Genomic DNA, 72,089 nt, shown 5'->3' on the forward strand with positions numbered 1-72,089 from the left:
CTGCTCCTCTTCGGATGAAGAAGAGGAGGACAGCCGTTACATGTGCGCCCTCTCCGGCCTCTAGGTCACCATCATTGTAAATGAGAACGTGTTCTCAATTTGCCTACCTGGTTAAATAAAGGTGAAATAAAATAAATAAAAAAGGCTGCTCATTAGGGCGCACACCTGTCACCAGCGTTAGGCGCATAATGACACTCACCTGGAATCCATCAACCCCTTGATTACCTGCCCTATATAAACTCAGCAAAAAAAAAGAAACGTCCCTTTTTCAGGACCCTGTCTTTCAAAGATTGTTCATAAAAATCCAAATAACTTCACAGATCTTCATTGTAAAGGGTTTGAACACTGTTTCCCATGCTTGTTCAATGAACCATAAACAATTCATGAACATGCACCTGTGGAACGGTCGTTAAGACACTAAAAGCTTACAGACGGTAGGCAATTAAGGTCACAGTTATGAAAACTTAGGACACTAAAGAGGCCTTCCCAGGGTCCCTGCTCATCTGCGTGAACGTGCCTTAGGCATGCTGCAAGGAGGCATGAGGACTGCAGATGTGGCCAGGGCAATAAATTGCAATGTCCGTACTGTGAGACGCATAAGACAGCATTACAGGGAGTCAGGACGGACAGCTGATCGTCCTCGCAGTGGCAGACCACGTGTAACAACACCTGCACAGGATCGGTACATCCAAACATCACACCTGCGGGACAGGTACAGTATGACAACAACTGCCCGAGTTACACCAGGAATGTACAATCCCTCCATCAGTGCTCAGACTGTCCGCAATAGGCTGAGAGAGGCTGGACTGAGGACTTGTAGGCCTGTTGTAAGACAGGTCCTCACCAGACATCACCGGCAACAACGTTGCCTATGGGCACAAACCCACCGTCGCTGGACCAGACAGGACTGGCAAAAAGTACTCTTCACTGACAAGTTGCGGTTTTGTTTCACCAGGGGTGAAGGTCAGGTTCGCGTTTATCGTCGAAGGAATCAGCTTTACACCGAGGCCTGTACTCTGGAGCGGGATCGATTTGGAGGTGGAGGGTCCATCATGGTCTGGAGCGATGTGTCACAGCATCATTGGACTGAGCTTGTTGTCATTGCAGGCAATCTCAACGCTGTGCGTTACAGGGAAGACATCCTCCTCCCTCATGTGGAACCCTTCCTGCAGGCTCATCCTGACATGACCCTCCAGCATGACAATGCCACCAGCCATACTGCTTGTTCTGTGCGTGATTTCCTGCAAGACAGGAATGTCAGTGTTCTGCCATGGCCAGCGAAGAGCCCGTATCTCAACGCCATTAAGCATGTCTGAGACCTGTTGTATCGGAGGGTGAGGGCTAGGGCCATTCCCCCCAGAAATGTCCGGGAACTTGCAGGTGCCTTAGTGGAAGAGTGGGGTAACATCTCTCAGCAAGAACTGGCAAATCTGGTGCAGTCCATAAGGAGAAGATGCACTGCAATACTTAATGGAGCTGGTGGCCATTCCAGATACTGTCTGTTACTTTTGATTTTGACCCCCCCCTTTGTTCAGGGACACATTATTCCATTTCTGTTAGTCACATGTCTGTGGATCTTGTTCAGTTTATGTCTCAGTTGTTGAATCTTGTTATGTTCATACAAATATTTACACATGTTAAGTTTGCTGAAAATAAACGCAGTTGACAGTGAGAGAACGTTTCTTTTTTTGCTGAGTTTATGCCACTTCCTTTGGTATCTTCCCCAGTCGTCATTGTTTCTGTTTCTGTTCTATGTCGGTGCACTGTTCGTGTATCTTGTTTTGTTCTTTAATTTTTTTAAATGTTTTCACTCCCTGAACTTGCTTCCCGACTTTCAGCGTACATCGTTACAGAATGACAACTCATCAAAGGGAAGCATCAGGGAGTGTTTTTTAGTTTGTGTTTGTGTTGGGTGTGATATCGGGTCCAGGTGTTGGTGCCGAAGCTACCTGGGAGGCCTCAGGCGGTTTGTAGGCTCCCATGCCTCAGCGGGTTCGATGGGCTCCCATGCCGAAGCTGGGTGAACAGGTTCCCGTGCCTCAGCCGAGGCAACAGGGGAGGTCTCAGCCGTCTCATCAGGTTCACTCCTCAGCCTGTTCGTCAGGTTTCTGGCGACCTGTCCGCTCCGGATCCCCGGGATCGTCCCTGTGGTTGGCATCCTGCAGCTGGAGCCGAAAACACCTGGGAGGGGATACTGTCACAAGTAACCAAAAAAGTGTTAAACAAATTAAAATATATTTTAGATTCTTCAAAGTAGCCACCCTTTACCTTGATGACACTTTTGCACACTTGGCATTTTCTCAATCAGCTTCAACTGGAATGCTTTTCCAAAATTCTTGAATGAGTTCCCACATATGCTGAGCAATTGTTGGCTGCTTTTCCTGCACTCTGCTGTCCAACTCATCCCAAACCATCTCAATTGGGTTGAGGTCGAGTGACTGTGGAGGCCAGGTCATCTGATGCAGCACTCCGTCACTCTCCTTCTTGGTCAAATAGCCCTTAAACTTTCAAAGGTCTTGAAATGTTCCTGATTGACTGACCTTCATGTCTGAAAGTAATGATGGACTGTCGTTTCTCTTTGCTCATTTGAGCTGTTCATGCCGTAGTATGGACTTGGTGTTTTACCAAGTAGGGCTATCTTCTGTATACTAACCCTACCTTGTCACAACACAACTGATTGGCTCAAAGGCATTAAGAAGGAAAGAAATTCCACAAATTAACTTTTAAAAAGGCACCCATGTTAATTAAAATGTATTCAAGGTGACTATTTCATGAAGCTGGTTGAGAGAATGCCAAGAGTGTGCAAAGCTGTCATCAAGGCTACTTTGAAGAATCTCAAATATATTTTGATTTGTTTAATACTTTTTTGGTTACTACATGATTCCACATATTATTTCCTAGTTTTGTTGTCTTCACTATTATTGTACAATGTAGAAAATAGTCAAAATAAAGAAAAACCCTTGAATGAGTAGGTGTGTCCAAACTTTTGACTGGTACTGTATATTAAGTATTGTTTTCAAAGGATTATTGCGGATTTTAGCAATGAGGTCCTTAATCAACTTCCCCAGAGTTAGATATACTCATGGAGATGTCTCTGCATCCAGCACGAAGGAAGTTCGAGATAGTTTAGCGTTAGCCTATGGTATCTACTAGCATGCTAGCAGTTACCATATACTTCCAGTCATTGCGCTAACGCTAGTTAGCAATTACACTAACACTAGTTAGCAACTTCCTTCAAATTTCACGCAGAGATATAAAAATGGTATCCACAAGTTCATCTGACTCTGGGGAAGTATATAAAGGGATTCATTGCCAAAATCCTGAAGTATCCCTTTAAGTAATGGAGAGAGCTGTGGATGTGTCTGAGCCAACAAATCAGCACCCACTTTGGTTAAGGCAGCTATATGACCATGAATACCACACAACAGCAAGGGCGCCCCTGCCTGACAGAAAAGTGACAATCTATTCAAAGGTTGAAGTTAATTAATGAAGGGGAAAAGGGGCAAACCAATTACCTCACTCCCAAAACACACCCCCAGACACTCCTCCCTCCTTTGAGTCTATCTTATAAGTTAAGACCCCCCACCCCTCGCCCTTCTCTGGTTCTATATATAGGCCCCCCAGACCATCTGCAATAATGATATTGCTCTCTTGATATCCCCATCAGCACTTTATGCCGTGCAAAGAAGTTTCGGCCGCCACCCCCCACCCTCCACTTTGACTTTTTCCCCCAACCTCCCCTCGCCACCACCGCCCCCGCAGCCCCCCCTCAAAGATCTACCATCCAAGCTCTGGGTGGATTTCGCACTCCCTGGGATCTGAATTCAACCATAGGTCAGAGGCACCCTGTGATTTGTAAACTTCTGACTGAGATTAACCTGAAGCCTTCATCTCCTAATGGTATTAATAGACCTCTGAACAGAAGGATTACAAAAACTGGGTGAGTGGATCATTCCATCAGCTGGATTTTATTGACCAATTGCATGCAGGACTTGACCGTCAACGGCAACCTGGAAAGTAAATCAAATTCGGCAATAGCATTCACTTAGGATACAAATAACTGCACTTGAGAATTGAATTAATGGTTGAAGATGTACTTGAGAATTGAATTAATGGTTGAAGATGTTGACTCAATGAGGAAAGCGTTATTTCAATTCAAGGGATATAAAGTGCTTTTGACGAAGGCATGGTGAAGTGGTCTTGAAGTTCCTTGATTGTTTTTAGAATTGACCCATGTCTTAAAGACGCAGGGAGGCTCTGAGGGAATGTGCTGACCGCTCCCTTCTATCCAACTGCACATTTTATATGGTATGCAAAGCCTGGAGGGGGAGGGTGGGACCTGAGGTTGTGATCATTTTACAGATGATGTACATCTCCCTCACATGTACATCTCCCTCACAGATGATGTACATCAAGTCCTCCCTCACAATACTTTCTCTAATCCCCCCAACCTCTCACCTCTCAACATCATAATTCGACTTTTAGGAAAATTCGATCGTTCTCTTCACAATTGTGCCAGTGTGTATGTGTTTGTATATGAATGTCCATTGCGTCTCACACATCTGATAGTCCACTGACGCCACTACTCGTCGATAAAAGGTCTTGGCTGAAAATGGCGCTTAAAAATAGCTCTGGTGGATTGGGTTACAGTCAGTCGATGTGATGCGGAGTTTGCCATTGACAGGGTCTTAAAGAAGCTGCAGACTCTCAGGACGTGCAGGACAGTATGGCTCAAAGGAGAACTACAGTATAGAACTACAGCATATAGAAAGGGATCTGTAAGACATTAACATGCTAGGTGGCATGGAGCTTACCCACATGAAAAAATGCTATAGTATACTATGGTATAAAGACTATAGTATTCACTGTAGTGTTTTTGCCGACTTTACAGCAGTATTCACTGTTGTAGGGTTTTTGCGGACTAAATACTGTAGTATTTACTGTTGTGTTGCCGTACATGACTGCAGTATACTGTAGTATTTACAGTTTACTATAGTATAAATACTGTAGTAAAAAAAAACGGTAGTACATACTATAGTCATTACTGTGGTGTTTTTGCAGACTGTAGTATTTACTGTAGTGTTTTTGTTTTATTATCTTTGACATAGCTGTGGGTGCTTTCTCCTTGAGGAAACCTACTGTACAAAATACACAAAGAGCTCATTTTCAATAACCTGTAGCCTACAGTGCCTTCGGAAAGTATTCAGACCCATGAACTTTTTCATAATGCTGTTACCTTACAGGCTTATTCTAAAAATGATTAAATCACCCCCCCCCCCCCCTCATCAATCTACACACAATATCCCATAATGACAAAGCAAAAACATATTTTGAGAATTTTTTGCTCATTGGTATAAAAAAAAAAAACGGAAATATCTTATTTACATAAATATTCAGACCCTTTACTCAGTACTTTGTTGAAGCACCTTTGACAGCGATTACAGCCTCAAGTCTTCTTGGGTATGACGCTACAAGGTTGGCACACCTGTATTTGGGGAGTTTCTCTTATTCTTCTCTGCAGATCCTCTCAAGGCCAAATAGTTCAATCTTGGTTTCATCAGACCAGATAATCTTGTTTCTCATGGTCTGAGAGTCTTTAGGTGCCTTTTGGCAAACTCCAAGCACGGCTGTCATGTCTCTTTTACTGAAGAATGGCTTCCGCCTGGCCACTCTACCTTAAAGGTCTAATTGGTGGAGTGCTGCAGAGATGGTTGTCCTTCTGTAAGGTTCTCCCATATCCACAAAGGAACTCTAGAGCTCTGTCAGAGTGACCATCGGGTTCTTGGTCGCCTCCCTGACCAAGGCTCTTCTCTCCCGACTTCTCAGTTTGGCTGGGCGGCCAGCTCTAGGAAGAGTCTTGGTGGTTTCAAACTTCTTCCATTTAAGAAAAAGGGAGGCCACTGTGTTCTTGGGGACTTTCAATGTTGCAGACATTTTTTGGTACCCTTCCCCAGATCTGTGCCTTGACTCAATCCTGTCTTGGAGCTCTACGGACAATTCCTTCGACCTCATGGCTTGGTTTTTGCTCTGACATGCTCTTTCAACTGTGGGACCATATATAGACAGGTGTGTGCCTTTCCAAATCATGTCCAATCAATTGAATTTACGACAGGTGGACTCCAATCAAATTGTAGAAACATCTCAAGGGTGAACAATGGAAACAGGATGCACCAGAGCTCAATTTTGAGTCTCATAGCAAAGGTTCTGAATACATATGTGAATAAGGTATTTCTGTTTTTACTTTGTTATAAATTAGCAAAAAAAAATTAAAACCTGTTTTTGCTTTGTCATTATGAGGTATTGTGTGTAGATTGATGAGCATTATTATTTATTTAATCCATTTTAGAATAAGGCTGTAACATAATTTGTAAAAAGTCAAGTGGTATGAATACTTTCCGGAAGGCACAGTAGCTAGGTAGGTCTGAGGTCTGAACAGATATTTCAGCACTTCTGCTCTTTTCTATAACCTATAGGGATCACAATATATGGTCTATGCTTGGCATGTAGGTTTCTCACTCATGAGTAGCACAAATTGGAACATGGGGGAAGGGAATATGCAAATTAAATACTATAGTAATGACTGTTTTTGTGGACTGTAGTGTTTTTGAGGACATTACTGTAGTATTTACTGCAGTGTTTTTGCGCTCTGTAGTATACTGTATTATTTACTATAGTATTCTACAGTATAATACACAATTCTATAGTAAGTACTAAACATGGTCGAGGGATACTACAGTGTGTATATAGTATTCTCCAGTATGCGACAATTTACTACAGAATTCTAAAGTAAGTACTATAGTATTCTGTAGTAAACTAACAAACTAGACTACAGAGTTCATGTGGCAGATTTCTATGATTACAGCCATGTTCATCTTATCCATCAAATTGTATCGATCTGTTTACTGCAAATTGGATTGATCTGAAAGTCTTGGTAGTTTGTTCTAATTGCCTCATGCAGAGGAATGTGTTTACTGCACCCACCGTAGGCCTATATACTGTATGTGTTAAACCTATCTCATGTCTTGAGTTTTCAGACCAAACAGAACTGAAACCTACAGTGGTCTATATGTTTCCTCTTGGACAGACATCTGTTGGTTATGGGAATGTTAGGACTCTGAAGCCATTGGCGTGCACTTTGAACAATGAGCAAGGTGCAGTCTGCATCTAGTCTGCATGGCCTCATAAGTGTCCGTCCCAAGCAGGGTTGGTGGTTGGTTGGTCTTTAAATGGTGCAATGGTTAGAGACTATCACTCCTCTCCTCTCTCTGTCTCCTTTCCACAAGTAGTTTTTAAAAAACTATTGAGTGTAAAACTATTCCTGTTTACTTGTGTTCTCAGTCTGCCGTTATGCCTCATGGAAGACCTGCCCCTCCTAACAAGAGGAAAAAGCCCTCTAAGATCATCACTGACCTGTCACATGTCACTCAAGATGGTAAGGCACAAACATGTGAGCTCAAAAACACAATACATTATATGTACAAAATTATAAACTGGGTGGTTCGAGCCCTGAATGCTGATTGGCTGACAGCCGTGGCATATCAGACCACATACCACGGGTATGACAAAACCTTTATTTTTACTGCTCTAATTACATTGGTAACCAGTTTATAATAGCAATAAGGCACCTCTGGGGTTTGTGGTATATGGCCAATATACCACGGCTAAGGGCTGTAACCAGGCACTCCGTGTTGTGTCGTGATTAATAACAGTCCTTAGCCGTGGCATATTGGCCATATACCACACACCCCTCGTGCCTTATTGCTATATTTCTTGCATATCTTTAACAAAAGATTATAGGGATATCTTCAAAACTATGTGAGAGACCATACAGTACTATACATTCAATTCCGCTCAGTAACATTGATCAATATTAGCCTATGGCATTATCAAGAGTAACATACTGTACTAACTGGTAAACATAGAGGGCAGGCAGTAAGACACCTTCCGTAGGTGAGAACTCTCAGGGAGGCCTGGTCTCCCTACGGGCCAGCAGCTGGTCCAAGAGACTGGATCCACTGTTGACTGTTTTTTTGGGTCACATCACAGAGAATGGAAAGGGAAGTTATGTATAAGCTAATTATTTTGTTCATTGGGGGACTTTGTCAAGATCTCTGTGCACTTGTCAGAGAAGCTCCTCCACGTGTTTGCACTTAACATGTCCTAATGACTAGCGCCCTGTCACACACACAAACATGTATCTCCTAGATTCCACAGCACAATTACAATCTGTCCTTTACAGTCATTGCAGTAATGGTTAACCCTCCCCTCCCTCTCAGCTGTTGAGTCACAGGATCCATACCTCAGGTGATTGCATAATGCATTTTTATGAAAATGATGACAGGTGTTTTCTCCTCCACCCATTAAGTGGTAAAAAAGTAAATATAGGAGGTCTCCTTTGACATCAGTTAAGTGTATTTGTGCTGCTCTTACACTTTTTGTGTCAAGTGTCCTGACAGATATAACATTAAGGCCTAAGCAGAAAGCTGTGTTTTAACACATTGTGGCACTGCATGCTGCTCCAAGCTGACCAGTGTTCAAACGCATTCCCCTCCACGTCTGTTATAACTTATAACATACATAGACAGAAATCATCTTTGAATGACGTAACTAGTGTTGGCTTTTAAAGGGATAGTTCAGGATTACAAAATGCAGCGACGGTCATTGAAACACAAGTATTGTCCTTTTTGAACAGCAAATGTTATTGGCATGAAAACCAACAGGAAAATAAATAAATAATTTTATTACATTAATTAAATAAATTAAATCCACCAAATTATAAAAGGTTGAGTGCAGTCAAAAAATTTGATTTTTTCTGTGTTTTATACAGTACCAGTCAAACGTTTGGACACACCTACTAATTCCAGGGGTTTTCTTTATGTGTACAATTTTCTACATTGTAGAATAACAGTGAAGACATTACATTTACATTACATTTTAGTCATTTAGCAGACGCTCTTATCCAGAGCGACTTACAAATTGGAAAGTTCATACATATTCATCCTGGTCCCCCCGTGGGAATTGAACCCACAACCCTGGCGTTGCAAGCGCCATGCTCTACCAACTGAGCCACACGGGACATCAAAACTATGAAATAACACATATAGAATCATGTAGTAACCAAAAGTGTTAAACTAATCAAAATATATTTGAGATTTGAGATTTTTTAAAGTAGCCACCCTTTGCCTTGATGACAGCTCTGCACACTCTTGGCATTCTCTCAACCAGCTTCATGAAGTAGTCACTTGGAATGCATTTCAATTAACAGGTGTGTTAAAGTTCATTTGTGGAATGTCTTTCCTTTTTAATTCGTTTGAGCAGTTGTGTTGTGACAAGGTAGGGGTGGTATACAGAAGATAGCCCTATTTGGTAAAAGACCAAGTCCATATTATGGTAAGAACAGCTCAAATAAGCAAAGAGAAACGACAGTCCATCATTACTTTTAGACATGAAGGTCAGTCAATCAGGAAAATGTCAAGAACTTAGAAAATTTCTTCAAGTGAGGTCGCAGAAAATATCAAGCGCTATGGTGAAGCTAGCTCTCATGAGGACCACCACAGGAAAGAGGATAAGTTCATTAGAGTTTCCAGCCTCAGAAATTGCAGCCCAAATAAATGCTTCACAGAGTTTAAGTAACAGCCACAGCTCAACATCAACTGTTCAGAGGAGACTGTGTGAATCTGGCCTTCATGGACAAACTGCTGCAAAGAAACCACTACTAAAGGACACCAATAATAAGAAGAGACTTGCTTGGTCCAAGAAACACGAGCAATGGACATTAGACTGGTGGAAATCTGTCCTTTGGTCTGTTGAGTCCAAAATTGAGAGTTTTGGTTCCAACCGCCAATCTTTGTGAGATGCAGAGTAGGTGAACGGATGATCTCTCCATGTGTGGTTCCCACCGTAAAGCATGGAGGATGAGGTGTGATGGTGTGGGGGTGCTTTGCTGGTGACACTGTCTGTGATTTATTTAGAATTCAAGGGACATTTAACCAGCATAGGTACCACAGCATTCTGCAGCGATACGCCATCCCATCTGCTTTGCTCTAGTGGGACTATCATTGTTTTTTCAACAGGATGTCACGCCCTGGCCTTAGTTATCTTTGTTTTCTTTATTATTTTAGTTAGGTCAGGGTGTGACATGGGGGATGTATGTGTTTTGTATTGTCTAGGGGTGTCTGTCGGTATGCCTCAGACACAAGCTCATAGGCGCGAAGAACAGTAGCTTTGACCACTTCATAATTCAAACTGTCTTCCAGAGGTAGCGCTGACAAAACCTCTTGGGCTTTACCAGTTAATTTACACTGAAGTAATAGGCACCATACCTCTTCAGGCCATTTCAATGCTACGGCTATACGTTCAAATACACAAAAATAGGAGTCAACCTCTGACTCTCTGAACAAAGGTACCAAGGCAATCTGCCTACTAATGTCAAAAGTGTTGGAAGCTACAGCTGGTGAGGACGCCTCACTAACAGTCACAGCAGGAACGAAGGCGAGCCTCGCTGTCTCTGCCTCCAGTTCCAACTGTCGCATTTTTAACTCCATCTGCCGCTGTTCTCGCCTTTCCTCCAAGTCTAACTACCACTGTTCTCGTTTTTCCTCTTTTTCTGCCTCAATTTTACACATCTCCAACTGGAGAGTCTCTCGCCTAATTTGGGCTCTCTCTTCCGCCTCCAGTTGGAACTGTATGGAACGGACATCCCGCCTGGCATCACCGGTTGACTGTGGGGAGAGTGGATCAAAACGGGGCAATGTGGCTGGAGCTTTAGCCTCGCTCTCAGACACCACTGGGCTTAGAGGAACAGCAACATCCCCTACAGGGGTAGTAGACTCAGGCAGCGGTAATACAAGTACCTGCTCTTCCAACAAAACATTCAACACTAGTTGTTTAACCTCCGCTTTAACTAAACTCGGCGGAATCGATAACGAATAATGGTCAGCCAAGGTCATTAAATCAACTCTACGACATTTATCAAAAACATCCCACGAAGGGTTATCCACAAAGGATTTAAATTCAAATGTAGCCATTTTGAACTAACACACAAGAGCCAACAAATAGCAAACACTAATGCTACTTCAGCTATAACGCTCAACAAATGAAATGAAATCAAGTTTATTTTATATAGCCCTTCGTACATCAGCTAATATCTCGAAGTGCTGTACAAAAACCCAGCCTAAAACCCCAAACAGCAAGCAATGCAGGTGTAGAAGCACGGTGGCTAGGAAAAACTCCCTAGAAAGGCCAAAACCTAGGAAGAAACCTAGAGGAACCAGGCTATGAGGGGTGGCCAGTCCTCTTCTGGCTGTGCCGGGTGGAGATTATAACAGAACATGGCCAAGATGTCCAAAATGTTCATAAATGACAAGCATGGTCAAATAATAATCAGGAATAAATGTCAGTTGGCTTTTCATAGCCGATCATTAAGAGTTAAAAACAGCAGGTCTGGGACAGGTAGGGGTTCCATAACCGCAGGCAGAACAGTTGAAACTGGAACAGCAGCAAGGCCAGGTGGACTGGGGACAGCAAGGAGTCATCATGCCCGGTAGTCCTGACGTATGGTCCTAGGGCTCAGGTCCTCTGAGAGAGAGAAGGAGAGAATTAGAGAGAACATACTTAAACTCACACAGGACACTGGATAAGACAGGAGAAGTACTCCAGATATAACCAACTGACCCTAGCCCCCTGACACATAAACTACCGTAATTGTTGGACTATTAAGCGCACCTGAATATAAGCCGCACCCACTGAATTTTTTACAAATATGTGTAAGGGCTTTCGCTCTCCTCATCCTCGGACGAGGAGAGAAGAGAAGGATCATCAGACCAAAATGCAGCAGTAGGGAAATAAGCCATCTCTTTATTTGAAAACGATGATGGCAACACGAAAAAAACAAAACACTTTCAAAAAATACAAAACAAGAAAACGAAGTAGACGAAACCTGAACATAAACTTACATAACTAAACGTAACACTTACGGACAGGAACAGACTACATCGAAACGACACGAACAACCGAACAGTCCCGTATGGTGCAAGACATCACACAGATACGGAAAACAATCACCCACAAACAAACAGTGAGAACGCCCTACCTAAATATGACTCTTAATTAGAGGAAAACGCAAACCACCTGCCTCTAATTAAGAGCCATACCAGGCAACCCAAAACCAACATAGAAACAGATAACATAGACTGCCCACCCAAAACACATGCCCTGACCTAAACACATACAAAAACAACATAAAACAGGTCAGGACCGTTACAGTACCCCCCCCTCAAGGTGCGAACGCCGGGCGCACCAGCACAAAGTCCAGGGGAGGGTCAGGGTGGGCAGTTGACCACGGTGGTGGCTCCGGCTCTGGACGCTGTCCCCACACCACCATAGTCACTCCTCGCTTCTGTCTTCCCCTCCCAATGACCACCCTAAAACTAACATCCCCTAAATGAACGGCCAGCACCGGGAGAAGGGGCAGCACCGGGACAAGGGGCAGCACCGGGACAAGGGGCAGCACCGGGACAAGGGGTATCACCGGGACAAGGGGCAGCACCGGGACAAGGGGCAGCACCGGGACAAGGGGCAGCACCGGGACAAGGGGCAGCACCGGGATAAGCGGCAGCACCGGGATAAGGGGCAGCACCGGGATAAGGGGCAGCACCGGGACAAGGGGCAGCACCGGGACAAGGGGCAGCACCGGGATAAGGGGCAGCACCGGGACAAGGGGCAGCACCGGGACAAGGGGCAGCACCGGGACAAGGGGCAGCACCGGGACAAGGGGCAGGTCCCGGCTGATATACTCAGGCAGATCCTGACTGAACGGCTCTCGACGCTCATGGCTGGCTGACGGCTCTCGACGCTCATGGCTGGCTGACGGCTCTCGACGCTCATGGCTGGCTGACGGCTCTCGACGCTCATGGCTGGCTGACGGCTCTCGACGCTCATGGCTGGCTGACGGCTCTCGACGCTCATGGCTGGCTGACGGCTCTCGACGCTCATGGCTGGCTGACGGCTCTCGACGCTCATGGCTGGCTGACGGCTCTCGACGCTCATGGCAGGCTGACGGCTCTCGACGCTCATGGCAGGCTGACGGCTCTCGACGCTCATGGCAGGCTGACGGCTCTCGACGCTCATGGCTCTCTGACGGCTCTGGCTGCTCATGGCTCGCTGGCGGCTCTGGCAGATCCTGTCTGGTTGGCGGCTCTGGCAGATCCTGTCTGGTTGGCGGCTCTGGCAGATCCTGTCTGGTTGGCGGCTCTGGCAGATCCTGTCTGGTTGGCGGCTCTGGCAGATCCTGTCTGGTTGGCGGCTCTGGCAGATCCTGTCTGGCGGGCGGCTCTAGCGGCTCCTGTCTGGCGGGCGGCTCTAGCGGCTCCTGTCTGGCAGACGGCTCTGTAGGCTCATGGCAGACGGGCGGCTTAGCAGGCTCATGGCAGACGGGCGGCTTTGCAGGCTCATTGCAGACGGATGGCTCAGACGGCGCTGGGGAGACGGATGGCTCAGATGGCGCTGGGGAGACGGATGGCTCAGATGGCGCTGGGGAGACGGATGGCTCAGATGGCGCTGGTGAGACGGATGGCTCTGGCCGGATAAGGCGCACTGTAGACCTGGTGCGTGGTGCCGGAACTGGAGGCACCGGGCTAAGGATACGCACCTTCCTACTAGTGCGGGGAGCAGGAACAGGGCACACTGTACTCTCAAAGCCCACTCTATAACTGATGCGAGGTACCGGCACTGGTGACACCGGGCTGAGGACAAGCACATCAGGATTAGTAGGGGGAGAAGATACAGTGTGTACAGGGCTCTGGAGACGCACAGGAGGCTTAGTGCGTGGTGCCGGAACTGGAGGCACCGAACTGGATACACGCACTACAGAGAGAGTGCGTGGAGGAGGAACAGGGCTCGGGAGACGCACTGGTAGCCTAGTGCGTAGTGTAGACACTGTAGGTACTAGGCTGGGGCGGGGAGGTGGCGCCGGAAATACCGGACCGTGGAGGCGTACTGGCACTCTTGAGCATTGAGCCTGCCCAACCTTACCTGGTTGAATGCTCCCGGTCGCCCGACCAGTGCGGGGAGGTGGAATAACCCGCACCGGCCTATGTAGGCGAACCGGGGAAACCATGCGTAAAGCAGGTGCCATGTATGCCGGCCCGAGGAGACGCACTGGAGACCAGACGTGTTGAGCCGGCCTCATGACACCTGGCTCAATACCCAATCTAGCCCTGCCAGTGCGGGGAGGTGGAATAACCCGCACTGACCTATGCACTCGTACAGGAGACACCGTGCGCTCTACTGCGTAACACGGCGCCTGCCCGTACTCCCGCTCTCCACGGTAAGCCTGAGAAGTGGGCGCAGGTCTCCTACCTGCCCTTGGCCCACTACCTCTTAGCCCCCCCCCAAGAAATTTTTGGGTGTTACTTACGGGCTTTTTGGGCTTCCGTGCCAGACGTGTTCCCTCATAACTCCGGTTCCTCTCTCCGGTAGCCTCTACTCTCCTCAGTGCCTCCAGCTCAGCTTTGGGACGGCGATATTCTCCCGGCTGTGCCCATGGACCTCTCCCGTCCAATATATCGTCCCAAGTCCATTGCTCCTTCTTTTCCTGTCCCTTACTCCGTTGAGTTTTCCCTTGCCGCTTGGTCCTAGCGTGGTGGGTGATTCTGTACGGGCTTTCGCTCTCCTCATCCTCGGACGAGGAGAGGAGAGAAGGATCATTAGACCAAAATGCAGCAGTAGGGAAATAAGCCATCTCTTTATTTGAAAACGATGATGGCAACACGAAAAAAACAAAACACTTTCAAAAAATACAAAACAAGAAAACGAAGTAGACGAAACCTGAACATAAACTTACATAACTAAACGTAACACTTACGGACAGGAACAGACTACATCGAAACGACACGAACAACCGAACAGTCCCGTATGGTGCAAGACATCACACAGATACGGAAAACAATCACCCACAAACAAACAGTGAGAACGCCCTACCTAAATATGACTTAATTAGAGGAAAACGCAAACCACCTGCCTCTAATTAAGAGCCATACCAGGCAACCCAAAACCAACATAGAAACAGATAACATAGACTGCCCACCCAAAACACATGCCCTGACCTAAACACATACAAAAACAACATAAAACAGGTCAGGACCGTTACAATATGTATTTTGTACATAAATAAACCGCACATGTCTATAAGCCGCAAGTGCCTACCGGTACATTGAAACAAATGAACTTTACACAACCTTTAAACGAAACACGGCTTGTAACAAAAATAAATAGGCTTTTAAACGAAACACGGCTTGTAACAAAAATAAATAGGCTTTAACGAAACACGGCTTGTAACAAAAATAAAAAATAAATAGCAGTAAACAGTAGCCTACCAAGAAAGTCAAACTTCATTGCGGTGGCGATTGTTATGGCTTTCAGTCGGATCTGCACAGTTCCAACATCTTATCATCGACTCATTAAGGCCAAGCTCCCGTGCAGCAGCTCTATTTCCTTTTCAAACAGCCAGATCAATCGCCTTCAACTTGAAAGCTGCATCATATGCATTTCTCCGTGTCTTTGCCATGATGAGGGTGACAAAATGACTACCGTAATCAGAATGATGGCAAGTTTGAGCGCGCTCGATTTACGTCACATTATGTGACGGTGCTCAGTTTTTTGGCGGCATGAATCTTGTGGAAAAAAAAAAAAAAAAAAAAAAAAAAAACATAAATTAGCCGCGTCATTGTATAAACCGCAAGGTTCATAGCGTGGGAAAGAAGTAGCGGCTTATAGTCCGGAAATTACGGTACTGCAGCATAAATACTGGAGGCTGAGACAGGAGGGGTCAGGAGACACTGTGGCCCCATCCGATGATACCCCCGGACAGGGCCAAACAGGAAGGATATAACCCCACCCACTTTGCCAAAGCACAGCCCCCGCACTACTAGAGGGACATCTTCAACCACCAACTTACAATCCTGCGACAAGGCTGAGTATAGCCCACAAAGATCTCCACCACAGCACAAACCAAGGGGGGGGGGGGGCGCCAACCCAGACAGGAAGATCACGTCAGTAACTCAACCCACTCAAGTGACGCACCCCTCCTAGGGACGGCATGAAAGAGCACCAGTAAGACAGTGACTCAGCCCCTCAACACCGAACTAGATCACTACAACAATTTGCACGAGCGGCATGTGTGTCAGTAAAGACAAACCCCGGATGAGCCCCCACTTATGTTACGAATCCCTTTGGCCCGACAGTCTAGGGGGGATGGTAATGGGACCCGTAACATAACGCAAATTATAGTAGTGACAAATAAGAGTGAAAACGAAATAACCACGACAGCTAAGAACTACCGTCAAACACTCAAGGTTTATTTATAAACACACAGTAATGGGGGGAGCAGGAAAAGGGGCTGAGCTGGACCCAAGGAATGAAACAATAATTATCCAAAAACACCCCTAAACTAGACTATCCTATTCCAACAACAACTAACTAACTAACCAATAAATACAGGGGGTGGTCCGCCCAGTTCTAACTAGTGTTTTTAACAACGTTTAACTACGGGTAGTGTATGCCCAAGGGCGACTTGTCTGGGTACCCCCTTTTCCCACCATCAAACAAACACTCAAACACCATAACCAAAACAATACTCACAGGTGGGGACAACGTGACATGTAGATGCAAAACAAACAAGAGATCTACAGAGAGAAGGCATTGACAGAGAGATTGAGCTACTGAGAAAACAACTGACAGGGTTTTTAAACCAAGGGAAAGGAACTGTGATTGGGTAAGGGAAAAGGAGCAGGTGTCTTCTGATTAGCGACTAATTGATGACTGATTGGGGAATGATGATTGTCACCTGTGAGTAGGGGAGAAGGAGAGAAAAGAAACACACAGGATACACACAGAATATTTGTATCCGTAACAATGTGTTTTGTATTGTCTAAGGGGTTTTGTATGTTTATGGGTGCTGTGGCTTAGTTGGTTAAAGTGTCTAGTCTAGGTGTATGTATGTCTATGGTTGCCTAGATTGGTTCTCAATTAGAGACAGCTGTCACCGCCTGCGCTGCCCATCTGCCCAGTGCCGCCTGCGCTGCCCGTCTGCCCAGCGCCGTCTGCGCTGCCCGTCTGCCCAGCGCCGTCTGAGCCACCCGTCTGTCCGGAGCCGCCAGAGCCGTCCGTCAGTCAGGAGCCGCCAGAGCCGCCCGCCAGTCAGGAGCCACTAGAGCCGCCCGCCAGTCAGGAGCCGCCAGAGCCGCCCGCCAGTCAGGAGCCGCCAGAGCCGCCCGCCAGTCAGGAGCCGCCAGAGCCGCCCGCCAGTCAGGAGCCGCCAGAGCCGCCCGCCAGTCAGGAGCCGCCAGAGCCGCCCCTCCAGTCAGGAGCCGCCAGAGCCCCCCGCCAGTCAGGAGTCACCAGAGCCGCCCGCCAGTCAGGAGCCGCCCGCCAGTCAGGAGCTGCCAGAGCCGCTCGCCAGTCCGGAGCTGGCCCTCAGTCCGGAGCTGCCCCTCAGTCCGGCGCTGCCCCTCCGTCCAGTGGCGCCCTCTAGGATGGTCTTCAGTCCGGGACTCGCTGTAAGGGTCCCCGCTCCAGAGGCACCACCAAAGCGAATATTGACTATGGTGGAGTGGGGTCCACGTCCCGCACCCGAGCCGCCGCTGTGAGAAGGCCCACCCGGACCCTCCCCTTCTGTGTCAGGTTTTGCGGCCGGAGTCCGCACATTTGGGGGGGGGGGGGGGGGGGGGGGTACTGTCACGCCCTTGCCTTAGTTATCTTTGTTTTCTTTATTATTTTAGTTAGGTCAGGGTGTGACATGGGGGATGTATGTGTTTTGTATTGTCTAGGGTTTTTTGTATGTTTATGGGTGCTGTGGCTTATTTGGTTAAAGTGTCTAGTCTAGGTGTATGTATGTATGTCTATGGTTGCCTAGATTGGTTCACAATTAGAGACAGCTGTCTATCGTTGTCTCTGATTGGGAACCATATTTAGTCATCCATATTCATTAGGTAGTTTGTGGGTGATTGTCTATGTGTAGTGTTTAGTGTCAGCACTATTTGTTCTTTAGCTTCACGTTCGTTGGTTTGTTGTTTTGTTTAGTTTGTAAAGTGTTCTTCGTTTTCGTCTTCGTTAATTAAATATGTATTGTTATCATGCTGCGCCTTGGTCCTCCTCTCTTCAATGTTACGACGATCGTGACACAGGACAATGACCCAACAAACCCCCATGCTGTGTATGGGATATTTGACCAAGAAGGAGAGTGATGGAGTGCTGCATCAGATGACCTGGCCTCCACAATCACCCGACCTCAACCCAACTGAGATGGTTTGGGATGAGTTGGACTGCAGTGTGAAGGAAAAGCAGCCAACAAGTGCTCAGCATATGTGGGAATGCGCAAAGCTGTCATCAAGGCAAAGGGTGGCTACTTTGAAGAATATAAATCTAAAGTATAATTTGATTTCTTTAACACTTTTTTGGTTACTACATGATTTCATATGTGTTATTTCATAGTTTTGATATCTTCACTATTGTTCTACAAAATAAAGAAAAACCCTTGAATGAGTAGGTGTGTCCAAAATTTTAACTGATACTGTTTAAATTTCCACACTATGAGGTTGTTATAATACTGTGAAATTGTGAAAATTATGATAATGCCCTTTTAGTGTAAGAGCTGTTTGAAAAGACCCCCTGAAATTTCAGCCTGTTTCAGGGATGGAGTTTTAGCCTGCCTGGTGACATCACCACCTACTGGGCACATACTGGTTAAATCAACATTGTTTCAATGTTTGGGACGTGGAATCTACGTGGCAAATACATTGGATTATGCGATCATGGTAACCAATTTTCATCATAGACAAACCTTGTCAAATCTTCAACCTGATATCCACTATAAAAAAGAACAATAGGCTGGGCAGCATCTCCAACAGGAGAGTTGCTCTATCTACAGCCATCCCTTCGGTCTCCCATCCATGGTTTCACAAAGCCCAGCCCTGCATCGTTTTGATATGTTTCACTGACTATTACCAATGTGCTATCGTGAGTGTAACGTTCCTGACCTGTTTTATGTTGTTTTTGTATGTGTTTATGGTCAGGACGTGTGTTTTGGGTGGGCAGTCTATGTTTTCTGTTTCTATGTTGGTTTTGGGTTGCCTGGTATGGCTCTTAATTAGAGGCAGGTGTTTTGCGTTTTCCTCTAATTGAGAGTCATATTTAGGTAGGGTGTTCTCACTGTTTGTTTGTGGGTGATTGTCTCCTGTTTCGTAAATGTATGTACCATACGGGACTGTTTGGTTGTTCGTTCGTTTTGATGTAGTCTGTTCCTGTCCGTGAGTTTTACGTTTTAGTTAAGTAAGTTCATGTTCAGGTTTTCGTCTTCGTCGTTTTCTTGTTTTGTAATTTTGTAAGTGTTTGTTTTCGTGTTGCCGTCGGTTAAAATAAAGAGATGGCTTATTTCCCAAATGCTGCGTATTGGTCCACTGATCCTTCTCTCCTCTCCTCGTCCGAGGATGAGGAGAACGACAGCCCTTACAGTGAGAATGATTGTAGAGAAATCTACACTTAATAGATTCACTGTTGCTATCGAAGTCATTCCAAATAGTATGCTCTGTAGAGCAAATGAAATGTAGCCATATTTTATCAATCATACATCAGCAAAGATCCTATTTAGGCCAATACAGCATTTGGGAAGTTGTCAACAGCTATTGTTGAAATTCAGATTAAACTAAAACATGATAGACTGACCAGGTGAATCCAGGTGAAAGCTATAATCCCTTATTGATGTCACCTGTTAAATCCACTTCAATTGGTGTAGATGAAAGGGAAGAGAAAGGCTAAAGAATGATTTTTAAGCCTTGAGGCAATTGAGACATGGATTGTGTGTGTGTGCCATTCAGAGGGTGAAAGGGTAAGACAAAATGTTGAAGTGCCTTTGAACAGGGTACGGTAGTAGGTGCCAGGAGAACAGGTTTGTGTGAAGAACTGCAACACTGCTGGGTTTCTCACACTCAACGCTTTCCCGTGTGTATCAAGAACGGTCCACCACCCAAAGAACATCAAGCCAACTTGACACAACTGTGGGAAGAATTGGAGTCAATATTGCGCCAGCATCCCCGTGGACTTTTTTTGACACCTTGTAGGGTCCTTGCCCCGATGAATTGAGGCTGTTCTGAGGGCAAAAGGGGGTGCAACGCAATATTAGGAAGGTGTTCCTAATGATTTGTAAACTCAGTGTAGGCCTAGAGTTTCAAGCTTCACTTGATTTTAAATGAGTGATTGTGAGTTAATGAAAACACATTGATTCACATCTCCATCTCAACCAAAAATAAAAGTTAAAGAATAGGATTATGCCAGTGGATCAGATGGAACTCTCCAAACAGTAGATATATATCCTTTAAATGTTGATATTTGGTAGTTGTCAACCAAAGACAATTCAATAAGCTATTACATTTGTAAGACAGTAAATTGCCTAATATTAAGGCTACCTTACAAACAACTAATGTTATATTATTCATTCAAACTTAAAACGAGTAACACATCAATGGACACATTTTGAGGTTACTGTGACAGTAAATGTCTTCTGATGTAATCATAGAAAACCTACATGTTCAGGGTCACAGGTCTGTGGAAATGTTCACAATTCCTATAATAATCTACACAGAATCTCAAACGGTGTTGCTCACTTGCACCATGTAATGTCAAATAACTGCAGTCCAGGTTGTGCTATTAGATTAAACACAGTGATAACACATTAAGTTGTTGTATAAATAAGCAAAATATCTGACATTGTATTCCCATTTGAACTTTGGTGTGCTTTTAAATGGTTGAAGGCACAGTGAGAACTAAACCAAAAATCAGACATTGATTTTCCATTGGAATTTGGTTGTGCTTTTTGATGGTTGAAAGCATAGTGATAACACAATGGGAATCCCAAAAACTTTTGATTGCCTTTTTGAGCGGCTAAAAATTGATGAATGTATCTACCAACTATTACTAAATTCTCCAGGTTAAAATGACATGGTGTGCCCAGTGGGCAAGCGGTAAATTAGTTAATAGGCCAATAAGAAAGAGTTCCAAACCTCTCTGCCAATAAGCGCTAATTTTCAGTTTTCCCCTCCCCACTCAGACCACTCCCAGACAATCCTTGCAAAATTCTTGTTTGAGAAATTGCTATTTGCTAATAAGCTATTTTTGTTTCTTTTTGACTATTTAGACAGAGTGAATCCATGCATCTTATTACGTGACTTGTTAAGCATAATTTTAATCCTGAACTTATTTAGGCTTGCCATAACCATGTTGTTGAATACTTATTGACTCAAGACATTTCAGCTTTTCATTTAATATTAATTTGTAAAAAATTCGAAACAATAATTTCACTTTGACATGATGGGGTAATTTGTGTAGGCCAGTGATACAACATTTTAAATTCAGGTTGTACCACAACAAAACGTGGAAAAATTCAAGGGTGTGAATACTTTATGAAGGCACCGTATACGTGCTACCGTAGCATTAGAGTTGATGTGGACCCTGTGCAGTGTTATGCATTTTAGACTCTCTCTCTTCACCCATCCTCTCTGTTTCAACACCCTGTGACTTCTGACAGATGGACCATAAGCACTGAGAATAGAACAAATGGAGATAACGCAGATATGAAAATGGCTCAGGCCTTACCTCATAAAGCTTCAGTTAAAAGCTAGTCATGCTCAGCCAGGTCCAGACTTAGGGAGGAGCTGTTCTCTGCTCTCTCTCCTTCTCTCCACATTGTTGAAGAATGGCCAGTTCATCTTTGAGCAGAGTGATTTATGAATTTTCCACCGTAATGACAGCAAGAATCTGAGAGCATCCCCCTCATACGCAATCATCTGCGCTGAGCGTAATTTCTGCTCTGATGTAAAGATCACATCACATCGACACAGATGTATTTTCTAGGTGAAGGATAAATGATGCACCTAAAGTACTGTAACATTAATTCAAACAATGATAAGCAAACCGTGGGAGCAATTCAAACCAAACAGGTAACCAGGGTTTCCAGAATAAGTCAAAATATGATTCTTTCTGCATAGTGAGATACATTGTTGAGTGTTTTTTTTGTATCACAATGCAGACAGTGTTGAGTCCAAAATTCAAACTTGAACAATTGCTGCACCAGAAGAATGATATTTTTCATTTACCTAGTCACCAAGTTTAATTGAATAGAGCCTTATACATCATGTGCATCCAGTATAATATAGGTAATCAATATGAGAAATCAATAGACAATGTATGAATTTCTCATCTGCAGAGTTTGAGCCTGAGGCGTCAGAGTTTGACCTGGGGATGAAGATCAGGACTCCCAAAGACACCATGCTGGAGGAGCTGCACCTCTTCACCAACAAGGGCTCCAAGATGTTCAAGATGAGGCAGAAACGTATGGAGAAGTTCATATACGAGAACAACCCTGACCTCTTCGGCAGTGAGTCTATGGTAAGAAAAATGGTAAATCATCCAAGTCAAAATTCTAAACTTGTTTTAACAATAATAAACGTTAATGTTATAGTATAATTCATGTAATATAAATGCTGTCCAAAGAGCTTTAACATAAAACAATTGCAGTGAAAATCGGTAACGGATGAGGTAAAAAAGTTATCCCATGGATAGGCTACCAATGCATATTTCAACAACCAGTAGGATTGCCAGCCGAGAGTACTTAGCACCTCTGAACAGTGTCGGACATCCTTTGCACATCACTGCAAACCGATTCTACATGTAGAAATCGGCAGTCGCCCACCGGTGGGTGGTCCCTATAACACACTGCGCCAACAGCAAACGAACGAATGGCAAATTAACGGCCCCCTACTGTACAGAATGACAATCGGTCTGGTGACTTTTCTTCTTTATATACTTGTGTGTATTTCAGGAGAACTTCCAGAAGTTGGTCCCCAGCCTGGGTGGTACAATGATGTTGGATGCTAGTGGCCACATGGTGGACAAGCAATCAGGCCTTCCTGTACCCCCTCCCAAACCAGGCAAAGATGGGCATGGTCATGGTAATGAACATGGTCATGATCATGAGCATGGACATGAGCATGGTAATGAGCATGGGCGCCATGGATACCAGGGACATGTACATCATGATGATGTTGCTCCAGGAGAACATGGTCATGGTCAGTATCCATTCAAACGAGCTCATGATCATAGAAAAACTACAGAGTGATTTTGGAGTGAGTTCTATGGACCTGCAGTCAGGGGTGTCATGCCCATGGGGGTTAAAAAGGCACGTGCCCCCTCAGATATATCCTGTTTTAGACATTTTTTTACTTAATCATCACCAGCAACAAATGGGAAAATAGCTCGTTTCTATGTTTTGTAGTCAAAAAGATAGAGGAAGACAAGTGTTTCCAATGATTTCTATCTTTTTGACTATAAAATATAGAAAGGCGCCATTTTCACATCTGTTGATGTTGGGTTGGTGCTGGAGATGATGAATATGATGATGACATTTTACAAATGACCCGTTAAATGAATGACTAAACAAAATGTTTAAGCCCAGTTTTATCATAATTATTAATTAAAAAATCTGACTGGATGATTTTAGCTGCTGTTGATGGCCAAAATAATATGTACACATATACAGTAAGTTGTAAGTCGCTCTGGATAAGAGCGTCTGCTAAATGACTTAAATGTAAAATGTAAATGTAAATGTAAATGTAAATGAATGTGATCAAGCTAAACTTAGCAAAAAAAGAAACGCCCCTTTTTCAGGACCCTGTTTTTCAAAGATCATTCGTAAAAATACAAATAACTTCACAGATCTTCATTGTAAATGGTTTAAACACTGTTTCCCATGCTTGTTCAACGAACCATGTAGGTTTATAGGTTCCCAATCTCCCAACTTCATAACTAGCTACCAAGCCATTTCAGGCTATCAATCAAGTTAGAGTAGTTTGTCTAACTATCTTAGCTGGCATGCCTGCTGGCAAGGTTGCTAGACTTTTGAAAAGCTAGCAATTACTAAATGTACTGAAAAAGACTCATCTCTTTCAACCTAGATTTTAGCAGAGATGCAAAGAAGCATATTTAAAAAAAATACATTATTTTTTTTACATATAATTAGGCTTAATGATTATGGCTGTAGATTGCAGGAAAAATCGATTTCAGGTGTTTGAAATATGTTAAATTCGTCAACTTCCACCTACACCCCCCCTCCATCCTCATGTACTTCGGGCCCCCTCTAAAATAATGGGTGAATGATGCCCATGCCTGTAGTGCAATCAATATATCAAAATTGGATATCATCTCATAGAAAATATGTTTTCTGAACTTACTGTCTTCCTCCTACAGGTAGTCATGGAGTAGAGGTTGCCTTAGACAAAGCCAAGAAAAGGCATGATTATGTTCCCTCATACGTATCACCGTGGGAAAAGGCCATGAAGGGCAACCAGGAGCTGACATCCAGCATGAGATATCATATGCCAGTCCCCCATGCCCACCTTGATTTGCACAAGTACAAGTCTTTCAACAGGTACAGTCCCCTATATGCCTTGCCTGGTCGACTCGGATTTCTTTGAAATGAGTGTGAAATAGTGGAGCCCACCCATTTCCTGTAAAACTCTGACTCTTATATTGTCCATCCAGGTATGTGAAGCACATCTACAGAAGTTGCCATACAAGATTCATTTAACTTATTTGTCTGATCTTCTTTTGTTCCCCATCACTTTATCTGTCTTAGGAGTGCTACACCATTTGGGGGCTTTGATAAGGCCTCTCAGCTCATGACCTTCCAACTGCCAGACACCAGTGAGGTGGCCCATGAGGAGCCTGAACCAGCTGTGGTATACCAGCATGACATTGGCGCTCGACCCTCCTTCAACCGTACTCCTATAGGCTGGGTGGGAAGCAGTGAGCCCAGCAGCATCCACATGGAGTTGGATGCCCTGCCCTTCGATGGGGAGACTGACGACCTGTGAACAGCATGCCCCACAGACCCAGATGTGCAGACAAAGGCCACGCACAATATATAAATCTACATAAAGAAAAAAACTACACCTTTTAGAGAGGTTTGTGAGCCAGTCAACTTTTCCTTGAGTTCAATTCATGAAAGAGGAAATAGTTTATGAAAACAAACCACAAAGCTCAATATTGGGCTCTTTAAATTAGAAAGCAAGATAGAGAGAGAGAGAGGGGGGGGGATTAGTTAGTATGTTTGAAACAAAGAAATCAATCATGAACAAAAAAATCTATCATGAGCCTATTGTGTTCAACTTCCCAGTGAACACAGGAGGCTACCTTAACTGTGATTTATGCGTACTCTTATTATTTTTCCATTATGATTCATTTAGTAGGCATAGTATATTGTTCAATCCCACAAGTCTCCAGCTCAGTCACAAAGCAGCAGCATAACATATTTTGTCCACGAGGAGAGACAAATAAACAGGACTGAAGGGTTGGAACTTCGTTTTTTTTCCTGTGTCAGCTTGTTGCTGTTTCCACTGCTCATTCAGGAGAGCTACAAGTTGTTCCTCTAGCTATAGCCTTCTACCATCATGGTTTTTACTATATTTCTGTGTTTTCTGTGTTTCTGTGCCACTTTGACATTTTGACAGCTTTGTCAAGGCCCTGCAAATCCAGCAACCTAGCCTAGGATGCATGCAGTAAGTGTGAGGTGTGCTAATTTCTGTTGTGTGATAGAGATTGTGATGAACTAATACAGTACTGCATCACCCAAGATTTCTCCCTAATAAACTTTTTCCAATTGTAGTTTATGTCTGTTGTACTTTGTATCTCCAGTGTAGGCTACTATAATCGTTATAGGAACAAATAATGGAAGTGACAAGGGGTTAGTTTAATGAATGCGTGGGGCCCTAAAAGAGGCCTCTTTAGGGCCCATCAATGCAATTCACTTGATGGCAGACAGTAATATGGATGAATTTCAAAGGATCCTTACCAGTGACAAACAGCCTTGAAAATGTGAAATAAAATCATCAGTCTACTCTCTGCTTTCCTCCCCGGTTGCGCACTTGGCTATCGCCTCCTCTCAACACCCCGAGACAAAATATCGCGAGTATTAGTTGCCTTGGCTGCAGCACAGGGTGTCGCTAGAGGAGGTTTGATTGGGGTTTAGCGGCAGAGCGTTTGACTCGAGTCACTCCGGATAAGATTACCGTTCTCCTAGCAGCAGGATATTATGCTGAGAGCACGATCGCGGATTTATTTTTCTAAATAAGAGTCCCCATGCAAAGCCATGCTAAACTTACTGAATATTGTTTTGTTTTTTTACTTTAGTGGAGTACAACTGTTTTTCTCAGCATCGACACCACCTTGCAAAAAATTAATTGAACATTTTATGTTCTTTTATTTATTTATACCAGCATTTGTTTTAAAAGTTTATAAAAAGTACTGGTATGTTGAAAGCACAGAAGTCTGGTGAGGGGCTCATAGTAATGGCTGGAATGGAGTGAATAGAATGGTTAAGACATGGAAACCACCTGTTTGATATCAATCCATTAATTCCACTCCAGACATTACAATGAGCTTGTTCTCTCCAATTCACGTGCCACAAGCTGCCTGTGGTTGAATGCTATAGCGTGTATAGGCTATAATTAAAGACATACTTCAAAGTAAATCTCAGCTCTTTTAAAAATACACTTTTACATTGGTGTAACAGTATAACTTTACTTCCATTCCCTCGCCCCGACCCGGGCGCGAACCAGGGACACTCTGCACACATCAACAACGGTTACATTCACCCCCCTTTCGACCTCCTCCTTTTCCGCAGCAACCAGTGATCCGGGTCAACAGCATCAATGTAACAGTTTAACTTTAGACCGTTCCTCGCCCCGACCCGGGCGTGAACCAGGGACCTTCTGCACACATCAACAACAGTCACCTACGAACATCGTTACACATCGCTCCACATAAGCCGCGGCCCTTGCAGAGCAAGGGGAACCACTACTTCAAGGTCTCAGAGCAAGTGACATCACCGTTTGAAAGGCTATTAGCGCGCACCACCGCTAACTAGCTAGCCATTTCACATCCGTTACATTGCCACAAGTAAATGTTTTTTCTCTATAAATCAATCTGTAATTCCTGATTTGCATTGTGGCCAATGGAATGGGTGGAGTAAAAGCTCAGTGACACTCCGTATTATCCAGTACCCAATGAAATTACACCATTTATACAATGGGTGGATCTAGTCCTGGATGCTGATTGGTTTAGACCGCGTTCCAGCCAATGTCTATTTCACAAATTACCACCGGCTAAAGCTGTGATGTTGAAATGCATACTTACGGTTCCATCTTGCTGTGCAATCTACCGTCCCATCAAGTCCAGCCGGTCAATTTATAAAATTGATCTCCACTGTAAAAAAGCATCTAGACATTATCTCCCCTTGCTTTTGGCTCACATTTTGTTTTCTACAACAGAGATTTGTATAAACCTTGCTAACAGTGACACGAGAGCAAATGTTCTATGCCAATGATGCAAAATCGCGCATCATTGCTCTTTGTTATGGATGTATCCAAATAAATGGTACTAGATAACAGCTTAAACCAAAGCAAATGCAGCAACATTTCTGTTATTCTGGGTGGACTGTTTGATGCGACCGTGTTATCCATCGTTGGCTAGCGAACAAGCAAGGTGTAAGAGTACTCCCAACCCCACCTCTTATGGCATGAAAAATAGTTTTTTCTCTATAAGCCTATATGTAATTAATATAGAGTGTATTGCTTTGACGGCAATGGAACATGTTGATTAAAAGCCTAGCAACACTACACATTATTAAGTCCCCCATTAAATAACACCATATATACTGTATATTCTACAGACCCTACTGAGTACTCCCAACCCCACTTTCACATCGGCACAAGTTATATATTTTTCTCTACAGCCCAATATTGTGAACATTTGAATATTAATGTGTATATTGATATGTATAGCGTATATTGATGTGCATTGATACGTATACAGGGCTAATAAAATAAAAATAGTCTGAACATTGTATATTTCAATAGTGGTCTTACATTTGGCCCTTTTTTTTAACATAAATTCCTTCTTGCAAGAGCGCAGACGTTCTCTGGTCATTTATGCATTTGCTTATGACCACTATAAAATGGCCTTTGATTACAAATTAATATATTTTTGTATGTTGTTAACGTTGCAGGTTTGAAATGTGAGCTTTTATTTTGAAGGTTTCCTCATTACCATACAAAGTGACGCCCTCATTTGTGCTGCAGGCAGAATAGTAGTCCGGACAAGGCACAAGACAGCATCGGGACTGAAAAGGTAAGTCGGCTACCTACAAACTTGATAAATAGCCCAAATTATAAACTGGAAGTATTTACATCAAAATACATATTTAGCGCATGATTTAAACATGGACAAAAACAGTCTGCAATTGCGTGTAAGTGCACGCTAGTCCTGTGATAAATTGAGAGTGACGTTCACCGCATAGGGAGGTATGCCTTGCAAGAGAGGATGCTCTGCACCGTATCCACAGCACATTGGATTAAGACTCTGTTTTCTAACTGGCTCACTTTTTTAATTGGAATGCACGCACCTAGCCATAGCCACACACTGTATATTGTGGCTACATTGCTTGCTACTACCAAGTAGTCAATGTTCATGCACGATGTGCTAGACTTGATACGGATCATCTCCAACGGTGTTTACCAGTTGAACAGGACAAGAGTGATTCACGGATACATTCCGGACCTTTTAGATTTCTTGCAAGCCATGTTGATTTATTTAAACTTAGATAGCTATAGCTAAAATCAATTCAATATGCTACTTGCTGTTATGAACACATAATAATCAAGATGCATGGAAATACATACACTCTAACAATAAAAGGTTCCACGAGTATTCTTTAGGGGTTCTTCAAATTGAAAATGTGGGGGAACCCCTATAAGTTATTTCAAAGAACCCCTTTTATTGGATCCTCAAATAACCTTTTGAATAACCTTTTGGGGTACATTTTTGATCTACCGCCCTCCTCTATTATTATTAATAATACTTATAACAATAACAACAATAACACAATATTTGAGTTGTTAGTGTTTATTATGATTTTATTGGCAAAGCAGAATAAAAAAATCCCAAAAATGAGGTAAACTCCATGCAAAGCCCCAAGTCCAATGGCGTGTTGATGTTAATGTGTTGATGTTCTCCGTATCCATAGCCAGAATTATTTTAGAGTGCATGGGGATTGAACAGGTTTCCTGTGCATCCCCCCCAAAATTGCTATACAGATTATTAACAAAACATGCACACAACAGTATTCATACCTTGGCTTTTGTGGTAGATGTGAATGAAAAAAACTACTTTGATCATGGTTTTCATACACACACCTTGTCCATAATGTAGAGGTCTACGGGATATTAATTGAAGAGGTAAGGGAGGAGGATGGTACATGTGATCTGCAAAACATACCAATACCAATTGACATACCTTTGTATGCCTCCTCGTCTGTATACCTGCAGACACAGACACAAAAGTGAGCAGTTAAAAGAAGGCGCTGCTGCGCCTTCTTCACCACGCTGTCTGTGTGCGTGGACCATTTCAGTTTGTCCGTGATGTGTACGCCGAGGAACTTTCCACCTTCTGCACTACTGTCCTGTCGATGTGATAGGGGTCTGCTCCCTCTGCTGTTTCCTGAAGTCCACGATCATCTCCTTTGTTTTGTTGACATTGAGTGTGAGGTTATTTTCCTGACACAAAACTCCGAGGGACCTCACCTCCTCCCTGTAGGCCGTCTTGTCGTTGTTGGTAATCAAGCCCACCACTGTAGTGTCGTCTGCAAACTTGATGATTGAGTTGGAGGCGTGCATGGCCACGCAGTCATGGGTGAACAGGGAGTACAGGAGAGGGCTGAGAATGCACCCTTGTGGGGCCCCAGTGTTGAGGATCAACGGTGTGGAGATGTTGTTACCTACCCTCACCACCTGGGGCGGCCCGTCAGGAAGTCCAAGACCCAGTTGCACAGGGCGGGATCAAGACCTAGGGTCTCGAGCTTAATGACGAGTTTGGAGGGTACTATGGTGTTGAATGCTGAGCTGTAGTCGATGAACAGCATTCTTACATAGGTATTCCTCTTGTCCAGATGGATTAGGGCAGTGTGCAGTGTGATTGCGATTGCGACATCTGTGGACCTATTGGGGCGGTAAGCAAATTGGAGTACATCTAGGGTGTCAGGTAGTTTGGAGGTGATATGGTCCTTGACTAGTCTCTCAAAGGACTTCATGATGACGGAAGTGAGTGCTACGGGGCGGTAGTCGTTTAGCTCAGTTACCTTAGCTTTCTTGGGAACAAGAACAATAGTGGCCCTCTTGAAGCATGTGGGAACAACAGACTGGGATAAGGATTGATTGAATATGTCCGTAAACACACCAGCCAGCTGGTCTGCGCATGACACTCATTTTTAGAGTGTAGTTTATCTTGTCTTGCCAACCCGCCTCTGTCTGTCACAATCCCTTGCTGGTATAACGTTAGCTTCTGCAGACAGAAAAAAACGATAGCCTATACAGTGCATGCTCAAGAGATCTTATTCTGTTTTATCTTTCACATATCAACAACAAAAATACGCGTGCCAGATGTATACATTTTTATTACCTACTTGTGTGTGTTTCCATGTCATTTTACATTCACAATAATGCAGAACATTGTAGTAAAGCTGTGTTACAAAGTGTTACATAACATTGTAGCCTACTTGAGAAAGTATAGCTTAGTTGAGCAACCAGGACTAAGGGGCAGACATAACTGTACATCCGGGAAAGTGTGATATGTTACGTTTAGCTAGGTGGCTAACATTAGCTAGGTGGCTAACATTAGCTAGGTGGCTAACGTTAGCTAGGTGGCTAACGTTAGCTAGGTGGCTAACGTTAGCTAGGTGTTAAGGTTAGGAGTTAGGTTTTTATTTTTTCTATTATTATTTTACCCCTTTTTCTTCCCAATTTCGTGGTATCCAATTGGTAGTTACAGTCCTGTTCCATCACTGCAACTCCCGTACGGACTCAGGAGAGGTGAAGGTCGAGAGCCATGTGTCCTCTGAAACACAACCCAGCCAAGCCGCACTGCTTCTTGACACAACGCCTGCTTAACCCGGAAGCCAGCCGCACCAATGTGTCAGAGGAAGCATCATACACCTGGCAACCGTGTCAGCGTGCATTGCGCCCGGCCCGCCGCAGGAGTTGCTAGTGCGCGATGGGACAGGAGCATTGGTGCGGCTGGCTTCCGGGTTAAGGAGCCAGCCAGAAGCCTGCCAAACCCTCCCCTACCCTGGGCGACGCTGGGTCAATTGTGTGCTGCCCCATGGGTCTCCCAGTCGCGGCCGGCTGCGACAGAGCCTGGACTCTAACCGGGTTCTCTACTGCCTTAGACCACTGCGCCACTCAAGAGGCCCCAGGAGTTAGGTTAAAGGGTAAAGGTTAGGGTTAAGGGAAGGGTTAGCTAACATGCTAATTCGTTGCAAGGTAGCTAAAAAGTAGCAAGTATTTGCAAAGTTGCTAATTAGCAAATATGCAAAAGTTGTCCAGGATGAGATTCAAACACTAGACGTTTGCGTCATACGCCCGACCAACCATTCTACTTTTGTTTTTGTCTTCAGTAACCTGTGTCAGGTAGCCATACCAAACATACCATATCATACTAATTTGATTCAGAGAGGTTGGGTTAAATGCGAAAGACACAATTCAGTTGAATGCATTCAGTTGTGCAACTGACTAGGTATCCCCCTTTCCTTTCCTAATTTGAGTGTCCCGGATTTACTTTTATTATGTTACCTCTAGTCTATGAGACCAGGCTGAGTTGAGCGGTTTTTACACAGTGGAATAGTTTAGCCTACATAAAGTTTAGAGCAAGGTGCAAAATTAGACACTTGACAAAATTATGGATTTTAAAAAATTATAATTTACTGACAGATATTAAAATTCTCATGTCTTGTTGCAAAGTGGAGGAATAGAGATAATATAGCCTATACTTGTGTGGCTACGATATTCTGTGGGTGGGGGAAATATAGACCCTTTTATATGTCACCTATTGGGGGATAATCTGCCCTTGTAGGCTGCTCTTCACTTTCTCTTAACAGAGCTCTGTCATTGAGAAAGTACTTCAGTAACATGCAGCTTTTCTGTCATCTCATCCATTTTCAAAAGAGTATTTTGCCAAGTTGCATGTTACTGAATATCACTTCAATGACATGTATTCTGGGAAGGATTGTGGGAGATGCTGTATGTGTGATGTGGGTGTGAACATTCACCCCGGTAACATGCTCTTCCCCAGCACCCAAATTGATGTGTGTGGAACATTTATAATCAATCATTGGATTTTCTATATTATTCAACACAGGCAGTGTTTTCTTACATAACATGATTGTAAGTCTATTTTAAGCCCCCACTCTGACTAGACTCTGCTGTGTTTTCTGCTGAGGGAGAGAAAATAACAGGATTTGATCATTTCATCTATGATAGGTGGGAACGTATATAAACAGTCTGGAGAGAGATCTGAGGGATATACAGGTGTAGGATCTTAATTTGATCACCCTGTTGCAGGAGAACTTTCATGCAATGCAGGAAATTCGAAACGTATCGTGTATTTGAGGTTTAAAAAGGCTTCTGAAATGTCTACTTTGACATTTCAGACTTGATTTTCCCTTATGAAAGAAGTATCAACCCCTACAAAAAATGCCATTAATTATAATCCCCATAATAATTCACACTTCCTGTTGCTGCAGGATTATTTTTCTGATGTAGCAAACTGGCTCAAATTAAGATTCCTACATCAGTAGCTAGGCTAACTGGTTATGAATTGCTGATCTGTTACAACTCAAGATCTGCAGAAGTTAGACAAACACAGAGCGACTTAGGCTAGAGAAGGAGAGAGAGTTATTCTATGCTCCCACCAAAATGTAAAACACCAGACAGTTTTTTTCCTTCCTTTGCCTTAAGTGCTTATCCCATGTGAACGCAGCACAATGAACGACATCGTGCAGACATGCATGTCTTCGTAATACTCTCAACCTGTAACATAATGCATCACATAAAAAAATTAAAAAATAACACAAGCTCTGTGAAGTATGGAGAGAGAGGGGGCGATTAGATTAGTGCATGCTTTGATATCTCTGACCAGCCCCTTCAACTCTCTCTCTCTCTCTCTCCCCCCTTTCTCTAGCAGAGATTAGCTGTGAAAATTAAATGTGAGTCCTGGCCTGCATGCCAAATTAGGCCATGGATTGTTATGTAAAATTTGGAGATGAATAACTTAACATACTGATTGGTGTGTTCCCATGCATTCTTTTAGAGAAAGGGTGGGCAGGGGTGTTTGTGGATTGTTTTGCTAGGTGGTATAGCGTGCTTGACAGTTGCAGGTGCAGCCGTTTAACTTTTATTAAAGTTCTTGCTGGAGCGGCCAACACAAAGCCAGGGCAGACTATAATGTTCATTTCAAGGAGTTGAAAGAAAAAAAAATATTCAAAGCGGTTAGGCCTAGCCTATGCTCTGGGGAGGAAGGTCCCATATGAACAAATACTATAATAAACTATACTATAAATACTATAGCATTCATTGTAGTGTTTTTGCTGACTTTGCTGTATTATTTACAGTTAACTATAGTATAAATACTGTATTAAAAGAAAACTATAGTATATACTATAGTAATTACTAGAGTGTTTTTGTAGATTGCACTATACTTTAGTATGACATTATTGTAGTAATTACTATAGCATTTTTGTTGTATTATTTTATTTGACATAGAGGTGGAGGCTTTCTCATTCAGGAAACTTACAGGAAAAATACTAAAGGAGCAGATGTTCCGTGACCTGTTGGTAGGTAGGATAGTTTAGGGCTTCTGCTCTTTTCTATAACCTGTGGAGAACAAAATATAGTCTATACTTGGCTGGTAGGTTTCTTACTTATGGGTGGTACAAATTGTGATATGCGGGAGGGGAGTAGACACGGTATATGAAAATTAAATACCGTAGTATTTACTATAGTTTAAAAAAGTGTAGTGTTTTTGCGGACTGTCGTGTTTTTGCAGACATTACTGTAGTATTTAAATACTACAGTGTTTCTTTTGGGATAATTCTGCAGTATTTACTGTAGTCTTCTACAGTATACTACATAATTGTATAGTAAGTACACACATGATCGAGGGATATTACAGTGTGTAGTACAGTATTCTAAAGTATACTACAGTTTACTATAGAATTCTATTGTGCTCTAGGATTCTATAGTAAACTGTAGTATTTTTCCCTGTGTGGTGCCTCTTATGTTTGTTTTTAGTGGATTGTGTTATGTTTGTTTTTAGTGGATTATAACATGCTACTTTTTGAGGAGAAAAAAAAACAGATTTTGCTTTTTACTATGAAAATGCTATTCATAACATTTTCATACTCAGTCTGAGTAGTTAGATCACTACTCAGACTGAGCTTTGGGTGTCTAGATTCAGCTCCAATGCTCTCCCCTCTATTAACCAGGACCTCAGTGACCTCCTTCATCAGGCAGGCCCGTCCTGGCAGCAAGCTTTCTGTGCAAACTCAGATAAGCAGGAGAGAACACCCCATGTTGTGATGTGCTATCTATACCTATTTATAATACAAACAGGCCTGGGAACAGTGGATAAAAAAGCATCATCTCTGTGAACGTCAGCGGGTGATACAAAAGCACTAGTGCAAAACAGTACTGCCTCTCTTTTCGAAGCTTAGAACAGCATCTCCTTTGGTATTGGATCTGTTGTATTTCTCCCATTAAAGTCCCACAAGTTATTCCATTGGAATTCTTTGGACTAACAGATCTGAAATATGTGGCCACCCTTTTCAAATTGTCAGATAAGTGAGGATGGGTAGAAACGGGGGGTAAATTCAGTTCCTTTCCCAGCGGGAGGCTAGCGATGCACCTCTCTATAGCTACTGCTGCTCGGTCTACTGATCACCTGTTCCTACTGCGTCATGCTCCCATTAGACCCTCTGTGGCGGAGCGAACCAATGCCTGTACACATCCATGGACCCGGAGCCAAGTTCCCTCCACTCCCTCGTCCTGCCCTCTATGCCCAGGCCTGCTTATTTTCACCAATAGCAGCGGCCCTATGTTTTCTATCAGCTGTAATCTTTGCTGCAGAAATGGAACTAAGCATGATTTCTGAGAGGGGAAGTGGCAGAAATGAGAGTTGTTGTTAAACAGGAGTTATGCAGGCAGGTTTTCAGATGGGAACGGAGAGTGTCATACAGATGTAGCCTCTGGCTCAGTCACCATGTGATGCCTAATGCATTGAATCTGTGTGTAAGCAGTTAAGCCGAGGCAGTCTAGACTGGCCATTATGTAATAAGCTAGTCTCACCCAATGATGTATATATAAACCCCGGTTTGCTGATGATGTTGGCAAATGAGAGGCTTTGAGGCCACATTGGTACTCCCCAGAAGGAGCGGAAGGAATGAAATTCTACAGTATTTCAATAGAATGTTTCAAGGACAAAATTCAGTGTATTTTAGTAATACATTTGTTGATGGCTCTGCATTGGCTTCAATCCAGCGCCCCCTGTCAGTCATCCAGTGTTTATTCACATCATTGGTCTCACCACCTCATCCATTACCATTTTACTTGTTCATTAAACTCTTTCTGATCTGTTGTTGTAACTTGTTTGGGTGGGATGCAGAGTGATTCCATTTTCTTTATTCAAGTATCTGCATTATTGAGAGGTCAGTCCACCTGAGCACAGGAGTCAGCACTGACATCATTGTTAAATGGATTCAGAAGAAGCTTGTTCTGCCAAATGCCTTGCCACAGCTGTTATGTGAATGTGGAGGGAGAGAGAGGAGGGGTGCATTTAATGTCCAATGATGCACAGGGAATGGAGGGGTGGATGCCCTCAGGCACTTGGGCTTGTGTCTCCGGCTTTTGTCTGTTTCCAGGTCACTGAACCATGCCCTCACAGGCTACAACACAGCTCCAGCCAGATCTCATCAGTGGACCATTGGCCATTTCTACTCATATCTTCATTAATTAATGGAGACAAAATGACCCCTAGGTTCAGTAATAGTGCCCCCAACAATCAACCAGATTACATTATGTCCGCGACTCCCCGGGGATATTGACATGTGATGATATGCAACACATAAAATCAGTAAAATAGGGGGCCTCCCAAGTGGCGCAGCGGTTTAAAGCACTGCATCGCAGTGATAGAGGTGTCACTACAGACCCGGGTTTGATCCCAGGCTGTGTCGCAGCCGGCCGCAACCGGGAGACGCATGAGTCGGCGCACAATTGGCCCAGCGTCGTCCGGGTTAGGGGTGGGTTTGGCCAGCCGGCATGTCCTTGTCCCATCATACTCTAGCGACTCCTTGCGGTGGGCTGGGCGCATGTATGCTGACCTCGGTCGCCAGCTGGTGTGGTTCCTCCGACACATTGGTGTGGCTAGCTTCCGGGTTAAGCTAGCAGTGTGTCAAGAAGCAGTGCGACTTGGTGGGGTTGTGTTTCAGAGGACACATGGCTTTTGACCGTTGCCTCTCCTGAGTCTATATGAGAGTTGCATCAATGGTACAAGACTGTAACTACCAATTGGGGTAAAAAAGTAATAAAATAAATAAACATTTTCTGTAAAATAATCACATCAGTTACGCAAAGGCTTACTTAACACGTGCCTGAAGTGCGGAGAATATGGTGGTTTATGGCAAATAGTTAGTCAGGCTGGCTCACATCACTGTTTAGAAGGATTGTTTTGTTTGGACCTATACAATTAATAACACTGCTATTAAACATGTACTAATGTCAGCTGTCCTCTCAGTGTTAGAACAGGCAGAATGGATTAAGTCTAGAGCACAACACACAGCACAAATTACAGGTTTGAGATTTACAAATGACAGGCAAAATTTAAGACAAAAAAAATGTTTCTTTACCACACTCGCTTTTCATGTGTGCTCTTCTTGTAGGAAGCAATCAAATCAAGCTTTATTTGTGACCTGTGCCGAATACAAGTGTAGTCCTTACCGTGAAATGCTTACTTGCAAGCCCTTAACCAACAGTGCAGTTCAAGAAGAGTTAAGAAAATGTTCACCAAGTAAACTAAAGTAAAATATTTGAAAAATTAACACAATAAAATAACACTCCCCCATTGGTGACTACACATTATCTATATCTGGGATAATAACTCAGTAACTAGCAAAGGATATGAACAAATCTGCACACATGGCTACATGCAGCTCTCGCTTTCTCAAAACAAGCAGATCTACTCACGACCGCTCATGCTGTAAGCATGGTCCACTTCAAAGTGAATGGCACAGATCGTTATGGCAATGGTCTATTTGCATATGCCTGTAGGCCTACTGCAGCTCTGATTGGTTATGCCACACTGGTCTGTGTAGAGTAGGCGACAAAGGGCTGTGAGACAGGCTTAATTCTGGACACATGAAAAGTGGAATGTGTATGGAGGGTACAGGGCAACAGAAGACAAACAGCAGAAGGGCTAAGGATCTTGGAGATGGGGAAAGAGCCGATAAAATGGGGGGACAGTTTGTGGGACTCTACCCGGAGGGGCAGATCCCGAATGGACATGAAAAGTGGACCGCTCATGCTCTGCCCAAGATGGTAGCGGGGAGCAGGGATCCGGTGGTGGTCTGCCTGTCGTCAGTACCTGGAGGTGGTCTTGAGAAGAGCGGCCCGGACTCTCTTCCAGGTACGTCGACAGCAATGGACAAACACCTGGGAAGAAGGTGTGCTGACCTCTGCCTCTTGCTCTGGGAAGAGTGGAGGCCGACAACCTTGGGAACACTTAAAAGGCGAAAGGCCCGTAGCGGAACAGGGAAGGGTGTTGCAAGCATATTCCACCCATACGAGTTGCTGGCTCCAGGTGGTGGGATTAGTGTAGACGAGGCAGCAAAGAGTCGTCTCCAGGTCCTGACTGGCTTGCTCTGACTGGCCGTTGGACTGGGGATGAAAACTAGAGGATAAGCTGGCCGATGACCCAATAAGGGTTCAGAACGCCTTCCAGAACTGGGACAAGAACTGGGGTCAGCGATCGGAGACCATGTCGACCGGCAGTCCATGGATCCGGAAGTCATGCTGCACCATGAGCTGGGCCGTCTCCTGGGAAGAGGAAGGGGAATAAAATGGGCAGCTTTGGAAAACTGGTCCACCACCGTAAGGATGGTGGTGTTGCCGTCAGACGGCGGGAGGCCCGTGACAAAGTCCTAGGATATATGGGACCAGGGGCGGTGAGGGACAGGAATTGGTTGAAGGAGGCCAGCCGGAGCTTGCCGCATAATCTTGTTCTGCGCACACACAGTACAGGCGGCAACGAATGAGACATCAGGAACCATGGTGTGCCACCAAAACCGTTGTCGGATGAAATCCAAGGTCCGAATCCAAGGTCCGGAGCCAGGATGACAGGTGAGTCTCGAGGAATGTGCCCATTCCAGAACAGGAGCAAGGGCAGAGTCTGGGACAAAATCCGGTTAGCTGGGTGTCGTACTCCCATATCGTAGTTCCTCTCGGCGGGGTTAAAGCGATGGGAAAGGAAGGCGTAGGGATGCAGAGCGTTGGAACAGGACAGCCCCACTTCAACGTCCGAGGCGTCGACCTCCACCACAAACTGACTGGACGGGTCCGGGTGGATTAAGATGGGGGCTGTAGTGAATCGGTGCTTGAGGTCAGAGAATGCCTGGTCAGCTGCTAGAGACCATATGAACGACACCTTGAGAGAGGTGAGTGCAGAGAGGGGGGAAGCAAGGGTGCTGTAACCCCGGATGAAACAACGGTAGAAATTGGTAAACCCCAGGAAACGCTGCAGGTGCACTCTGGACGTGGGTTGAGGCCAATCCACCACTGTGCTCTTGAGCTGACCGGGAATAGATGGGGATGTCGTCAAGGTAGAAAAACACAAATCGGTTCAACATGTCTCGGAGCACATCATTGACCAGGGCCTGGAACAGGTCAGTCTGAACAGCATCACCAGGTACTCGTAGTGCCCGCTAACCGTGTTAAAGGCAGTTTTCCACTCATCCCCTTCCTGTTTCTGAACCAGATGGTAGGTGTTTCCCGAAGGTCCAACTTGGAGAAGATGGTTGCCCACAGTAGAGGCTCGAAAGCTGAGGAGATGAGTGGTAGCGGGTAACGTTTTTTTACTGTAATGTCATTGAGAACCCGGTAGTCGATACACGGACGCAGGGTCTTGTCCTTCTTCTCCACAAAGAAGAACCCTGTGCTGGCAGGGGAGGAAGAGGGATGCATAAACCCAGCAGTGAGAGAGTCCTCAATACACCCATCTATCGCTTTGGTCTCCGGACCCGACAGGGAATAAAGTCACCCCCAAGGAGGTGTAGTACCCGAGAGAAGGTTGATGGCGCAGTCATAGGGCCGATGCGGAGAGAGCGAGGTGGCACGGGCCTTGCTGATAAACTCCCGGAGGTCCTGGTATTCCGCGGGAACGGCAGAGAGGTTCAGAGCTTCTCCTAAGCCCACAGAAGACGTCCCAGGGCAGGCAGCGCCGACTTCAGGCAATGTGCATGGCAAAACGGGCTCCAACCCAGGATAGAACCAGTAGCCCAATCGATCAGAGGATTGTGTCTCTGGAGCCAGGAGAACCCCAAAACCACGGGTGCACGAGGGGATTCAATGGGCAGGAACTGCATACTCTCACTGTGATTGCCTGACACTCTCAGGTTAATGGGAAACGTAGTGTGGGTGACTCTGCCAATAGAGCACCCATCCAACATAAAGCTCTCGTTGGAGCCATAAAGCTCTCGTTGGCCCCAGTCATTGAGCATCCGAAGAGATTTTGACCGGTCACCCCCAACAGGGTAGCATGGAGAGGAATACGAGCAATGGAGGATAGGAAACTCCCTGTACGGCTCACCAGCGTACTCATACCTACTTGATGAGCCTGGGTTTTTAAGGGCAGGTAGCTAAGAAATGTTTGTAGAGAATCCGTGAAGGAACATGTCGAACAATGCTTCCGGGTTCCAGACACTCTCAGCCGCCAATGTGCGAAAATCCATGGTCTATTCTACCACACTACCGGAGCCTTGACGAAGCTGGAGCAGCTTACGAGCAGCCTCTCTCCCGGACAATGGAGAATCAAACACCTTCCGTACTTTCGCCACGAACTGTTGCTCCCACACCGCCGTAGCCTAGGCGAGTGCCCTCCTGGACATCAGCGTTGTGAGGTACGCTATCCTCGAGTGGTCGGAGGGGAACGAAGAAGGCTGCAGCTCGAAGATGAGGGCGCACTGGGAGAGAAAGCCCTGGCAGGTTCCAGAATCTCCAGCGTAGTGCTCCGGAGGAGGTAAGCGGGGTTCCCGGGACACTGGGGTAGGCTGGGAAGAAACGCCGCTGGTGGAGGGTTTGCTTAGAATCTGGGGGATTACTGGTGTGGCCCGCTGCTTAGGAGGGAATTGCTCCAGCGATGTATCGAACGTCAGGTCATGGCATTCTGCCAGGGTATGGTCCCTCCATAAGGCATTGCAGAAATTCCTTGTGTCTTCCAATGGTGGCTCCTTGCTGGGAGACAGCATTGTGGGGCTTGACTGAGTCTGCTGGGTCAGTCATGGCCAGTTCATACTATCACGACTCGGGATATGACCCAGATGCACACATAGGAGGCAGATAGTACAATTCTCAGATGATTTATTGTAAACACGGGGCAGGCAAAGGGCAGGTCGAGGACAGGCAGGGGTTCGTGATCAAGTCTGAGTCAGGCAGGTACAGGACGGCAGGCTCAGGTCAGGGCAGGCAGAGGTTTGTAATTAGGTCAGAGTCAGGCAGGTAAAGGATGACGAAGGTTCGGGATCTAGTCAGAACCGGGGAAACTAGGAAACAGAACTTGAGAAAAAGGAAGACGGGAAAGCACAGACAAACAGAGAACACAGGTATAAATACACAGGGGATTTACAGTAGCTATTACAGTGAAAGAATACCATGCTATTGTTTGAGGAGAGTGCACAGTTATGAACTTCAAAATGTATTAATAGACCAATTAGGCACATTTGGGCAGTCTTGATTCAACATTTTAAACAGAAAGGCAATGGTTAATTGAATCAGTCTAAAACTTTGCTCATACACTGCTGCCATCTAGTGGCCAAAATCAAAATTGTGCCTAACCTGGGATAGTACATTGTGACCTTTCACTTGCATTTCAAAGATGATGTTGGAAAAAAAACATGCATGTTTTTTTCTTTGTATTATCTTTTACCAGATTGAATGTGTTATATTCTTCTACATTAATTTCAAATTTCCACAAACTTCAAAGTGTTTCATATCAAATGGTATCAAGAATATGCATATCCTTGCTTCAGGTCCTGAGTTACACGCAGTTAGATTTGAGTATGTCATTTTAGGCAAAAATGTATAAAAAAGGTCCGATCCTTAAGAGGTTTAAGTCTTTACATAACCCATGTATTTCGATAGGACAGAAAAGGAAGTCTACCAGGAAGTCCACACCCAACACAAGCAGTGACGAGTTATCCTACCCTGGTCCGGCCTGATGGCCATAATCAGAGCGTGTTGGGTTGAATTACCCTCTTTTTTAACTTTAAGCAGTCTTGCATAGAATGTTCACAGATACTTTTTAGAATTAAATGGCATTTCTCTATTCTCATATTGTACGTACTTACGACATTGTAGCCGGTGTCTGGCCCTAAAGATAAAGGCTTCATGCAATCTTTCTGTTACAAAACAAGATCAGTTAAGTACTGTAGACTTGAGGAGCTTCAGGGTTGGTTGACGGTTGCTCATTTGCTGACCAGTGGATCACTTCCACCCTTTGGCACCAGTGTATGCCAGGCAGGCATATGGGGAGTGAAAGTTGGGACTTGTTCCAGGTTCCAGCCCACCGGAGTACGTTGATGGGATCTGAGCGAGTGAGACTGAGAGATATTCTGAGAATTCAGAACTCATCAGAAAATATTTTCTAGTATAATTATGTTCACTAGATTACAATATGTCCTAGCTAGCTGGATCGCTTAGAGATGCCAGCCATGGTGACTTACTGGATGCATTAGCATTGGTGAATGGCTGTCTACGACACATGTGGTGGATGCCACCAGAGGAAGCTGACCGCATAGGTGTTTATAGCAGCTATTCTCACTGTACTGATGCAACCTTTGCACCTTGCTATTTTTGGGGGGTATTTTGTTAGGATGCCCATTAGCTGTTGCAAAAGCAGCAGCTACTCTTCCTGGGTTCCACACAAAACATGAAACATAATACGGAATGACCCACTCAGTTTTAGTTTTATGTCCCTATATTAAAATAGCAGAAAATGGACAGGGCACGCTACGGTGTGTTTAGGGGGGCTATGGAAAGACTCCTTTGGGTTTCCATAAAAAGCAAGGGGGGGTAAAAAAAAAAATATTGTCTCTGTGGTAGGCTAACTGAATGACATGATACGGCTGCGCCTGCAATATTAGATTTTGGGTGGGGTCAAGTTTACTGTTGAAGCTGCTTCCCTCTTAGCTAGCTAGCTGTAAAAAGCGTTAGTGTTAATAGCCTTAGCCTATTTAGCAAGCTCAATCCAGATAGTCTGCCACAATGAATACTCGGTCACTGCACATTAGAGGTCTTCATGCATCCACCTGTACCCGAATACCCGTGACCCGGTCCGGGCCCCGAGCAGGTCCGGGTCTCGTCGGATCTGATATTATTTTCGCGGGTCTCGGGTATGTACAATTTTAACTAACTTATGGATGGGCCCATACAAATCCGAACACGACTGCTGCAGTAGAGAGAGAGAGACATTTTATAATTTATGCTGCTGCTCTTAATTTTCACAAAAGTGGAACGTGGTGCTTGTAGCTTGATGTTGGCCATTCATAAGTCAACAAAGCGGCAATAGGCTGCAGTCATAGAGCCTCTAACCGTGTGTGGCAAAAGTTACGAGATTTTTTATAAAATCGTGCACACAGCCATGCAATCTCTATAGACAAACATCGTCCGTAAAATGTTCTTACTGAAGGGCTCAGTGACTTTCAACTTGGCACCGTCATAGGATGCCACATTTCCAACAGGTCAGTTGGTCAAATTTCTGCCCTAGTGGAGCGAGTCAACTGTAAGTCAAATCAAATCAAATGTATTGGCCACAGTGACATGCTTGTGTTCCTAGCTCCAACAGTGCAGTAGTATCTAACAATTCACAACAATACACAAATCCAAAAGTAAAAGAATGGAATTAAGAAATATACAAATATTAGGACGATCAATGTCGGAGTGGCATTGACTAAGTACAGTAGAATACAATTCAGCATATAAATATGAGATAAAAAAACAGTATGTTAACATTATTAAAGTGACTAGTGTTCCATTATTAAAGTGGCCAGTGATTCCATGTCTATGTATATAGGTCAGCAGCCTCTAAGGTGCAGGGTTGAGTAGCCGGGTGGTAGCCGGCTAGGGATGGCTATTTAACAGTCTGATGGCCTTGAGATAGAAGCTGTTTTTCAGTTTCTTGGTCCCAGCTTTGATGCACCTGTACTGACCTCGCCTTCTGGATGATAGAGGGGTGAACAGGCAGTGGTTCGGGTGGTTGATGTCCTTGATGATCTTTTTGGCCTTCCTGTGACATTGGGTGCTGTAGGTGTCCTGGAGGGTAGGCAGTGTGCCCCTGGTGATGCATTGGGCAGACCGTACCACCCTCTGGAGACCCTTGCAGTTGCGGGCGGTGCAGTTGCCGTACCAGGCGGTGACATAGCCCGACACGTACGGTGTTACGGTATGCTCAATTGTGCATCTGTAAAAGTTTCTGAGGGTCTTAGGGCCAAGCCGAATTTCTTCAGCCTCCTGAGGTTGAAGAGGCGCTGTTGCACCTTCTTCACCACACTGTCTGTGTAGGTGGACCAATTCAGTTTGTCCGTGATGTGAACGCCGAGGAACTTGACACTTTCCACCTTCTCCACTGCAATCCCGTCAATGTGGATAGGGGCGTGCTCCTTCTGCTGTTTCCTGAAATCCACAATCAGCTCCTTCGTTTTGTTGATAGGAATGCTGTTATTGTTATTGTGAATTGGAAACGTATAGGAGCAACAACAGCTAAGCCGCAAATTGGTAGACCACACAAGCTCACAGAACGGGACCGGCGAGTGCTGAAGCGCTTAGCACATAAAAATCGTCTGTTCTTGGTTGCAACACTCACTACTGAGTTCCAAACTGCCCCTGGAAGCAACGTCAGCACAAGAACTGTTCGTATGGAGCTTCATGAAATGGATTTCCAGCTGCGCAGCCGCATACCAGCCTAAGATCACCATGCACAATGCCAAGCATCGGCTGGAATGTTGTAAAGCTCACCGCCGTTGAACTCTGGAGCAGTTGAATCGCGTTCGCTGGAGTGATGAATCACGCTTCACCATCTGGCAGTCCGACGAATGAATCTGGGTTTGGCGGATGCCAAGAGAATGCTACCTGCCCGAATGCATAGTGCCAACTGTAAAGTTTGATGGAGGAGGGCTGTTTTTCATGGTTCCCTTAGTTCCAGTGAAGGGAAATCTTAACTCTACAGCATACAATGACATTCTAGATGATTCTGTGCTTCCAACTTTGTGGCAACAGTTTGGGAAAGGCCCTTTCCTGTTTCAGCATGACAATGCCCCCGTGCACAAAGCGAATTCCATACAGAAAAAGGTTTGTCGAGATCGGTGTGGAAAAACTTGACTGGCCTGCACAAAGCCCTGACGACCACCTTTGGGATAAATTGGAACGCCGACTGTGAGCCAGGCCTAATTGCCCAACATCAGTGCCTGACCTCACTAATGCTCTTGTGGCTGAATGGAAGCAAGTCCCCGCAGCATTGCTCCAACATCTAGTGGAAAGCCTTCTCAGAAGAGTGGAGGCTGTTATAGCAGCATAGGGTGGACCAACTCCATAGTAATGCCCATGTTTTTAAATGAGATGTTCAACGAGCAGGTGTCCACATACTTTTGGTCATGTAGTGTGTCTAATCAATGGACGATGGAAATAAAATTACGGAATTAAAAGTTAAAGGACAAGGATAGGCTACACCGACCAAGTGCCAACAGGTAGGCTGCTACTTAATATTCTGAATGGAGTTGTTGTTATTTGTAACTGTATGATGGGAAAGTCCATGCACTGCAGCCTCAGTTAGCCTAGCTAGCTAACATTAGTTAGCTTAACTAGCTTCTCCCGGTTTGATGCAGTCAAGACTGGTACTACGAAATCATATTTGATGATAAATAACCTGGCTATGGCAGCTATTAGTCAACTATAGCGCGAGTCGGTTTAGTCGGTTGGTTGCTGTCTCTCGTCTGTCCCTCCCTCCCTGCCCACTGTGTCACTCTCTCACAGTACGGCCCGCCCCTGCCCACTGTGTCACTCTCTCACAGTACGGCCCGCCCCTGCCCACTGTGTCACTCTCTCACAGTACGGCCCGCCCCTGCCCGCTGTGTCACTCTCTCACAGTACGGCCCGCCCCTGCCCACTGTGTCACTCTCTTACAGTACGGCCCGCCCCTGCCCACTGTGTCACTCTCTTACAGTACGGCCCGCCCCTGCCCACTCTGTCACTCTCTCACAGTACGGCCCGCCCCTGCCCGCTGTGTCACTCTCTCACAATACGGCCCGCCCCTGCCCACTGTGTCACTCTCTCACTGTACGGCCCGCCCCTGCCCACTGTGTCACTCTCTCACAGTACGGCCCGCCCCTGCCCACTGTGTCACTCTCTCACAGTACGGCCCGCCTCTGCCCACTGTGTCACTCTCTTACAGTACGGCCCGCCCCTGCCCACTGTGTCACTCTCTCACAGTACGGCCCGCCCCTGCCCACTGTGTCACTCTCTCACAGTACGGCCCGCCCCTGCCCACTGTGTCACTCTCTCACAGTACGGCCCGCCTCTGCCCACTGTGTCACTCTCTCACAGTACGGCCCGCCCCTGCCCACTGTGTCACTCTCTCACAGTACGGCCCGCCTCTGCCCACTGTGTCACTCTCTTACAGTACGGCCCGCCCCTGCCCACTGTGTCACTCTCTCACAGTACGGCCCGCCCCTGCCCACTGTGTCACTCTCTCACAGTACGGCCCGCCCCTGCCCACTGTGTCACTCTCTCACAGTACGGCCCGCCTCTGCCCAGTGTGTCACTCTCTTACAGTACGGCCCGCCCCTGCCCACTGTGTCACTCTCTTACAGTACGGCCCGCCCCTGCCCGCTGTGTCACTCTCTTACAGTACGGCCCGCCCCTGCCCGCTGTGTCACTCTCTCACTGTACGGCCCGCCTCTGCCCGCTGTGTCACTCTCTTACAGTACGGCCCGCCCCTTCCCACTGTGTCACTCTCTCACAGTACGGCCCGCCCCTGCCCACTGTGTCACTCTCTCACAGTACGGCCCGCCCCTGCCCACTGTGTCACTCTCTCACAGTACGGCCCGCCCCTGCCCACTGTGTCATTCTGTCACAGTTTGGCCCGCCCCTGCCCACTGTGTCACTCTCTCACTGTACGGCCCGCCCCTGCCCACTGTGTCACTCTCTCACAGTACGGCCCGCCCCTGCCCACTGTGTCACTCTCTCACAGTACGGCCCGCCCCTGCCCACTGTGTCACTCTGTCACAGTTTGGCCCGCCCCTGCCCACTGTGTCACTCTCTCACTGTACGGCCCGCCCCTGCCCACTGTGTCACTCTCTTACAGTACGGCCCGCCTCTGCCCACTGTGTCACTCTCTCACAGTACGGCCCGCCCCTGCCCACTGTGTCACTCTCTTACAGTACGGCCCGCCCCTGCCCACTGTGTCACTCTCTCACAGTACGGCCCGCCCCTGCCCACTGTGTCACTCTCTTACAGTACGGCCCGCCCCTGCCCACTGTGTCACTCTCTCACTGTATGGCCCGCCCCTGCCCACTGTGTCACTCTCTTACAGTACGGCCCGCCCCTGCCCACTGTGTCACTCTCTCACAGTACGGCCCGCCCCTGCCCACTGTGTCACTCTCTCACAGTACGGCCCGCCCCTGCCCGCTGTGTCACTCTCTCACAGTACGGCCCGCCCCTGCCCACTGTGTCACTCTCTCACAGTACGGCCCGCCCCTGCCCACTGTGTCACTCTCTCACAGTACGGCCCGCCCCTGCCCACTGTGTCATTCTCTCACAGTACGGCCCGCCCCTGCCCACTGTGTCACTCTCTCACTGTACGGCCCGCCCCTGCCCACTGTGTCACTCTCTTACACTACGGCCCGCCTCTGCCCACTGTGTCACTCTCTCACAGTACGGCCCGCCCCTGCCCACTGTGTCACTCTCTTACAGTACGGCCCGCCCCTGCCCACTGTGTCACTCTCTCACAGTACGGCCCGCCCCTGCCCACTGTGTCACTCTCTTACAGTACGGCCCGCCCCTGCCCACTGTGTCACTCTCTCACTGTACGGCCCGCCCCTGCCCACTGTGTCACTCTCTTACAGTACGGCCCGCCCCTGCCCACTGTGTCACTCTCTCACAGTACGGCCCGCCCCTGCCCACTGTGTCACTCTCTTACAGTACGGCCCGCCCCTGCCCACTGTGTCACTCTCTCACAATACGGCCCGCCCCTGCCCACTGTGTCACTCTCTTACAGTACGGCCCGCCTCTGCCCACTGTGTCACTCTCTCACAGTACGGCCCGCCCCTGCCCACTGTGTCACTCTCTCACAGTACGGCCCGCCCCTGCCCACTGTGTCATTCTGTCACAGTTTGGCCCGCCCCTGCCCACTGTGTCACTCTCTCACTGTACGGCCCGCCCCTGCCCACTGTGATTTTTTATAAAATCGTGCACACAGCCATGCAATCTCTATAGACAAACATCGTCCGTAAAATGTTCTTACTGAAGGGCTCAGTGACTTTCAACTTGGCACCGTCATAGGATGCCACATTTCCAACAGGTCAGTTGGTCAAATTTCTGCCCTAGTGGAGCGAGTCAACTGTAAGTCAAATCAAATCAAATGTATTGGCCACAGTGACATGCTTGTGTTCCTAGCTCCAACAGTGCAGTAGTATCTAACAATTCACAACAATACACAAATCCAAAAGTAAAAGAATGGAATTAAGAAATATACAAATATTAGGACGATCAATGTCGGAGTGGCATTGACTAAGTACAGTAGAATACAATTCAGCATATAAATATGAGATAAAAAAACAGTATGTTAACATTATTAAAGTGACTAGTGTTCCATTATTAAAGTGGCCAGTGATTCCATGTCTATGTATATAGGTCAGCAGCCTCTAAGGTGCAGGGTTGAGTAGCCGGGTGGTAGCCGGCTAGGGATGGCTATTTAACAGTCTGATGGCCTTGAGATAGAAGCTGTTTTTCAGTTTCTTGGTCCCAGCTTTGATGCACCTGTACTGACCTCGCCTTCTGGATGATAGAGGGGTGAACAGGCAGTGGTTCGGGTGGTTGATGTCCTTGATGATCTTTTTGGCCTTCCTGTGACATTGGGTGCTGTAGGTGTCCTGGAGGGTAGGCAGTGTGCCCCTGGTGATGCATTGGGCAGACCGTACCACCCTCTGGAGACCCTTGCAGTTGCGGGCGGTGCAGTTGCCCACTGTGTCACTCTCTCACAGTACGGCCCGCCCCTGCCCACTGTGTCACTCTCTTACAGTACGGCCCGCCCCTGCCCACTGTGTCACTCTCTCACAGTACGGCCCGCCCCTGCCCACTGTGTCACTCTCTTACAGTACGGCCCGCCCCTGCCCACTGTGTCACTCTCTCACAATACGGCCCGCCCCTGCCCACTGTGTCACTCTCTTACAGTACGGCCCGCCTCTGCCCACTGTGTCACTCTCTCACAGTACGGCCCGCCCCTGCCCACTGTGTCACTCTCTCACAGTACGGCCCGCCCCTGCCCGCTGTGTCACTCTCTCACAGTACGGCCCGCCCCTGCCCGCTGTGTCACTCTCTCACAGTACGGCCCGCCCCTGCCCGCTGTGTCACTCTCTTACAGTACGGCCCGCCCCTGCCCGCTGTGTCACTCTCTCACAGTACGGCCCGCCCCTGCCCGCTGTGTCACTCTCTCACAGTACGGCCCGCCCCTGCCCGCTGTGTCACTCTCTCACAGTACGGCCCGCCCCTGCCCGCTGTGTCACTCTCTCACAGTACGGCCCGCCCCTGCCCGCTGTGTCACTCTCTCACAGTACGGCCCGCCCCTGCCTGCTGTGTCACTCTCTCACAGTACGGCCCGCCCCTGCCCACTGTGTCACTCTCTCACAGTACGGCCCGCCCCTGCCCACTGTGTCACTCTCTTACAGTACGGCCCGCCCCTGCCCACTGTGTCACTCTCTCACAGTACGGCCCGCCCCTGCCCACTGTGTCACTCTCTCACAGTACGGCCCGCCCCTGCCCGCTGTGTCACTCTCTTACAGTACGGCCCGACCCTGCCCACTGTGTCACTCTCTCACAGTACGGTCCGCCCCTGCCCACTGTGTCACTCTCTCACAATATGGCCCGCCCCTGCCCACTGTGTCACTCTCTCACTGTACGGCCCGCCCCTGCCCACTGTGTCACTCTCTCACAGTACGGCCCGCTCCTGCCCACTGTGTCACTCTCTTACAGTACGGCCCGCCTCTGCCCACTGTGTCACTCTCTCACAGTACGGCCCGCCTCTGCCCATTGTGTCACTCTCTCACAGTACGGCCCGCCCCTGCCCACTGTGTCACTCTCTTACAGTACGGCCCGCCCCTGCCCACTGTGTCACTCTCTTACAGTACGGCCCGCCCCTGCCCACTGTGTCACTCTCTTACAGTACGGCCCGCCCCTGCCCGCTGTGTCACTCTCTCACAGTACGGCCCGCCCCTGCCCGCTGTGTCACTCTCTCACAATACGGCCCGCCCCTGCCCACTGTGTCACTCTCTCACTGTACGGCCCGCCCCTGCCCACTGTGTCACTCTCTCACAGTACGGCCCGCCCCTTCCCACTGTGTCACTCTCTTACAGTACGGCCCGCCCCTGCCCACTGTGTCACTCTCTCACAATACGGCCCGCCCCTGCCCACTGTGTCACTCTCTCACTGTACGGCCCGCCCCTGCCCACTGTGTCACTCTCTCACAGTACGGCCCGCCCCTGCCCACTGTGTCACTCTCTCACTGTACGGCCCGCCCCTGCCCACTGTGTCACTCTCTCACTGTACGGCCCGCCCCTGCCTGCTGTGTCACTCTCTCACAGTACGGCCCGCCCCTGCCCACTGTGTCACTCTCTCACAGTACGGCCCGCCCCTGCCCACTGTGTCACTCTCTTACAGTACGGCCCGCCCCTGCCCACTGTGTCACTCTCTCACTGTACGGCCCGCCCCTGCCCACTGTGTCACTCTCTCACAGTACGGCCCGCCCCTGCCCACTGTGTCACTCTCTCACTGTACGGCCCGCCCCTGCCCACTGTGTCACTCTCTCACAGTACGGCCCGCCCCTGCCCGCTGTGTCACTCTCTCACAGTACGGCCCGCCCCTGCCCACTGTGTCACTCTCTCACAGTACGGCCCGCCCCTGCCCACTGTGTCACTCTCTTACAGTACGGCCCGCCCCTGCCCACTGTGTCACTCTCTCACAGTACGGCCCGCCCCTGCCCACTGTGTCACTCTCTCACAGTACGGCCCGCCCCTGCCCGCTGTGTCACTCTCTTACAGTACGGCCCGACCCTGCCCACTGTGTCACTCTCTCACAGTACGGTCCGCCCCTGCCCACTGTGTCACTCTCTCACAATATGGCCCGCCCCTGCCCACTGTGTCACTCTCTCACTGTACGGCCCGCCCCTGCCCACTGTGTCACTCTCTCACAGTACGGCCCGCTCCTGCCCACTGTGTCACTCTCTTACAGTACGGCCCGCCTCTGCCCACTGTGTCACTCTCTCACAGTACGGCCCGCCTCTGCCCATTGTGTCACTCTCTCACAGTACGGCCCGCCCCTGCCCACTGTGTCACTCTCTTACAGTACGGCCCGCCCCTGCCCACTGTGTCACTCTCTTACAGTACGGCCCGCCCCTGCCCACTGTGTCACTCTCTTACAGTACGGCCCGCCCCTGCCCGCTGTGTCACTCTCTCACAGTACGGCCCGCCCCTGCCCGCTGTGTCACTCTCTCACAATACGGCCCGCCCCTGCCCACTGTGTCACTCTCTCACTGTACGGCCCGCCCCTGCCCACTGTGTCACTCTCTCACAGTACGGCCCGCCCCTTCCCACTGTGTCACTCTCTTACAGTACGGCCCGCCCCTGCCCACTGTGTCACTCTCTCACAATACGGCCCGCCCCTGCCCACTGTGTCACTCTCTCACTGTACGGCCCGCCCCTGCCCACTGTGTCACTCTCTCACAGTACGGCCCGCCCCTGCCCACTGTGTCACTCTCTCACTGTACGGCCCGCCCCTGCCCACTGTGTCACTCTCTCACTGTACGGCCCGCCCCTGCCCACTGTGTCACTCTCTTACAGTATGGCCCGCCCCTGCCCACTGTGTCACTCTCTTACAGTACGGCCCGCCCCTGTCTGCTGGAGCTGCACCTCTCTCCCTCCTCTAACGCTTTTTCTGCTCCGGTTAATAAAGTAGCTTAAAAAAATGACTTTTCTGCTGCTTCCTTCATTCGGATCGGACCTGGTCTGGATCCGACCGGGTCTATAAGGAACGGGTCTAGTTGTCTTCGGGTTCATTTGGTACGGGTCTCTATATTACATTTTTGTATTTATTCATATCGTGTTAGGGTGGGAAATCCCCAGGTCCATTTCAGAACGGGTCCAACCTTTTGGACCCGTGAAGACCTCTACTGCAAATGCTATTATGGTTTTCTTGGTAGCCTATAGGTTTTCATTGCTGTAAATGGAACTAAATGTATTTGAAACGTGTTTATGGTAGGCTGGCATTGCTTAATTGATTACGTGGTTCGAATTTGATTCACCAAAGTGTATTTTGCCATATTTGGATCTCCATTTGCGTTTTTCTTTACGGTGTTGGTTTACTGTTTAATGTAACTAGCATAAATATAGATTGTATCATGCCTTTATCGATCTTATATTTTATTTACCAGGCCAACTACTTTTGTTCTGTTCACATTCATTCGCATTTGCAGATGTGTCTATTCTAAGCCAAACTGCTATTCAGTAATTTTTTTTGCATGCATGAATAACTAGTCTCCTACTTTCAGCATTTAGTTTGCATTATTTTGTAATAGGTGAATTGCCCTATCTATCTTGTAGCCTCTATTCATTACCATAACAGCGTGGCTGTAGGGCGCTGTCCATTGTGCTGATACAGTGCAGCAGAGATAGTCTACAGATTTCAAAAGCACTCAATGATCTCCAAGTCTCGGTATTTGAACTGTATGTTTATTGTGATATAGCATCATTATATAAGCCGAATTCAATATAATTCCAATGCAAGAACCACCAAAAATGTTGTTCCCTCGCAGATTTCAACTGCCTCCTTAGTGACTTTATCATGGTGCCGGGTCTGACTGCATGTTAATGCTACAGCAGTTTAATTTGTCTTGAGGCCCCTGTATACCGATTAAAAGGAAACAATGGGTGCTTTATCTACATTTTGAAATGTGTCTCACACAATAAAACATTAGTTAGAAAGAGAGAAAGTGCTGAAAACTGTAGGGGAAGTAAGATAGTTTGAGATTAATTAGATGGCAGTAGTGAAGTTGTGTTGATTAGCCACACATTGAGATGAGTCGAATGTCAAAGAAAATCCCACATAATCCTTCATTTTTCAAATCTGCATATTTGAATAATTGATTGTGTTCAGCTAAACTTGGAAATTGCCTCGTAGGGTTTTATGATAATCCACTGATAGTTTATTGTGCTTGAGGACCTGCGCTGGTTTGGCCTATTACACTGTTGGCAGAGAGCAGATTGATACTGTACGGGGAATAATCAGCAGAGCACACTGAGATTGTGTTTCCCCCCTGGATAGACTGTGACTCATTGGGATTAATTGGGTAGTGGCACTATAGATGTGCCGGCGAAAACTCCTGAAGGGGAAACAACAACAGGAACAGTAGCCTCTCATATCTGGACAGATTATTTACTGCCTGTTGTTACTAAGCGTTGAATTGGATCATTTTTGCCCAAAATTCCCAACTAAGACAGAGTGAACTTCAACAGCATGAGCAAAGAGAAAGAGGCTTGCCAGAATATGACACATGGCACTCTAGTCTTTTATCCCACAGTCTTTTTATGCTAATTCTTCCACTGCGTATTTTTGTTATCTTTCCAGAGATCCTATTTCTTCCTCAAGGCTCTCTATCGCTTCTTTTGCATTGCTTGTGTTTTCTTCTATTTCGTTTAGGGGAGCTCTCTGATTGGATGCCTTTATCAAGATTTTAGGATCTTGTTTCCATTTCCCCTTTGCATTGCCATTGTGGGGAGCATGGAAACCAGGCTGTTTCTGGGGAGAATAACACTGGCCTACATCTAGCTGGGCTTAATATTGAAGCAAACGGTCTATAAATGAATCAGTACTTTTTGTATTCATTTTCTATTAATTTGAGACTGTCCCTGTATTGCTACTACACTGTTATTACAATATGTGCCTCAGTGGCTGATGTAGCTTACCGTACCATTCCCTAGTCACAGGATCAGGATGTCCCCCTGTTTTACACTGCAGGATTAAAGGATGAAACAGATTAAGAATTATATCATAATTATCATCACCTTTCACTGCTCTGAAAACGCTTGGCCGGTGACAGATGAGTGACATCCACTATGTGTCCAGATCCCAGATTTTTATGAGACTGTAGGCTAATGAAAGGAAAAAAGGGTGCGGGCCGGATACGGATTTAGCTTTATAATGAGTCACACGTTCACATGACAAATCAATCATGACATCGGTCTTTCTAGCAGCTCGGAATTTAGTCATACAATGTGAGATGTATAGCAAGTTTGTGTTCAGTCAAAGACCCATCGCAGGAATTTCGAAACCTTTTTATTATCCAAATGACAGTGATTTTTGGTGATTTAGACCTCGATCAAGTAGAATTCTGCTTGAAACTAGCAAATGGTTCATTGATGTTTAGCCTACAGAACATATCTGATCTTGTAACGGTCCTGACCTGTTTTATGTTGTTTTTTATGTGTTTATGGTCAGGGCATGTGTTTTGGGTGGGCAGTCTATGTTATCTGTTTCTATGTTGGTTTTGGGTTGCCTGGTATGGCTCTTGATTAGAGGCAGGTGGTTTGCATTTTCCTCTAATTAAGAGTCATATTTAGGTAGGGCGTTCTCACTGTTTGTTGGTGGGTGATTGTCTCCTGTGTCGTGTCGATGTATGTACCATACGGGACTGTTTGGCTGTTCGTTTTCGTTTCGATGTCGTCTGTTTCCTGTCCGTGAGTTTACGTGTAGTTATGTAAGTTTATGTTCAGGTTTCGTCAACGTCGTTTTCTTGTTTTGTAAATTTGAAAGTGTTTTGTGTTTCGTGTTGCCATCGTCGTATTTATAATAAAGATGGCTTATTTCCCTGAAGCTGCATTTTGGTCTGATGATCCTTCTCTCCTCTCCTCGTCTGAGGATGAGGAGAGCGACAGCCGTTACAGATCTCCCTCCTGCTAATGAAAAATCATATTATTGCAACTTGTATTATTTGAGTGACAGTATTAGGAGTCCACTCAAAACATTGAGTGTTAAAATGACTTATTGCTACTCAATGCATCTAAGCAACAAGTAGGCTATGAAATATTGATATTTATTAGCCACTCACAGACCCTTGACTGTTTATAGACTTATTATTTAACTGCTAGAAAGTCCAATCAATGGCAGAGACCCATCATCAATAACTGTTGTGTGTGCCTACGTCCTCACCATAAATTTGAAACTCTGACTCAATGAGTCCTAATGTGTGAGATGGATATTAAAATGATTTAGACTGAGCCTGTGCAAATGGCCATTTTTGAATGGGGCCGGTAGCAAACAGCAGTATCACACATTTATTCAGGTCTTATATAGTGTCATGTCTTTCAGTCTGTGTCGCTGACTATGGGGAGTTGGGGACACATTTTTCATAGCATTTAGCATTACAAAATGCTTGCTGCATATTTAAAAGCGAAAAACACCTAAGAAGGCAGGAGACTGAAAAGATGCATCGACGACGTCGTCCCCACAGTGACTCTACGTACATATCCCAACCAGAAGCCATGGATTACAGGCAACTTCTGCATCGAGCTAAATGCTAGAGCTGCCGCTTTCAAGGAGCAGGAGACTAATCCGGACGCTTATAAGAAATCCCACTATCCTCAGACCAATCATCAAACAAGCAAAGCGTCAATACAGGATTAATATTGCATCCTACTACACCGGCTCTGACGCTCGCCGAATGTGGCAGGGCTCGAAAACTATTACGGACTACAAAGGGAAACCCAGATGCGAGCTACCCAGTGACGCGAGCCTATCAGACGAGCTAAATGCCTTTTATGCTCGCTTCGAGGCAAGCAGCACTGAAGCATGCACGAGAGCACCAGTTGTTCTGGATGACTGTGTGATAACGCTCACGGTAGCCAATGTGAACAAAACCTTTAAACAGGTCAACATTCACAAAGCCGCTGGGCCAGACGGATTACCAGGACGTGTACTCAAAGCATAGGTGGACCAACTGTCAAGTGTCTTCACTGACATTTTCAACCTCTTCCTGACCGAGTCTGTAATATCTACATGTTTCAAGCAGACCACCATAGTCCCAGTGCCCAAGGAAGCGAAGGTAACCTGCCTAAATGATTACCACCCCGTGGATGAAGTGCTTTGAAAGGCTGGTCATGGCTCACATCAACAGCATCCTCCCGGACACCCTAGACCCACTCCAATTTGCATACCGCCCCAACAGATCCACAGATGACGCAATCTCAATCGCACTCCACACTGCCCTTTCTCACCTGGACAAAAGGAACACCTATGTGAGAATGCTGTTCACTAACTACAGATCAACGTTCAACACCATAGTGCCCACGAAGCTCATCCCTAAGCTAAGGACTCTGGGACTAAACACCTTCCTCTGCAACTGGATCCTGGACATCTTGACGGGCCGCCCCCAGGTGGTGAGAGTAGGCAACAACACATCTTCCACGCTGATCCTTAACACTGGGGCCCTCAGGGGTGTGTACTTAGTCCCCTCCTGTATTCCTTGTTCACCCATGACTCCGTGGCCAAATACGACTCCAACACCATCATTAAGTTTGCTGACTACACAACAGGGGTAGGCCTGATCACCGACAACAATGAGACAGCCTATAGGGAGGAGGTCAGAGAACTGGCAGTGTGGTGCCAGGACAACAACCGCTCCCTCAATGTGAGCAAGACAAAGGAGCTGATCATGGACTACAGGAAAAGGTGGGCCAAACAGGCCCCCATTAACATCGACAGGGCTATAGTGGATAACATCGACAGGGCTATAGTGGATCGGGTCAAGAGTTTCAAGTTACTTGGTGTCCACATCACCAATGAACTATCACGATCCGAACATACCAAGACAGTCGTGAAGAGGGCACGACAAAACCTTTTCCCCCTCAGGAGACTGAAAAGATTTGGCATGGGTCCACTGATCCTCAAAAGGTTCTACAGCTGCACCATCGAGAGCATCCTGACCGGTTGCATCACCGCCTGGTATGGCAACTGCTCGGCATCTGACCGTAAGGTGTTATAGAGGGTAGTGCGAACGGCCCAGTACATCACTGGGGCCAAGCTTCCTGCCATCCAGGACATATACAAGAGGCGTGTCAGAGGAAAGCCCATAAAATTGTCAGAGACTCCAGTCACCCAAGTTATAGACTGTTTTCTCTGCTACCGCATGGAGCGCCCAAGTCTAGGACCAAAAGGCTCCGCAACAGCTTCTACCCCCAAGCCATAAGACAATTAATAAAATCACCACCGGATAATTTACATTGACCTCACCTCCCTTTTGTACACTGCTGCTACTCGCTGTTTATTATCTATGCATAGTCACTTCACCCCCACCTACATGTACAAATTACCTCAACTAACCTGCACCTGTCACGGCCGTCGAAAGAACTGGACCAAAGCGCAGTGTGGTGAGCGTACATATTCGTTTTTATTAGAATGACGCCGACAAAACAATAAACAATACAAAAACGACCGTGAAGCTTAAGGGCTATAGTGCCACAAACAAAGACAACTTTCCACACAGAAAGGAGGGAAAAGGGATACCTAAGTATGGTTCCCAATCAGAGACAACGATAGACAGCTGTCCCTGATTGAGAACCATACCCGGCCAAAACAAAGAAATACAAAAACATAGAACATAGAACATAGAATGCCCACCCAGATCACACCCTGACCAAACCCAAAATAGAGACATAAAAAGCTCTCTAAGGTCAGGGCTTGACAGTACCCCTGCACACTGACTCGGTACCGGTGCCCCCTGTATATAGCCCTGTTATTGTTAATCTTATTGTGTTACTTTTTATAATTACTTTTTATTTTAGTCTACTTGGTAAATATTTTCTTAGCACTTCTTGAACTGCACTTTTGGTTAAGGGCTTGTAAGTAAGCATTTCACGGTAAAGTCTACACTTGTTGTATTCGGTGCGTGTGACAAATAAAGTTTGATTTGATTTGATCTCAAACATACATGTTAATGTTAAAACTGGGTCTTAGAAGTTTCTGTTTTCCACAGTTCCCTTTATACTGAAGCACAGAGTGAATTCTTTACCTTATGAAATGCCTTGTGTATCTCAGCGCTTGTAGAGGTAATGTCAACAGACTCGTTGTATGGCGAGCCCTGTCAAGTTCAGTGTGTTTTCTTTTTTCCTGGGAGCCCCGCTGAGTGGCTGTCTCTTTAATAAGTGTAGGGAGGGAAGGGGAGGTGGGAGGGGCTTCCTGAGGAAACAGGTGTGTGCTGACAGGGATGATGTCCTTGTTTCAGTGTCACCTGGGAAGACCTACATTGTAGCGGATCCACTATCACAGCTCACAGCTGGTAGAGAGACCAGAGTGCAGATGCCTCCCAGGCAGCATGTTGATATAAGCAAGTAAAAAAAGTGTTGCCTGTTAATTTGAAACTGCACATTTGTCAAGGTTTTACACCCGGGATAGCCTGACAGTATGTTTCTCTTCCAGTAATCACTTGAGGGGCATGAATAGCGTATTTTTGGGGAAAGCATATTTTAGTCATAAGTATAGGTGGGATGACTACAGCTGTCCCCTGAATAAGTAACTGAACGCTAATGTGAGAGTGTTCAACTTTATTCAAAAAATATTATTTTCAGACTTAATGTTCTTTATGCCCCTTAAAATAGTAACCTGAAGTAGATCAGTACATGGGCCAGCTGCAGTATTCACACAATGCTCCCAGCTCACTGTACTGGGCTTCATCCAAGATCTGATTATTTGCATATTAGTAAATGTATGAAAACGTGGAAGCCAAGTAATTTCTTCCCCAATCTCATGTTGAAAACTCTTTGTTTAGAGACGCCTGCTGAGTCTATTGTCCCATTATTGTGATGAATATGGTAATATCCTTTCCTCACATTTACATACAGAGAGGAAACTAGGACACTAGGCAACTTCCCCTTGAAAAAGTGTCTCATGGGAAACCTTGAAAGAGTCTCTAAGTCTGTGTAACTCAAATTACTGAGAAAGTCTTATGCAAAACAGTCCGTGGAAAACTCCACTATAATCTTCTGTGTTTGCTCTGAATGATAAGGTACCTGTCAGAAGGGCAAGTGTTTTAGTTAGGCCTAATATTTAGGCCTTTGGGGCTCCCGAGTGGCGCAGCGGTCTAAGGAACTGCGTCTCAGTGCTATAGGCGTCACCACAGACCCTGGTTCGATTCCAGGCTGTAACCACAACCGGCGGGGATTTCGAGTCCCATAGGGCGGCGTACAATTGGCCCAGCGTCGTCCGGGTTAGGTTTTGGCCGGTGTAGGCCGTCATTGTAAATAAGAATTTGTTTTTAACTGACTTGCCTAGTTAAATAAAAGTTTAATAAAATAAAAATAATAGGTTTGTTGTCTGTCATTTAGCTTATAATTGTTATGGAGCAGGGTGGTATTGAGTGACTGAGAACAGACCCAGGGTGTGTGTTTAGATACCATCATATGACACTAGGAGTTAACAGTGTTTCAGCCAAGGTGGCTGACTAAGAGCTAGGTCGCATGATGTCATTCAGGAAGTGGAGTCTGTGGACACAGTAAAATAAGGTACTGTACTGTAGGTCTACGGTATCATAGGTCCTGTCACAGAGTCATATGACACATATCTCTGTTTGCAAACGCTTGAGAGAAGTTAACCTGCTCATTTATTTTGCTAAAGCAGAATAGGATGAGTCAGAGATGAGTTAGTCTTTTTATGACATTTTACTGTGAAATTACAATCCACTAACTTGCTTATTTTGTGTAGTAAAAAAAAAAACAATTTTTGTTTCTTCACACTATTGTTACTATTGATAATTTTGAATGTCCAAGTATTGGATTATTATGACACAAAAGGTTCTGGGTTTCTGTTATTACATAGCGGCAAATGGGCATTTCAAGTATGCTTTTCTAAGTTAACTTGAACAAACTTGAACAGCATAAAAACCACCAACATCCATCCTCTCTCCCACACACACACACACACACACACACACACACACACACACACACACACACACGCACACACACGCACACAAACACATATTTGTCCTGAGGGAATTTCCTGAAAGCCGAGTTGAAAAAGCAAAACAAAATCCTTATTAATTGGTCTGGATGTGGACCCCCCTTTGTTAGCGGGCCGAGTGGGGGCCTTTGGAAAAGAGGAAGCCTGTGCATTGTTACGGGGCATAATGCTTTGTTTTCAAATAACAGCTATTGTCTTCTGAATGAATGGCCTGTTGTTGGAAAGTGTTCTAATTCCCAAATCAAAGCTTGCAACTTTCAGAGTCCCTTTTAATCTTTATTTGAAGTAACCAATGCTTTTCTTGGAATAGGGGACTCTTCTCTGTAATAGTTCTCACAGGACACATAGAAGTGTTCACACGGTACACATTGTTTTCTGGGTTGTGCGTGTGATGTTCTCTGGGCTTCATTTCATAAGTGTGCAGATTAGAGGCCGTGTTGCAGCCTTCAAAAGTGTTTATTTGATCCTAGTGATGGATGCAGATTAAGAGTTGGAGCAGGCACCTGTTGCTCTGCAAATGAGCTGGAAAGGGATCAAAAGTTGACCAATCTTCTCAAAGTACAAGCCCCCAACAAAGGATGAAAGCAAAGATTTTTATAACTTATAACTAAACCAAGATAGACCACAGCCTGTTGTTTCAAACGGGAACAAATGAGTCATAGTGGGCAGAACAAGTAAGGAGGTGGGCAGAGCCAAGCACTAGCTAGCAAGATCCTATTAGTGTGTTTTAGCACAGATTTGCATATTTCCGTTAGGGAACACCTACTCTGTAGAGTGCACGTGTTCAATAACTCAATTTGCCTTTGCACTCCTTCTAAACAAGGCAATTTTTAAAAACTTCACCAAAGGGCTAAGTCTACAAAACTTAGTCCACTGTTCATAACAGATTGTAGTTTTGGGACAGAAAACTGTATTGAGATCAAGTGTTTCATCGATGAGAAAATGTGCAGTGTCGGCCAAAATCCATCTCGTTCCATCTTCTCCCACTTCCATATTTGGTAGTGAGTGTCAACGCCAAGCGGATGCTTCACATTTAAACATCTTGTGAAATATCTGTATCATTGTTCTGTCTGTGATGAAAGCTTAGAACAGAGTCGAAAAGGGCTTTTTTTCATGATCACATTGATTCACACAAGTGTGTCTTTTTCAATCATACTATTGTTGTTCTCAGAGAACTATGAAAAATGTTACACACAAAGCCTAATGTGACTTATCATGGATCAGATTATGTTGATGAATAGTGACCATGTTCCTAGTGCGAACACTGACTTCCTAGCATTAACTCCATGTAGTTTCTCAATAGAGTTAAAAATATTCTGGCCTCCTTTTCACACCACATATAACGCTTTCTATACTCTGGTGCTAGGGAATTGTAGCAAGGAGAGTGTAGTATTTGTTGATTTAACAAGATTACTGCCTTTAACCAATCAAAATCAAATTGTATTTGTCACATGCAATAGGTGTAGACTTTACAGTGAAATGCTTACTTACAAGCCCTTTCCTAATGATGCAGAGTAAAAAACAGAAAAACAAATAAATAACACAATAGGAATAAAATACACAAGAAGCTATACACAGGGAGTACCAGTACAGGGGTACGAGGTAATCGAGGTAGATATGTACATCCGTGGAGGCTGGTGGGAGGAGCTATAGGAGGACAGGCTCATTGTAATGGCTTGAATGGAATCAATGGAATGGATTCAAACGTGGTTTCCATATGTTGGATGTGTTTGATACCGTTCCATTCATTCCATTCCAGCCTTTACAATGAGCCCGTACTCCCACCAGCCTCCACTGGTGCCAATGTATATTTGTGTTAATTTATATAGGTCACTTAGTCTGCACTTTGTGTGTGTGTGTGTGTGTGTGTGTGTGTGTGTGTGTGTGTGTGTGTGTGTGTGTGTGTGTGTGTGTGTGTGTGTGTGTGTGTGTGTGTGTGTGCTCAGGCGTGTGTATGGTCTTGGCTTCCAAATCTCACCAGTGGGAGTACACTGCTGATGTAATCCAATTACGGGAGCATAAGCAATTTGTTAGACAGTTCTCATAATGGAACAGTTTCCCAATCAACGCTGATGTACATACAGTTGAAGTCGGAAGTTTACATACACCTAAGCCATATACATTTAAACTCCGTTTTTCACAATTCCTGACATTTATTCCTGGTAAAAATTCCCTGTCTTAGGTCAGTTAGGATCACCACTTTATTTTAAGAATGTGAAATGTCAGAATAATAGTAGATAGAATCATTTATTTCAGCTTGAATATCTTTCATCACATTCCCAGTGGGTCAGAAGTTTACTCAATTAGTATTTGGTAGCATTGCCTTTAAATTGTTTAACTTGGGTCAAACGTTTTGGGTAGCCTTCCACAAGCTTCCCACAATAAGTTTGGTGAATTTTGGCCCATTCCTCCTGACAGAGCTGGTGTAACTGGGTCAGGTTTGTAGGCCTCCTTGCTCGCACATGCTTTTTCAGTTCTGCTCACAAATTGTCTATAGGATTGAGGTCAGGGCTTTGTTATGGCCACTCCAATACTTTGACTTTGTTGTCCTTAAGCCATTTTGCCACAACTTTGGAAGTATGCTTGGGGTCATTGTCCATTTGGAAGACCCATTTGCGACCAAGCTTTAACTTCCTGACTGATGTCTTGAGATATTGCTTCAATATATCCACATAATTTTCCATCCTCATGATGTCATCTATTTTGTGAAGTGCACCAGTCCCTCCTGCATCATGTCAACTTAGTGTATGTAAACTTCTGACCCACTGGAATTATGATACAGTAAATTATAAGTAAAATTATCTGTCTGTAAACAATTGTTGGAAAAACTACTTGTGTCATGCACAAAGTAGATGTCCTAAAAGACTTGCCAAAACTATATTTTTTTAACAAGAAATTTGTGGAGTGGTTGAAAAACGAGTTTTAATGATTCCAACCTAAGTGTATGTAAACTTCCGAGTTCAACTGTATAAAAAACGAATGGTGTGTGTGTGTGTGTCTGTGTGGGTTTGTGTGAGAGTCAGTGTAGAGTCTTGTGTGCATAGGCAGTACAAAATAAGGTCAAGGACACACAGTCCGATCGTGACGCTGCATGGAGGAACCTATAAGTTGTATATCCATAGCGTCAGTCAGCTAAGTCTCTGTAAGTGTAAAGCATTGAATATTAGAGCTTTTCAAGTCTCTTTGTGAAGTTTTGCAAATGTCCCTTGCGATTTCTGTTTCAATTGCAGTGCAGTGGAACTTTTATCCCTTTATTAAAATGTTTCAAGTAAAGCCTCACACCCTGAGGGTTCCCACAACTATTAATCCGGCAATTTAAAGTTTAATGTTGGCCGGTCTCTCTCCTCCCTTCTTTCCTCTGTGGAATTTACAGAAAATCATCCTCCACCTTTTTAGTCATGCACAGTTTCGTGTGAAAATTGTTTTGTTGTGAATCAACTCACGCTTTCATCACTGACTCCTCTCAAAGGTCAACATCTTGTTATGGTCTCTTTCTCGGTTGGACATTCGCCACCTTTAAAAACAACCACTTTGCGGTCCTTCTTTAACTCCGATTGAGCAATGTGACTGTGTTATCGCATCAGTGACACACAGGCACTGTGATAGCTTTAATCCAAAACAGAGAAACTGCAGTGTTAATTAATTTCTAATGAGCACCACTTCATACTATTTATATCGAGAAAGGTACACTCTCAGAAATAAAGGTTTAGATTTGTTCTTAAAGAGGTACAACTGCTTGTCACTGGGGTGGTATCCAGTAAGGTAATCCTTTATACCTTTCAGTTATAGGTAGATAATTGCACCCCAGTTCCTACTTCAGATAGTACCTTTTTTTAAGGTAAAAAAAGTATGCTTTTAGAAAGGGTTCGATTTGTCTTTATGGGGAATCACCACACTGACAAAGCCATATGTTTCTAGTAAGTGACAAAAATGTACCTCTACCATGGCCACATAAATTGGTACAGCACTTCTACTCACGGGTGGCCAAAAATAACGAACTGATAGCCACACCCCCACTAAACCATGCCCCCAATATAATTTCCCAGTGTGCTTTGCCTTTTCGAGTGAATTGTAGTTACCAGTCCTAACGTATTTGTTAGTGACAGACATGGTTGTTGAATTCATCAATCAATCAATCAATCAATCCATCAATCAATGTTCATACAGATATTAAAAACAATTCTTAAAACACAACCTCCAGTAGAGAATACTGGGAAATATGATAATGATAATGATTATGGTACATATGTGCCTTTTTAGGGTACCACCCCAGAGACAAAGCCGTTAATTGCTTTAAGGTTGCAAAAAATAAGTTTATACACAGAAAAACAGAAATGTACCTTCACACCGTACCTCTTTTTTTGAGAGTGAGAGTGTGATTATTGTACCTTTTTGTATTCAAAATATTAGGATTTTTTTACAATTATACTCTTTATCTGCACATGTACCCTAAAAGGTACTGAACAACACCATGTGAGATCATTATGTGTACCTCTGAAGGTACATGATGTATATTTTTATATTTTTGTACCCCAGGGAACAATACTGTATCCTAACCTTACCCTTGTTTCTAAGAGTGTAGAGTACTCGTATGGCACAGCCACCTTTTTTTTCCAGAGTTCCCTGTCTGGCAGCACTCCAGCTTAAGCTGTAACATAGCCCTGTTAATCATCTATGGGTGGAGGAGGGCTATGTGGTGCATAGACGCCTAGGGGGTCATTCCTATTATCCGGTGCCTTTTGGGACCTTGTAACTTTTGGGGAGACATTTTTTTATTATTATTATTATTTTTTCGATCAAAAAAAGGACAGGTGTGACTTTCAGAAAAACATATTGGTCAAACTCAGGCACTTAAATCCCTGTTAGGTTCATAATCCCATACAGTCGTTGCATAATCCTAACAGGTTGGGAGCTAACAGGGTCAAAATTTGGAGCCAAAATTTGCTGTGGGTGATTGAGATTAAGCTAGTATAATGGTAAACACTTGAAGAGGATTTACATTTTTTGAAATATATTAATTTTCTCTATAATTGTGCCTAAAATGGTGGAAATGTATGAGTGAGCTAGACTAGCATCATTAAACATGGAACATAGATGAAACCGAGTGAGATAGACTAGCATCATTAAACATGGAAAATAGATGAAACCCGAGTGTTTATATTTATTTAGCTTTGCACCATTGTTTCCCCACCCACTTCCTGGATGTCATTGTGGGAAGGGGCTGTTTTCTTAAATTAGAATTACTACAAACTAAAAGGGTGGAAAGTGATATCAGGGACACACAGAAAATGTTAAATACAATAATAATCTTCAGCCACTCAGCCTTGTTAAAATATTCCAAACCAGAAGGTGGCAGTAGCATTATTTGGCAATGCATGTCTGTGTGTGTTGCTTATGGTCTAAATTCCGAGCTAGCTGGGCTAATGTTGCTATTTTGTAGAAAGCCCTTGTTTTTATTAACCAGATGGCCAGAGCTAGATAACTACCTAGCAAGATGACAAAGAAACAATTTAATTTACTCTCCATATTCCCATACTGACAGTGCCAGCCCATAGCCAAATGTTTAGGTAGCTAACGTTAGCATATTCAGTAGCTAGCACAACATAGCTAGCTAGCTAGCTAAGGACACTGCATTCGAGGTTACATTTAAAAAAAATACTATAGTAAGTGGCTATTAAGTGCCAAATAAAGTAACAGGATTGATAATAACAGGGTTGCTGATTTAATCTTAAATCAGCTATGAATCACATTGTGACAGGGTGTATGGAAGCTTGTTGAGTGCAACAGGGAGTGGCAATTGAATGTAAGCTTAATTTAAAAAAATGTATTGTTAAAACATTTGTAGCCTGTCTATCTATGGATATGCTCGACCTGCTCAGTTCTCTATCACCAAACACCAGAAAATGGCCAAAAAGACTAGAACCAGCTCACCTGCTTTTACACTATGATTTGACTATTAGATGTATTCAATGTTTCATTTACACTCATGGGAATTGGCCTATATGGATTGTTGATGTCGACATCTGAAAATACATTCAGTAACATGATAAGGCTATTCCTGAAAAATGTGGAGTAGGTGCAACATAAGACCAAATAATTACATGGGTTTGAGTGAGAGGACTAACTGGTGTCTCCAAGTGGCCACACACACCTCTCCAAAGTGTGCACAGTTCCTAAGCTATTTCAATGCACTTTTATGACTCAGCTGTCCTTGCTGTGCTGTTGAGTAGCTAGAGCAAGCACACTTGTAATTGTTTTGTTTGGAACACAACGCTGCGTCCCCACCATCACACAAAAACGGTCCATTATAAATCGCAATCTGGGTCAGGTGGGCATAATTTGAAAGCTTGTTCTATTGCACATAAAAAGGAGTCATGAGTCCATTCAAGTGCGTGTGCCACAGCAAATGTTCTTCACAATAATCAAACCGGCTCATTCTGTTCAAAACAACCCAGGGTATTATACCATTTCATCTTGTAACTGTACATCAAAGATAGTGATCATAAACATTGACACAGTATATTACATGAATTTTATGATTTGGAAATGTGAAGTGCACGTTTGGACTCACGAGTGTTTGGCTTGCTTGTATGATATCAAAGCGGTATTTATTTTAATCCTCAACGTCTCATCTTTCGGAATATATTGAGTCATCTTAATCTACAGCATTTCGCTCAGCGGGAGATGATGGGGGGCCCGTTGTTGTCGTGCGCAGTGCTCAAATTCAGAATTGCTGTCAGTCAAAACCCATACAGCGCTGTGAAGCACAGAGACAGAGCTCTGACTACTGTCCAGCAACTACGTTCAAATTTAGGTGCTTATTAGTTCCCAAATCTGCCATTTTCAACGGGCAGACGTAAATTAATCACTAGTCACGTTAAATAAATAATAATCTTCAGAAATGACTTTGTCAAAGCAACTAAATATCTAGGGCTTTACAAGGATTGTGACATTTTGGGATTAAGCGGGTTAACATATTCAAATCAAATTGTGTTGGTCACATACACGTGTTTAGCAGATGTTATTGCGGGTGTAGCGAAATGCTTGTAAGCAAAGTTTACGAAGAGCTAGTCCTAGAAGTCACAGAGGGTGCATAGAGGGACATGTCAAAAATGCTGAATAGCAAGTCATTATTCATATAAAAAACAGATTTATTGAATTCTCCATACATGTAGTCTATATTGAAGGGCACTTAATTTTAATATAACAGGCTTTTAAAGTTCAGTATTGGTGCACAATTTCTATACTTACAATAAATATCAAAGGGACGCAAAAGGCACTCTTTTCATGGAATGAATCAGGGGCCAGTTGGTTGACATCTATTGATTTGAACATGTGCTGCCTCTAATCATTAAAGAAATCGATAGAGTTCCCTCCATACTCTCCACTGAATACACATTAGGCCTGTGGCTGGTTAATGTCACTATCCAGACAAATTCAGATGGGTATGGTGAGACTCATAGTATTTGAGTGATCAACCATGTTCAAATGTTTTTATTTTAGGTACTCTATTTCAGGTTTACTAATATTCTTTCATGTAAAATTCTTCAATAGCCTATTTCAAGGTCGATGACGCTACAAACGGTATCGTTACGCCTTCCTCCAACTATCAAAATCGCTTATTCATTATTAGGCTACAAAGTATCAACATATAGCAGAACACTGTTAAACTGAGTAGTATTTGTTCAGTACATATCTTGCACTGCGGTCTGCGAGGTCGAGTGCCATCAAACATGCAAAAACGTGTAGACTCGCCCCCTCCACTGTGATTTTAGGGGGGCTGCCTGTCATTGTTTCAGACTGCAGGTAATGGCGCCATCCTCCCCCCGCCCAGCTTCCAACTCAGCAGAGAGTCAGAGCACATTATTAGTTCAATGCCTACTGACATTGGCATGCGGAATTTTAGAGGGTTGAAGATCCTGCAGCTGAAGCTAAGGTTAGCATGGGGGTCTAATTTGGGAAATACCGTATCCGGATAAATGTTCCCTTTGAATGAAAAGGTAAATTGTTCGTGCTACTATTTTAGAGGACTGTGTTTGATTAGTTGTTTTCAAAAGGAATTTTAATACATTTGGGCAAGTTGTTATTAGACATGACCGTTACTTTCATACAACGTTACAGTCTTTGAAGTTTCTAGGAATAATTATCTCCGGTTTTGTCGGTGGAGCTCCAATGAGAGGCAGCGGAAACACTGAATATAAATTTTAGCCCTTGCAGTGTCTGTGAATAACGGTAGGCTAATAGAGCTTTGGAAGTGAGGCCCGGGATTCTGCATTGCTCGGAGTCTGTTCATTGTTCTCTGAGAGATGAGTTGACAGTCAAGCCGCTTTAAACCACTCGCGAGGAACTATTACATGTATCCGTTCATGAATCCATCCATGTGCACATCGCGAAATGTTTCACAACAAGATAACGTTGAAGTAAGTTATTCGCTCTGAATGAGTGGAGACTTCTGGTAGGCTACACTTGATTTGCCTATTACACAGTTATTATACTGGTAATGTAAATGTTTACCTTCGAAATAACAGACGTGACTGAATTGAGTTCGTCATCCTCTCATGTTTTCATGCACCTGCTCTTTACGTCAATTATATTTAGTGATCGAAATGAGGACAACATTTATTTTCATTCCTTTTATTTGATATTATACCGACTCGACTGGATGCTGCATTGTACCGTGTACTCACGTAACATTTGACAGAAATGTTTGTGAAGTTAATTCAAAATAGTGTGATAATAATGCGAGTATTAGGATCTTGTAGATATCAGTGTGATCGTGAATCATGGTTCTTATTTTAGTAGGCTATTGCTATACATGTTAACCAGTCATCTCTTTACAAATACTGTTCATAGATACAGATTGAGGGTCACTATCAGTGGGTGAGATGTTCTAAAAGATGTCACCTCAACATCAGTTACATGAACTTTATTTCACCGTCACACGATCGTTCTTCACCACGCCAGACCTAAATGTGTGGATTAACAGGCTTTGGTGCCCACGACAGGACTCGCTGCACTCTGGCCCACCCCTCCGTTGTAGTGGGGTGATGGTCTGTGTGTCAGAGTAGAATAGTGATGTAATTACATAGTCATGGTGTGTACAGTGTTCCCTTTGATGAACTCTAGTCTGATTTTTTCCTCCCATAAGCTTTCATAAACTTTAAACCCGTTCAGCTCAACTTCAATCAACTTTATAATCTGTCAGTGCAACTGTTGCGTCAAGTGTCTGGATTATTGTCTCAGGATGATAGAAGGTATTTGGTTGACCCATATGATGACATCACCGGGTCGTCTCAAAGGCTGGGGGGAATTTCTGCCATATTGCTCAAGAATTAAGAATTTGTCCCTGAGGCAAGACGTGTCTGTAGGTTTTGGCCTTTTCATGGCCAAAGCAGTTAGAGTTCAGGGTGCCAACATCACGGCATCTCTCTATCTCAACTATTCTATTCCTCACCCAGTCTTCACCCTCATTTTATATAATGCTGATCATTTGAAGGACATAATATAGGCCTACCATTTTATGACTGACATGGTTCATATGGGATTTCCCAAGGATTAGTGTTATTGGTGGTTTATAGGAACCTTTTATTGCACTGTGCAGGCTAATAGCCATCCTATTGGTCACAGCGGGAAGATTACTTCGACACAAAGTATTTGTTGCTTATTGTGATGCAAGCAATGTCAATTTTTGGTATTTCTCATATTGTGATTGTTAATCCAGGCGAAAAAGCAGGGGCTAGCTGTAAACACAGAAGACGCCAATTTTCAACTTAATGTATGTTATCCTCCACGGCATTTATATGCCCTATGCGGTTTCAGAAATGGTTTAGTGTAGCAAAGCAAATGTAAAAGAATTACAACTGTGAATCCATCACTTAGGCCTATATACAAATAAAAAGGTATTAAAAAAACTACAAAAACAATGTATTTACACATTCATCATCATTAAGCTCCTTTTGAAGTGTGGCTCCCAATGGAAAAAGTGCTGTAGGGCTGCTTTGGGAGTGTGTTAGCCCCTGTGTTTGGGCTGTTGTGTTTCTGTTGACCATACCACTCTTGTTTTATTGAGTTGATCCAATGTTGTGTTGTCCCATCAATCCATCCAGAGGCAGGACCTCTCTCTCTGGTTGCAGCCCAACTCGTCTCCACTGATCTGGCCAGAGGGATTGCTGCCATGCCCTCTGCTCATCCCTCTCATCACTGCCCTGCGTTCTCTCTCTCATTCTTATATCTCATCTCTTCTTGCTACATAGCTAGACCTATGTCACCTACCTCTCTTTTACTGTCACTTGAAACTATTGAGTGTTCTCTCACTGTTTCCCACTGCTCTCCTCTCGCACATGTATTTTCTTGGAAATATTGATAAAGAGGTAGACAGAGGCTGGAAGGTACAGAGGGAAAGGGATGTTGGTACTGAGTACTGACCAATGTGTCCCCATGGCACGTGTCAACATGTCTTGTGTGTTTGACCATCCGCCCCACATATCCTCTCCCTCATCACAAAAAAATAACTCTGCCTGTTTCCATGGCAACGGACTACATCTTTATCTGCCCTGTTTTCTTGGGGAGCAGAAATGTACTGAATCACCCCTTTTCCTACGTTGGCAGGCTACCCCTACCCCCTGCTGTCTGCCAGAGCTCTGCTAGTGTGCAGAGAGGCAGCCAGGATGGGGTGTGTGTTTCGATGTGCACACTGCACACTTGTGTTGTGTGTCCTCACATCACCCCACAGCATGCTTATAATTTCTCCAGCGTCGCCCCACCTGACTCATCTAGCAAGTCATCTCAATCCTAAATCACAAGTGTGTGCGAATGACTGAGAGAATCAGGAGTCAGCCATAAAAGGGGGAATTTCCCTCTGGGGGAATCTGGGCTTGTTTTCATAGTCTGAGGCATTTCTAGGACAGTGAAATGTGTTTCACACATAATTGCCCAGGAGGAAGGCAGGTCAGGGCTTTGCGCACTGAATGATACACTCTATGATGGCTTCCGGTGTATTGATGGGGGGGTGAGATCTAAAAATGTATGTAGTCCTGCTTTGTTACATTTTGCAAAGGCTCTAAGTTATACTGATCGCACTATTAGTTTTTGGGGCATAGATATGGTTGTCCTTTTTCGATAGAGACATTGGACGTCTTTTTTTGTATGTTACGTTTACAGTTATAACATTCTTGTTGTAATACCTAGTTGTCTTGAGTTAGCATGAAGAGTGTATACTCCCCTGTATTTTAGAATTTGACAAATAAACAAACATTCTTTGGATATCTGAATGTCTAGCATCTGTTTGATGCTACAGAGCCCTATACAGCTTATATAAATATCTTCTGTAAATCCATCAGGGCAGACAAATTTTAAAGATTGATAGAAAATATCCATATTTATTTTATGGTGGTTTAAAATCTGGACTCTCCAACCCTGTTCATGCAGAGCTACCGTTCTGTAGGTCTTCACTCCAACCTAAATCTAGCACACCTGATTCTAATAATTAGCTGGTTGATCTGCTGAACCAAGTTAGTTACAACTGAGGTCGAAGCGAAAAACCTACAGGAGAGTAGATCTCCAGGAACAGGGTTGGAGACCACTGTTCTACCACAGGAGGTTGGTGACACCTTAATTAGGGAGGACGGGCTCGTGGTAATGGCTGGAGCGGAAATAGTGGAATGGTATCAAACACACGATTTCTATGTGTTTGATGCCATTCCATTCACTCCAGTCATTATTATGAGCCATCCTCCCCTCAGCAGCCTCCTGTGTGTTCGACATTGTCTTATGCTGAGCCACACTGGCTGCGTTTACACAGGCAGCCCAATTCTGATATTTTTTCTAGTAATTGATCTTAATCACATCAGATCTTTTTCAGAGCTGGTCAGAATTGGGCTGCCTGTGTAAACGCAGCCATAGTTTTTTTATCCAACTTCTGTACACTAGCAGTTAAGTTCGGCATGGTGGGCTGGGGAAGCTGAGACTGTTTGTGCTTATGGCGATGGGCTTGTCCTGTCTGCGGCGAACGGATAAGACTGTTGAAAATGGTGTAGGGCTTCTTAACCACCAACTGTTTGGTCCTCTTGCAGAAGATTTTGAAGCAACGTAGGGCAAAACGCTGGTAAGGGTAACACATTGGTAAAGGTACTGTATCAACCTGGCTAGTGTATTGTTTAGGGACAATAAGGGGACATTGGGAGTTGCTTTTGAGAGGATAATTCAGCCAACAAAGTGAATGGGCTGGGGGGCTAAAGAAGGTGTGAAAAGTAGGAAGGCAGTTCTTACACAGTATGAAGTGTTGTGCATGGGAGATTGAGGGGAAATGGCACCTCAATCGCTCTCATACACAACAATACGTTTTCTGTCTAAGCAGTACCCTGCACAACCAAAACCCCCCTTCCTCATCTCAAAGTACTGTCTGTAAATCTCCCCCAGCCGATTGACTTTAAGATTTTAGAGTCGTTAATGGTCCTTGTGTAATACGCATTAAGACCCAAGCACTCGCTCTCTCATTAAGGTAGAGGATTGTTGGCCAAATGTTGTTTATTTACTTGCGCTAAATTCACAGTAACAATAAACCAGACCCATTAATTATGAAAGGTTATTTCAAGATACATTTTGAATGTCTCTTTCTCCCCCTCT

At 45.1% G+C, this 72,089-nt stretch overlaps 2 protein-coding genes across 3 annotated transcripts in view; both read left to right on the forward strand.

The window, feature by feature from the left end:
- Positions 1 to 3,720: 3,720 nt before the first annotated feature.
- LOC129851777 (myozenin-1-like) lies at positions 3,721 to 25,710 on the forward strand. 2 transcript variants are annotated; one of them, XM_055918224.1, is made up of 6 exons: positions 3,721 to 3,940; positions 7,339 to 7,432; positions 22,256 to 22,437; positions 22,871 to 23,000; positions 24,295 to 24,475; positions 24,683 to 25,710. In XM_055918224.1, exons 2-6 carry the CDS (start codon positions 7,348 to 7,350, stop codon positions 24,918 to 24,920), a joined length of 816 nt encoding a protein of 271 aa, XP_055774199.1. In that variant the 5' UTR covers positions 3,721 to 3,940; positions 7,339 to 7,347; the 3' UTR covers positions 24,921 to 25,710. The 2 variants fall into 2 exon arrangements, with proteins under 2 accessions (XP_055774199.1, XP_055774198.1); XM_055918223.1 differs by having other exon boundaries at positions 3,722 to 3,940; positions 22,871 to 23,117.
- Positions 25,711 to 67,256: 41,546 nt separating this feature from the next.
- The window catches only part of LOC129851803 (inactive ubiquitin carboxyl-terminal hydrolase 54-like), an 85,286-nt gene continuing 80,453 nt past the window's right edge, over positions 67,257 to 72,089 (forward strand). Inside the window, exon 1 of the mRNA XM_055918225.1 lies at positions 67,257 to 67,465. The gene's annotated coding sequence lies outside the window, so the exon portion shown is untranslated. The remainder of the gene's footprint in view (positions 67,466 to 72,089) is intronic.

This window comes from Salvelinus fontinalis, chromosome 1 (genome assembly GCF_029448725.1).
Source record: "Salvelinus fontinalis isolate EN_2023a chromosome 1, ASM2944872v1, whole genome shotgun sequence".
NCBI classification, from domain to species: Eukaryota; Metazoa; Chordata; class Actinopteri; order Salmoniformes; family Salmonidae; genus Salvelinus; species Salvelinus fontinalis.

Coding starts and splice junctions, on each gene's coding strand:
- LOC129851777 (XM_055918223.1), top strand. CDS start 7,348: ATGCCTCATGGAAGACCTGCCCCTCCTAACAAGAGGAAAAAGCCCTCT. Junction 7,433..22,255: donor GTCACATGTCACTCAAGATG/GTAAGGCACAAA, acceptor TCTCATCTGCAG/AGTTTGAGCCTGAGGCGTCA. Junction 22,438..22,870: donor TCTTCGGCAGTGAGTCTATG/GTAAGAAAAATG, acceptor TGTGTATTTCAG/GAGAACTTCCAGAAGTTGGT.